The sequence below is a fragment of the Rhinoderma darwinii genome, chromosome 5 (genome assembly GCF_050947455.1).
Source record: "Rhinoderma darwinii isolate aRhiDar2 chromosome 5, aRhiDar2.hap1, whole genome shotgun sequence".
Taxonomy (NCBI): Eukaryota; Metazoa; Chordata; class Amphibia; order Anura; family Rhinodermatidae; genus Rhinoderma; species Rhinoderma darwinii.
The window spans coordinates 20,835,373-20,907,461 of NC_134691.1; the positions used below are offsets into that span (position 1 = coordinate 20,835,373).

A 72,089-nucleotide genomic window follows, 5' to 3' on the forward strand; every position below is an offset into this window, starting at 1 on the left:
ATGGGAAGGCATCGATCAATGTAATAATCCCCTTCCCAATAACATCCCAACAACCTCTGGCTGTCCGGATGAACCGGCAACAAACGAAACGCCGCTTGAATATCAGTTTTTGCCATCAGAGCCCCTCTTCCGTAACCACGTACCAACGCTACCGCCGCATCAAACGACGTGTAGACCACAGAACAGAGATCCTGGTCAATGCCATCGTTAACCGACGCCCCCTTCGGGAAGGACAAATGCTGAATAAGCCGGAATTTGTTACCTTCTCGTTTTGGAACCACCCCTAACGGTGACACCACCAAACCTGGAACTGGGATCGTGCTAAAGGGGCCCGCCATTCTGCCCAGATCAATCTCCTTCCGGATTTTTTCCGAGACTACCCCCGCATGCTGATATGCCGACTTAAGGTTGCGCTGCGTGAAAGGGACCTCATGCAAAGGGGGCGGAATAACGAAACCGTAACCAAAACCTAAACTAATCAACCGCGCCCCCTCCTTATTGGGGTACCTACTTAGAAAGGGGGCCATCTTTATGAGTTTCACCGGAGTCTCCCCCATAACCAGACGCACCGCTGGCTCCCCCTTGTCGTTTACCCTTCTTAAAACATTTAGACGCTCCATGTGACTGCCCGCTGCAATGTGAACACGCATGCTTGAATTTACACGTCGCTCCAAATTTGCACTGCCCCTCATTGAACTGCCAACACGTCCCAAATTTTGAACCTGAGGCCTGACTACCCCCGCCGGAAGTTCCTGCTGCATTCCCGCTCCCGGGAAAGGACTGCCCCTGCTTATAAAGTGCCGTCACTTTCAACCATAAGGCTATGTCCTTATGGTCCCACCGTATATTCGGCCGCACCGCTTTCCTCTGCCGAAACTGCTCATCGTAACGAAGCCAGGCCTGGCCCCCATAAACCCGATGCGCCTCCCCCACCGCATCCAAATAACAAAACAAGCCGGAACAATTATCTGGCGCCTTTTCCCCAATAACGCTCGCCAAAATTGCAAAAGCCTGCATCCAATTGACGAACGTTTTTGGAATCAACCTGTACCGTCTCTTTTCTTCCTCATCCTTTTTTGTTTCATCCCGCTTCACCTTATCTAAATTAAACTTCTCCAGCGGAAGCAAGGAAAAAATCTCCACATACTCGTCCTTCCAAATCCTTTCCTTTACCTCCTGCTTTAAATGCGCCCCTAACGGGCCCTCATAACAAACATAAACCTCCCCGCGCGCACGATCATCAAGACGCACCCTATCAACCTCCTTTGGCGAGTCTGTTTGAACCGCCGCCGCCACTGCCACCGCTGCCCCGGTGATAAAATAACTATAATGAAATGTATAAAATAACTATAATGAAATGTATAAAATAACTATAATGAAATGTATAAAATAACTATAATGAAATGTAAAAAATAACTATAATGAAATTGTTAAGGATCTGCCAGGCACAGCTTCTGTATCCACGCCCATAGGTAATCAGTCTGCACCTGCTTCTATGTCTGTGAGACTGACTCCATCTTCCACCACTCAGGATGGCAGGCTTAGGAGTGGGAGAGCCTATCACAGCCTGGCCAGACGGAGCTAGCTCCCGCCCTCTGTCTATTTATTCCTGCCTTTCCTGCTCCTCCTTGCTTGTGATTCTTCTCGTTTTGTTCCTGGCCCTGCTGCAGCTTCTTGAACTACTTGTCCCTGCTTCGTATTGACCCTGGCTTACTGACTACTCTTCTGCTCTGCATTTGGTACCTCGTACACTCCTGGTTTGACTCGGCTTGTTCACTACTCTCCTGCTCTGCGTTTGGAACCTCGTACTCTCCTGGTTTGACTCTGCTCGTTTTCTACTCTTGTTGCTCACGGTGTTGCCGTGGGCAACTGCCCCGTTTCCCTTTGTTCTGTGTTTCCTTGTCTGGTTGTCTGTCGTGCACTTACTGAGTGTAGGGACCGTCGCCCAGTTGTACCCTGTCGCCTAGAGCGGGTCGTTGCAAGTAGGCAGGGACTGAGTGGCGGGTAGATTAGGGCTCACTTGTCTGTTTCCCTATCCCTGTTATTACAGAAATGTATAAAATAACTATAATGAAATGTATAAAATAACTATATTACTACAGGTGACTCCAACACCAGCTCCACCTGTAGAGGAAGAAGTGTCTTGGCTCCAGAAAAGCCTCATATGGATTCATGAAGTGAGTGCGACTTTTACCCTCTATAGTATCATTATTATTACTGTATTGTTATCAGGAGTGAATATACTGAACCATAGGAGCTCTGTAGGGACCATACTATACGGGAGCATATATGCTGCATAGGAGCTCTGTAGGGACCATACTATACGGGACCATATATGCTGCATATGGGCTCTATAGGACATAATGTAACATATATGTAGCTGCACTGGGGCTCTATATGGGATACTGTACCATATAGGCAGCTGCACAATGGGCCAGTAAACAGAGGGCCTGACCAGTGCTTCCCACTGCCTACTTTATGGCATATAAAGGATTGATAATGATTTCCATGGTTCATAATTATTGTTGTATTACAATCCACAAAATAAATTGGCGCACCATCCAAGAACTTCAGAGCCTTAACTTGAAGCTCCTGGTACATAAAGCAAAACCTCTATCAGGGCCCTGACCCTCCCATGTGCCATTCTGGTGTCTATGTATGGGCCAGAGAGCCCTTTAGGGAACCAGGTTCCATGGTCCTTGGTGCCACTGCTACCTCCGCACCCCACTATAGCTGCGCCACCTCACTCTCAACAAACTAGCTGTTACATAAAAGCCTTGCTGTCTCTGTCCGCCCCTGATTGTTATTAGTGGGCACAATCTCCTATGTGCCCACTCACCCCTCCCCCCACCTCTGCTGCCTGGGAAATCTGTTGTCAATCAAGCACACAGTAATATATTTTAATACTTCTAGTTTATTTTTGTAATATAAATATAAGATTCATTCACTTGTATAAGGTCAATAACACTTTAATAACCGTTTCCTTATTTGTTGCAGAATCTGGAGTCCTATAATTTTGGGCCACCCTATGACGGCTTATGGACCACGCTCTTTCTATGCCTTGGATATTGGACGGCTCTCTTTCTTCTTGCCGCCAGCCTAATAAATCCTCTCAGTTACATAATGGAGTTGATTCAAGAAGTGGATAAATTCCCTGATATTGAGGGAATGGAAGAGATTACGGATATATTGAGATTTTTTTTATAAATCTAATATCCAGGTGATTTTTTTTTTCTTGCAGCCCGGCCCCATCTTCTATGCCTGTCATTTCCAACTCTATGGGCTAGTGGGCGAGAAAATAACACCTGAAACATGATGATGACACAACTACGTCTCCCTCTGTTCCTTGAATACATGAATTGAACTCTGTCGAAATTTGGCAAAGGTACCGATTGACCAAAATTGTAAACTTTTGGGGTTCACAGTGCACGAATCATGTCAAAGTGGCAGCCCCCGCATAGTGATGGCCGCCATTTTACAATTTAGAATAAGGATCCAATGACCCTAGGCAGGCTTCCCCATAATAACTTGCAGACAGCCATCCCAAAATGCACTGCGGTTACCACTCCGTCTAGCGCAGCCAATTATATAAAATGCCAAACCAGAAAATGCTACAGGTTTGGAAACAGTCCTAGAAGAGATCAAAGAGTCAAACACGAGTTTTCAGTGCAATCAGGGCACTTGCGGTTCTCGGCAAAATTTATTTAGACGGAATCAAACGGCCCTATTTGATCAAAACGGACCCGAAATGAATTTTGGGAAAATTCTATTCTAAATATATTTCTATCATTTCTGATCAGTGTGATCGTCTGATATCAACCTCAACATCCTTTAATTCTACTATACATAGTTATACTATATTCACACCACGCCTTATATATGTATATATATATATATATATATATATATATATGCCAGGAAATGCTACAGACGTATATGACAAACGTATCCATGGCCTATCGCGGGTTCAATGTATGCCTTTCGTCATATATTCGGAGACTACGTATATGTTGTCATTCTTTTTAGTACTGTAGTGAAGTACGTCGTTGATCATGCTTTTTGATACAAAGGGATACTGCAAACATTTTATTTTTCTACAATTGGGGTCAATAGGTGATATATGCAACTGCATGCTATTGTCAGGGTTCCTTTTCCCTGTTATTCCACATCGAATAACCACCTCTGTAAATTGGAAACTGAGGGCATGCATGGAAGAAATATACCAGACAGAGTTGTTGGTAAAGATCTTCCCTCAGTGAAGTAGGAAGTACAACTGAACTTTATTAAACAAAGAATTACAAGTTTCCTCCCTAGAGATGTGGGACGTGCTTAAGCCCCATTGGCTCTATCCAGTTGTGAGTTCATCTGTACCCTCCTCTTGCATTCCAGGGGCGGTGTCTTCCATAGGCGTGTTCCTTATGCAGACTCCATCTTGTTGCATACATTCAAATTCTTTGTGAAATATACTGATATTTAGTTAATGTAAGGTAATAATGTTTTTGCAAGCAATATACAGGCTAATGATCCCTGACACTATAGGGATCGATATTATACATTCTGGCACTTATTTATTCGCCACAAATCAGAATCAAGGCTTTAGTTTTCAAAATTATCATAAAATCTTTAATTTTCATTGTTTTGTTCAGAATGACTTATATTTTCATTTTGTCCAACAGATATTATCATCGATACCGGCCTATCAGGCTTTTACAGCGTTTGCATTATTTCTGGGAGAAGTTTCCTTATCCAGCTGGAACTGCTGTCATCACGTTACATCTAGTTTCATTAATAAATCATCATTCCGCCCAAATATTTCGCATTATTTTGATACATAGTTGATAAGATTGAAAAAAGACGCCGGTCCATCAAGTCCAACCTATAATCCTACCGTGATGATCCAGAGGAAGATAAAAAACCCCATGAGGTTGATGCCAATTACTTCATTTGGGGGGAAATTCTACCCTGACTCTAAATATGGCAATCAGAATAAATCCCGGGATCAACGTCCAATCTCCAGAATCTAGGACTCATAACCTGTAATATTATATTTTTTAACCTCTTCACGCGCTGCGCCGCAACTGTACGTCCTGCAGAGGCTTGCTTCCCGCACCAGTACGTACAGCTGCAGAGCGGTTCCCAGCGCACTCTGTCCTAACGGACAATGTACGGGAACCGGGAAGTCAGCTGTCCCTGACAGCTGACACTCCAGTCTTGCCGGTCAGCGGACCATCGCCGCAGATTTCGGCAAATAACCCCATAAATGCGGCGACTGATTGCGATCGTCGCATTTAAGGTGTTTGAAGCACATCGGCAGCCCCCACTAAGTGATTGTGGGGACTGCCGATGCTTGTCGTAGCAATCGGAGGCCAGACAATGACCTGCGGGTTGCCACGTATGGAAGCCCCGGAGGAGCAACCTCCGGCCGGTCCTCCGAGGCTTCCTGTCAGTGTGGCTGTCACGTCACAATGACAGTTAGGGGGGATTCACACGAACGTGTATTCGGTCCGTGCGGGCCGCGTGGTTTTCACGCGCCACGCACAGACTAATACAAGTGTATGGGGCAGTACAGACAGTCCGTGCTTTTTGTGCAGCGTTTGTCAGCTGCGTAAAAAGCGTGACATGTTCAATATCTCCGCATATTTTGCGCATCACGCACCCATTGAAGTCAATGGGTGCGTGAAAACCACGCAGGTCGCACAGAAGCACTTCCGTGTGAACCGACTGAAACAGCGCACCAGCTGTCAAAAGGATGAATGTAAACAGAAAAGCACCACGTGCTTTTCTGTTTCCAAACATCCAAATGGAGTATCTTTGAGATGAGCGAACCCGGACAATCGAACCGAACTTCACCGGGTTCGGCCGAACTCGTTTTGGCCGAACCCGGCAAAAAAATTTCCGGTACGCGACGTTAGGAGATAGTCACTGTCCAGGGTGCTGAAAGAGTTAAACTGTTTCAGCACCATGGACAGTGACTACCGATCCCAATAAACATGAACCTGTAAAAAAGAACAAGTTCTGACTTACCCATAACTCCCGGCTTCTTCCTCCAGTCTGACCTCCTGGGATGACAATTCAGTACAAGTGACAGCTCCAGCCAATCACAGGCCAAGCACAGGCTGCAGCGGTCACATGGACTGCCGCGTCATCCAGGGAGGTGGGGCCCGATGTCAAGAGAGGCGCGTCACCAAGGCAACGGCCGGGAAGTTCTCGGTAAGTACGAACTTTTTCATTTTTTTAACAGGTTGCTGTATATTGTGTTCGGCATTCACTGTCGAGGGTGCTGAAAGAGTTACTGCCGATCAGTTAGCTCTTTCAGCACCTTGGACAGTGACGGGCGTCGACTAGCCTCATCTCTATGATGGCGGCTGCGCGAAAATCACGCAGCCGCGCATCATACACGGATGACACACGCAGCTGTCAAATGGTTTTTGCGCGCGCAAAACGCAGCGTTGTTTGCGCGCGCAAAAACGCAACGTTCGTCTGAATCTGCCCTACGTAGGTAGTGTAATGTACTCGAGCAGCGATCAAAGCTGCAAGTCTAAGTTTATATTGTAAATATATATAAATATATATACATTGTTGTATTGTACTGTCTGTGGTCGAGAGAGGAGAGTGGGGTCTCTAAATTACAGGCCCCCCCTCCTCTCTCCACCGCAAACACAAACTGCGTGACAACTGCGTAAAACTCACGACAGGTCCTAAATTTCTGCGTTTTTCATGCATCACGCACCCATTGAAGTCACTTCCGTGAGACACGCGTGATTCGCGCAACAGCAGTCAAAAGTATGTTTGCAAACAGAAAAGCACCACGTGCTTTTCTGTTTACAAACATCCAGAGTGCCATAATGATGGTGGCTGCGCGAAAATCACGCAGCCGCGCATGGCCGGCCTTAGCTATGTGTGACACGTGCGGTCGCACAGGGCGCCGGGCGCCATGCTGTAAGGGGGGCGCCAGTGGGCACGAGCCGAAGAGAGGAGAAATGTTCCTTCCTCTCCACGGCTGTGTGAAGTGAGTGCTGATTGGAGGAGCAGCAGCAGGTGCTTCTGTCTGCTCCACCAATCGGCACAGCCTGTACTGCAGTGTCACACGCAGCTCCTTCCTGCTGTGCTGCTGCCACAGTGAACACTCCTCCACGGAGCTCCGGTGTCAGGTAAGAGCAGCAGCTTTAGGTTAATCTGTGTTTATTTATGTGCTGTGTGAGGGAGGAGGAAAGAGGGGGCTTTATGTGATGGGTAACAGGATGGATTTTTTTTTGCAAAGATGGATTTTGTGGGGGAGGGGACATTGCCCTAAATGCTATAGGAGTGTGGGGGGATTCTTTATACATGTATTTTGTGGGGAGGGGGACTTCTGTATAGTTTATTTTGTGGTGTAGGAGCTTATTATAAATCATGGGGGAGGGGAACTTAGCGTTATGTATGGGGAGAAAGGATTCTTTAGGGTACGGCCACACGGAGCGGCCTTCACACTGTCGCAACGCGGCCAACAACCGCGCTGGCACTATTAATTAGACAGGATGTCTCACAGGACAAATACGTGTAAAGGTGGGAGACAACACTCAACCACCCATATGAATAATTAGAGATAAGGACTCTAACAATATATAATAAACAAGAGAAAAAAAAGAGAAAAAAAGAGTCCATACATATCAACATATGAAAAAATTAAACATCTTTATTGATAACATAAAATACATTAAATGACAAAGACAGAGAATCTAAAATAAATCCTTGTGCGGATCACATATGTATACATTGAGTATATATATATATTTTTAATACACTGATGGTATGCACAATTACTGTAGCTCAATGTAGCTCCAACATAGGGTGCATCAGAATAGGAGTAATTTTGAAATGTAAGCTGTGTAAAGAAGGACAATATGCCTAACTCAAAAAGGCCTATAGTAACTGAAAAGTAATTGGTGCCTTGAAAAAATGGCATAAAGCCAAGTTTAAGTCCGATATATGCACTTACCCATGTATGGGAGATTGAATGTGACCCAGCGGTATAGAAGAGCGCCCCGACGCTCGTTTCGCCTGTGGCTTTCTCAAGGGGTGCCTGGCACTATGTAGGAGCGGCTGTCAAATACTTCGTTAAGGGGTATTCCGGTTACATTCGCACGCGCACTGCCGCTCCATTCATTCCCTATGGGAGCGCCGGAGATAGCCCAGTGCAGTGTTCTGCTTTTTCCGGCGCTCCCATAGAGAATGGATAGGGGGTAAGTTGTTGTAATTTGCAAAATCGTGCGGCCATAAAGGGTGTATTAATTCATGGCCGCACGTTAACGCGGGTAAACCGTCCCTTTATCTGCAAAATCGTGCGGCCATGAATTAATACACCCTTTTTGGCCGCACGATTTTGCAAATTACAACAACTTACCCCCTATTCATTCTCTATGGGAGCGCCGGAAAAAGCAGAACACTGCACTCGGCTATCTCCGGCGCTCCCATAGAGAATGAATGGAGCGGCAGTGCGCGTGCGAATGTAACCGGAATACGTGCGGCCACTAACAGGCTGTTTGACAGCCGCACTGAACATGGTGCCGGCGTGGTTGTTAGCTGCGTTGCGACCGTGTCAGGGCGCTCTGTGTGGCCTTACCCTTAGGCTGGGTTCACACGAGCGTGTGCCTTTTGCGCACGAATAAAACGCGGCCTTTTGCCTGCGCAAAATGCACTTGACAGCTCCGTGCGGCAGCATCATATGATGTGCGGCAGCGTGACTTCAATGGGTGCGTGATGCGCGAAAAACGTTCAAAGAACGGACATGTCGTGACTTTTACGCAGCGGACCAACGCTGCATAAAAATCACGCACATGTCTGCACGGCCCCATAGACTAATATAGGTCCGTGCCACGCGTGTGAAAATCATGCGCGTTGCATGGACGTAGATCCCATTCGTCTGAATAAGCCCTTAGGCCCTATGCACACAAACGTGTTTTTGCGGCCGCAATTCCCCCGAAAATCCACGGGAGAATTGCGGCCCCATTCTTTTCTATGGGGCCATGCACACGACCGTAGTCTTTACGGTCTGTGCGTGGCCCGGGAACCCGCACCGCAGAAAGAACGGGCATGTCCTATTACGGACATCTTCTGCGGTCCGGGCTCATTCAAAACAATGACGGTGGCCATGTGCATGTCTCGCGATTTACGGGCCGCAGCCGGCCGACCCGAAAATCACGGCCGTACACACGGCTACGGTCGTGTGCATGAGGCCTTAGAGATAATATTTGTAAGGGGAGAGCAACTTGATTATAACGGTAGGAGCACACAGGGCGGATACGTAAAACTACACAGTGTATACGTCCTGAGAACCGCAGGGAATTTTACCTGAAAAACAGCACCAAATTTTGTTGCAGTTTTTTTAGCGGAAAGACTGCAGAAATAAATTAAAAAAAGCTAATGCTCCCGGCCGTAGTCCCTCTCTGAGCGTAGCCCCGCCTCCTGCGATGACGCTGTAGTTCATGTGACTGCTGCAGCCTTTGATTGGCCTTTGATTGGCTGCAGCTGTCACATGCTATGCATCGTCATCCCTGGAGGCGGGGCTACGCTCAGAACAGAATACGCATCGCTATGACTACGGCCGGGTGTATTACCTTTTTTTTTCTCATTTGAGATTAACGATAAGCTAGGTTTTTATCATTGATCTTCTCCTTTATTAACACTGACCAAATATCATTATAATTGGTCAGAAACGAGCGAATCATGATGATAATTGGCTAAGCTAAATAGGCCTGTAATGGGGGTATATTCAGGCTTAGTGCCTAGGGCAGCGTGAGCTGTGAATACAGCCCTGCTAAGGACGCAGATACTATTCAACACTATAGCGGAGCAGGGAGGTATCTCTCTGCTCTGCGATCTACTAGGCTGGTGGTTCCCAACATGAGGTTCCCATGAGATCCCTCCAGGGGGGCCGCGACACTCCTCTGGACAACTGCCTGGACGTGCTTTCCCTCCTCCTCCTCATAGCGCGAAGTGGATGTGAGGAGGAGATTTTTTTTTGCAGAACCCCTGTAGATGGCACCCCCCGACTAAATGGACAGAGACGTCAGGGGCTTCTCCTGGAGTGGAATCCCCGGTCACAGCGTCTGCAATGCTGAGGACAGGGATTCCGCTTCAGGAGTTAGTTGCCCGATGTCACTGTTCATATATGGACAAAGAAATCAAGCGCTCCGTCAAGGAGCGGAATCCCCAGCCACAGGGAGCTACAGTGGCGCTATCTACAGGAAGGGAGTGCTACCTACACGGGAGCTGTGTGGCACTACCTACACGGGGGCTGTGTGGCACTACCTACACGGGGGCTGTGTGGCACTACCTACAAGGGGGTGTGTGGCACTACAAGGGATCTGTGTGGAACTAACTACAAGGGGGTGTGTGGCACTACAAGGGATCTGTGTGGCACTACCTACAAGGGGGCTGTGCGGCAAGGGGGTATTTGTGGCACTACTTACTAGGGATGCACAATGCATCGAAACTTCGATACTGTGCATCCCCAAATGGTTCGAGCCACACAGCTAAGTATAGTAATACATGATGAATGACAGCGGGGCTGCGGCTGTGTGATACAGCCATTACCCCGCTCCTGAGTCCTGACAAGTGCGCGCCGCGAGGATGATGCGATGCGGCCAGCGCTGGACTAATGAGCGGCGGCACTGAAAACAGAACATGGCAGCCGTACTGCAAAACACCCCCATGTTCTGTCTTTGGTGTCTGAACCACCGCTCATTAGTGCAGCGCCGGCCGCATCACCTCATGCTGACCGCGTGTGCACTTAATGTCAGGAGCGGGGCAATGTCTATATTACACAGCCGCAGCCCCGCTCTATAACGGTGGAGATCAGAGAAACCTCTCATCTCCGCTGTTATTCCTCTGAATGCTGCGATCACAGCTGACTGCAGCATTCAGGGGAAAGTGAGGAGGGGGGATGCACCTGGATCGCGTCACAGGGAATTCCTGTGACGCGATCGAGGGCCATACCATATATTGGCAGACAGCCCAGGGTCTATTGAAGGACCCCAGGGCTGTCCTACCATATTTCCTGTTGTTAGGGCATACTTAGGTATGTCCTAACAACTGCCTGTGTACTATTTGTACACAGGCTAATGTACTGGCATATAGATATATGCCTGTGTACTATCAGTATATAGATATATGCCTGTGTGCTATCCGTATATAGATATATGCCTGTGTGCTATCAGTATATAGATATATGCCTGTGTACTATCAGTATATAGATATATGCCTGTGTACTATCCGTATATAGATATATGCCTGTGTGCTATCCGTATATAGATATATGCCTGTGTGCTATCCGTATATAGATATATGCCTGTGTGCTATCCGTATATAGATATATGCCTGTGTGCTATCCGTATATAGATATATGCCTGTGTACTATCAGTATATAGATATATGCCTGTGTACTATCCGTATATAGATATATGCCTGTGTACTATCAGTATATAGATATATGCCTGTGTACTATCAGTATATAGATATATGCCTGTGTACTATCCGTATATAGATATATGCCTGTGTGCTATCAGTATATAGATATATGCCTGTGTGCTATCCGTATATAGATATATGCCTGTGTACTATCAGTATATACATATATGCCTGTGTACTATCAGTATATAGATATATGCCTGTGTACTATCCGTATATAGATATATGCCTGTGTGCTATCCGTATATAGATATATGCCTGTGTGCTATCCGTATATAGATATATGCCTGTGTACTATCAGTATATAGATATATGCCTGTGTACTATCTGTATATAGATATATGCCTGTGTACTATCCGTATATAGATGTATGCCTGTGTACTATCCGTATATAGATATATGCCTGTGTACTATCCGTATATAGATATATGCCTGTGTGCTATCCGTATATAGATATATGCCTGTGTACTATCAGTATATAGATATATGCCTGTGTGCTATCCGTATATAGATATATGCCTGTGTACTATCCGTATATAGATATATGCCTGTGTGCTATCCGTATATAGATATATGCCTGTGTGCTATCAGTATATAGATATATGCCTGTGTACTATCAGTATATAGATATATGCCTGTGTACTATCTGTATATAGATATATGCCTGTGTACTATCCGTATATAGATGTATGCCTGTGTACTATCCGTATATAGATATATGCCTGTGTACTATCAGTATATAGATATATGCCTGTGTACTATCAGTATATAGATATATGCCTGTGTACTATCAGTATATACATATATGCCTGTGTACTATCCGTATATAGATATATGCCTGTGTGCTATCCGTATATAGATATATGCCTGTGTGCTATCCGTATATAGATATATGCCTGTGTACTATCCGTATATAGATATATGCCTGTGTACTATCAGTATATAGATATATGCCTGTGTGCTATCAGTATATAGATATATGCCTGTGTACTATCCGTATATAGATATATGCCTGTGTACTATCCGTATATAGATATATGCCTGTGTACTATCCGTATATAGATATATGCCTGTGTGCTATCCGTATATAGATATATGCCTGTGTACTATCCGTATATAGATATATGCCTGTGTACTATCAGTATATAGATATATGCCTGTGTGCTATCAGTATATAGATATATGCCTGTGTACTATCCGTATATAGATATATGCCTGTGTACTATCCGTATATAGATATATGCCTGTGTACTATCCGTATATAGATATATGCCTGTGTGCTATCCGTATATAGATATATGCCTGTGTACTATCAGTATATAGATATATGCCTGTGTACTATCAGTATATAGATATATGCCTGTGTACTATCAGTATATAGATATATGCCTGTGTACTATCCGTATATAGATATATGCCTGTGTACTATCAGTATATAGATATATGCCTGTGTGCTATCAGTATATAGATATATGCCTGTGTACTATCCGTATATAGATATATGCCTGTGTACTATCCGTATATAGATATATGCCTGTGTACTATCCGTATATAGATATATGCCTGTGTGCTATCCGTATATAGATATATGCCTGTGTACTATCAGTATATAGATATATGCCTGTGTACTATCAGTATATAGATATATGCCTGTGTACTATCAGTATATAGATATATGCCTGTGTACTATCAGTATATAGATATATGCCTGTGTACTATCAGTATATAGATATATGCCTGTGTACTATCCCTATATAGATATATGCCTGTGTGCTATCAGTATATAGATATATGCCTGTGTACTATCAGTATATAGATATATGCCTGTGTGCTATCAGTATATAGATATATGCCTGTGTGCTATCAGTATATAGATATATGCCTGTGTACTATCCGTATATAGATAAATGCCTGTGTACTATCAGTATATAGATATATGCCTGTGTGCTATCAGTATATAGATATATGCCTGTGTGCTATCCGTATATAGATTACTATCAGTATATAGATATATGCCTGTGTACTATCCGTATATAGATATATGCCTGTGTGCTATCCGTATATAGATATATGCCTGTGTACTATCCGTATATAGATATATGCCTGTGTACTATCCGTATATAGATATATGCCTGTGTGCTATCCGTATATAGATATATGCCTGTGTACTATCCGTATATAGATATATGCCTGTGTACTATCAGTATATAGATATATGCCTGTGTACTATCAGTATATAGATATATGCCTGTGTACTATCAGTATATAGATATATGCCTGTGTACTATCCGTATATAGATATATGCCTGTGTGCTATCCGTATATAGATATATGCCTGTGTACTATCCGTATATAGATATATGCTTGTGTACTATCCGTATATAGATATATGCCTGTGTGCTATCCGTATATAGATATATGCCTGTGTACTATCCGTATATAGATATATGCCTGTGTACTATGAGTATATAGATATATGCCTGTGTGCTATCAGTATATAGATATATGCCTGTGTACTATCAGTATATAGATATATGCCTGTGTACTATCAGTATATAGATATATGCCTGTGTACTATCAGTATATAGATATATGCCTGTGTACTATCAGTATATAGATATATGCCTGTGTGCTATCCGTATATAGATATATGCCTGTGTACTATCCGTATATAGATATATGCCTGTGTACTATCAGTATATAGATATATGCCTGTGTACTATCAGTATATAGATATATGCCTGTGTACTATCCGTATATAGATATATGCCTGTGTGCTATCAGTATATAGATATATGCCTGTGTACTATCAGTATATAGATATATGCCTGTGTGCTATCATTATATAGATATATGCCTGTGTGCTATCCGTATATAGATATATGCCTGTGTACTATCAGTATATAGATATATGCCTGTGTACTATCAGTATATAGATATATGCCTGTGTACTATCCGTATATAGATATATGCCTGTGTGCTATCAGTATATAGATATATGCCTGTGTACTATCAGTATATAGATATATGCCTGTGTGCTATCATTATATAGATATATGCCTGTGTACTATCAGTATATAGATATATGCCTGTGTACTATCCGTATATAGCAGGGGCGTAACTAGGAAAGACTGGGCCCCATAGCAAACTTTTGACTGGGGCCCCCCTCCCCTGGGTGTCACACAACCCCGCCCCTTGTAGATAGTGCCTTTTTTACAGCCCCCCCTGTAGATAACGCCATACAGCCCCCCTCTGTAGATAGCGCCATACATCCCCCCTGCAGAGAACGCCATACAGACCCCCTGTAGAAAACGCCATACAGCCCCCCCTGTAGGGAACGCCATACAGCCCCCCCGTAGAGAACGCCATACAGCCCCCCCCCCTGTAGGGAACGTCATACAGCTCCCCCCTGTAGGGAACGCCATACAGCCTACCCCATCCCTGTAGGGAACGCCATACAGCCACCCCCCCCCCTGTAGGGAACGCCATACAGCGTTCCCCCTCCCAAAAAAATGCGACCTACAGTGTGTCCTACAAAAGACATGTATCCCCTCTCCACAGGAGCTCCACAGGACAGGGGATACATGAGTGATCGCTGGCAGCGATAGGGAGAACGGGGGACTGAAAGTCCCCTGAACTTCTCCATCACAAATCTCAGACTTCCGGCGTCTGCGCAGCTCAATAAAAATGAAAGGAGCGCTGGTCACGCATGCACACAAGCACGACCGGCGCTCCATTCATTTCTACGGAGCTGCCGACACAGACCCCGGAAGTCCGAGGTTTGTGATGGAGAACTTCAGGGGACTTTCAGTCCCCGTTCTCCCTATCAATGCCAGCGATCACACATGTATCCCCAGTCCTGTGGAGATCCTGTGGAGAGGGGATACATGTCCTGTGGAGAGGGGATACATGTCCTGTGGAGAGGGGGGGGATACATGTCTTTTGCTCTATTTTGCGCCTTCAGGACCAGACACCGTTTAGCCATTTTTAGCACGTGTTAGTTAAATGGCTATAACATTTTTATTTGTTGGGCTAACGACGTGATTTTTGCGACGTGATTTTCTTTTTTTATCATTTTTATACGCACCTTTTTTGCTATTTTAGAATTTTTATTCATAAAGTTTGAAAATAATAGTAAAAAAATAAGCTTTTTTACATTTCAGCTATTTTTTTTGGGTAATAACATAGTTTTACCCTAAAATAGACCTTTTATTTGTGATCGTCATTGTCTACCGTAAATTTTTATATATTACATGTCTATATTAGGGTAATTGGGTCAGCGCTAGCGTTACAACAATGATTGGCGGGGGGAACTGTTTTTTTGGGGTGGGTATTTTATGTGTATTTATTATTTACATTTTTTTTGCACTTTACTTTATTATTTTTTTATTACTATGGTCTGTCCCTCAAAGGTCAAAGAAGACCTTTGGGGAACTTTTATATATTTTTTTTTCTTTCTTTTACACCATCTTTTCCACTGTAACTGGAGCTGCACAGCAGCCCCAGTTACAGGGGAAATCAGCCCTCTCATAGTGACGATTGTCACTAATAGGGCTGTGCTGGGTCTTGTAAGACCCAGCAGCAGTCTGTCAGTAACGGCACCCGCCGATCATGTGACCTGTCACATGATCACCGGGAGGAATAGAGACAGCGGCGCTGCTGCTGTCTCTATTTCTGTACACAGCGCGCATTCAGCGCTGTGTACAAGTGATCAGAGAAGACAGAAGCAGCGAAAGCTGCTTCTATCCTCTCCTCAGGGTCCCCGGCAGTCAATGACAGCCGGAGACCCGACATTCAGCTTCCCGATCGCGCGGGCAGCAAGTTAAAACCCGAGCCGTAGAAAGTCTATGGCTCGGGTTTTAAGGACCCTGACCGCTGGCCGTAAATATACAGCCAGCGGTCGGGAACCAGTTAATGGCAGAGCGGGGAGATACCTCCCTGCTCTGCCGTAGTGTTCAGTGGCGTCCCGCTGTAGCAGCCATAGCGGCTGCTAAACGGAGCCTCCGGCCATGGTGGGGGCCCGTGCCGGCTGGCGACACGGGCCCCCTCATGCCGCGGGCCCCGTAGCAGCCGCTACTGCTGCTACGGCGGTAGTTACGCCACTGGTATATAGATATATGCCTGTGTGCTATCCGTATATAGATATATGCCTGTGTACTATCCGTATATAGATATATGCCTGTGTGCTATCAGTATATAGATATATGCCTGTGTACTATCCGTATATAGATATATGCCTGTGTACTATCCGTATATAGATATATGCCTGTGTGCTATCAGTATATAGATATATGCTTGTGTGCTATCAGTATATAGATATATGCCTGTGTATTATCAGTATATAGATATATGCCTGTGTACTATCAGTATATAGATATATGCCTGTGTGCTATCCGTATATAGATATATGCCTGTGTACTATCAGTATATAGATATATGCCTGTGTACTATCAGTATATAGATATATGCCTGTGTACTATCAGTATATAGATATATGCCTGTGTACTATCAGTATATAGATATATGCCTGTGTACTATCAGTATATAGATATATGCCTGTGTGCTATCAGTATATAGATATATGCCTGTGTACTATCAGTATATAGATATATGCCTGTGTGCTATCAGTATATAGATATATGCCTGTGTACTATCAGTATATAGATATATGCCTGTGTACTATCAGTATATAGATATATGCCTGTGTACTATCAGTATATAGATATATGCCTGTGTACTATCAGTATATAGATATATGCCTGTGTATTATCAGTATATAGATATATGCCTGTGTACTATCAGTATATAGATATATGCCTGTGTGCTATCAGTATATAGATATATGCCTGTGTGCTATCAGTATATAGATATATGCCTGTGTACTATCAGTATATAGATATATGCCTGTGTGCTATCAGTATATAGATATATGCCTGTGTACTATCAGTATATAGATATATGCCTGTGTACTATCAGTATATAGATATATGCCTGTGTACTATCAGTATATAGATATATGCCTGTGTACTATCAGTATATAGATAAATGCCTGTGTGCTATCCGTATATAGATATATGCCTGTGTGCTATCAGTATATAGATATATGCCTGTGTACTATCAGTATATAGATATATGCCTGTGTACTATCCGTATATAGATATATGCCTGTGTACTATCAGTATATAGATATATGCCTGTGTACTATCAGTATATAGATATATGCCTGTGTACTATCAGTATATAGATATATGCCTGTGTACTATCAGTATATAGATATATGCCTGTGTATTATCAGTATATAGATATATGCCTGTGTACTATCAGTATATAGATATATGCCTGTGTGCTATCAGTATATAGATATATGCCTGTGTGCTATCAGTATATAGATATATGCCTGTGTACTATCAGTATATAGATATATGCCTGTGTGCTATCAGTATATAGATATATGCCTGTGTACTATCAGTATATAGATATATGCCTGTGTACTATCAGTATATAGATATATGCCTGTGTACTATCAGTATATAGATATATGCCTGTGTACTATCAGTATATAGATAAATGCCTGTGTGCTATCCGTATATAGATATATGCCTGTGTACTATCAGTATATAGATATATGCCTGTGTACTATCCGTATATAGATATATGCCTGTGTACTATCAGTATATAGATATATGCCTGTGTACTATCAGTATATAGATATATGCCTGTGTACTATCAGTATATAGATATATGCCTGTGTACTATCAGTATATAGATATATGCCTGTGTACTATCAGTATATAGATATATGCCTGTGTGCTATCAGTATATAGATATATGCCTGTGTACTATCAGTATATAGATATATGCCTGTGTACTATCAGTATATAGATATATGCCTGTGTACTATCAGTATATAGATATATGCCTGTGTGCTATCAGTATATAGATATATGCCTGTGTACTATCAGTATATAGATATATGCCTGTGTACTATCAGTATATAGATATATGCATGTGTACTATCAGTATATAGATATATGCATGTGTACTATCAGTATATAGATATATGCATGTGTACTATCAGTATATAGATATATGCCTGTGTGCTATCCGTATATAGATATATGCCTGTGTGCTATCAGTATATAGATATATGCCTGTGTACTATCAGTATATAGATATATGCCTGTGTACTATCAGTATATAGATATATGCATGTGTACTATCAGTATATAGATATATGCCTGTGTACTATCAGTATATAGATATATGCCTGTGTACTATCAGTATATAGATATATGCCTGTGTGCTATCCGTATATAGATATATGCCTGTGTACTATCAGTATATAGATATATGCCTGTGTACTATCAGTATATAGATATATGCATGTGTACTATCAGTATATAGATATATGCCTGTGTGCTATCCGTATATAGATATATGCCTGTGTGCTATCAGTATATAGATATATGCCTGTGTACTATCAGTATATAGATATATGCCTGTGTACTATCAGTATATAGATATATGCCTGTGTACTATCCGTATATAGATATATGCCTGTGTACTATCAGTATATAGATATATGCCTGTGTACTATCCGTATATAGATATATGCCTGTGTACTATCAGTATATAGATATATGCCTGTGTACTATCAGTATATAGATATATGCCTGTGTACTATCAGTATATAGATATATGCCTGTGTACTATCCGTATATAGATATATGCCTGTGTGCTATCAGTATATAGATATATGCCTGTGTACTATCAGTATATAGATATATGCCTGTGTGCTATCAGTATATAGATATATGCCTGTGTACTATCCGTATATAGATATATGCCTGTGTACTATCAGTATATAGATATATGCCTGTGTGCTATCAGTATATAGATATATGCCTGTGTACTATCAGTATATAGATATATGCCTGTGTACTATCAGTATATAGATATATGCCTGTGTACTATCCGTATATAGATATATGCCTGTGTACTATCAGTATATAGATATATGCCTGTGTACTATCAGTATATAGATATATGCCTGTGTACTATCAGTATATAGATATATGCCTGTGTACTATCAGTATATAGATATATGCCTGTGTACTATCAGTATATAGATATATGCCTGTGTGCTATCAGTATATAGATATATGCCTGTGTACTATCAGTATATAGATATATGCCTGTGTACTATCAGTATATAGATATATGCCTGTGTACTATCAGTATATAGATATATGCCTGTGTGCTATCAGTATATAGATATATGCCTGTGTGCTATCAGTATATAGATATATGCCTGTGTACTATCCGTATATAGATATATGCCTGTGTACTATCCGTATATAGATATATGCCTGTGTACTATCAGTATATAGATATATGCCTGTGTACTATCAGTATATAGATATATGCCTGTGTACTATCAGTATATAGATATATGCCTGTGTACTATCAGTATATAGATATATGCCTGTGTACTATCAGTATATAGATATATGCCTGTGTACTATCAGTATATAGATATATGCCCGTACATTAAAGTTTAAAAATAAAGTAATGTTAAATTTAAAAAAATACAATAAACATTAAAATAAGTCTCAATACATAAAATATTGACACATTCGGTATCGGCGCGGCCGTAATAACCTGCACAACAATTTTTGGGCGTCATTTATGATGTGTGCGCTGTAAAAAAAAAATAAAAAAAAACTTCTTTCACTTATTAATGTGAGGCGCGAGGTGTGATGAATTTAACCCCCATGTGCCTCACATTAATAGTAATTAACCCCATCATGTACCTCACACATTAACCCATTATGACTGAGAAACATGATGGGGTTAATTACTATTAATGTGAGGCAAATGGAGGTTAAATTCATCATCACACCTCGCGCCTCACATCCGAAAATGGAAGAACTTTTTTTATTACTGTTGGCAAAGTATCGTTTTGGTATCAAAATTGCAATACTACACGAAGTATCAGTATCAAAGTCCAAATTCAGGTATCGTGACATCCCTACTACCTACAAAGGGGCTGTGTGGCACGACCTACAGGGGGCTGTGTGGCACTACCTACAGGGGGCTGTGTGGCACTACCTACAGGGGGCTGTGTGGCACGACCTACAGGGGGCTGTGTGGCACTACCTACAGGGGGCTGTGTGGCACGACCTACAGGGGGCTGTGTGGCACGAACTACAGGGGGCTGTGTGGCACGACCTACAGGGGGCTGTGTGGCACGACCTACAGGGGGCTGTGTGGCACGACCTACAGGGGGCTGTGTGGCACGAACTACAGGGGGCTGTGTGGCACGAACTACAAAAGGGCTGTGTAGCACGACCTACAGGGGGCTGTGTGGCACGAACTACAAAAGGGCTGTGTAGCACTACCTACAAGCGGGCCATGTGGCACTACCTACAAGGGGGCCTTGTGGCACGACCTACAAGGGGGCCTTGTGGCACGACCTACAAGGGGGCCTTGTGGCACGACCTACAAGGGGGCCGTGTGGCACGACCTACAAGGAGAAAACCGCTCTGGAATTTCAGCCGTAATGGCATGTGCAGGCGCTTTTCGCTGCGTCCATGACGGACGTAATTGGAGCTGTTTTTTCATGGAGTCAAGGGAAAACGGCTCCAATTACGTCTCAAGAAGTGACAGGCACTTCTTTGACGCGGGCGTCTTTTTTACGCACCGTCTTTTGACAGCGGCGCGTAAAAAAAATTACCGTCGGCACAGAACATCGTAAGACCCATTCAAATGAATGGGCAGATGTTTGCCGACGCTTTTGAGCCGCATTTTTGGACGTAATTCGGGGCTAAATCGCCAGAATTACGTCCGTAAATAGTGTGTGTGAACCCAGCCTTACTGTGAGTGGGGGCTGATGGTGATTTTACTGTGAGTGGGGGAGCTGATGGTCATTTTACTGTGAGTGGGGGGGCTGATGGTCATTTTACTGTGAGTGGGGGGGCTGATGGTCATTTTACTGTGAGTGGGGGGGGGCTGATGGTGATTTTACTGTGAGTGGAGGGGGGGCTGATGGTCATTTTACTGTGAGTGGAGGGACTGATGGTGATTTTACTGTGAGTGGGGGGGGCTGATGGTGATTTTACTATGAGTGGGGGCTGATGGTGATTTTACTATGAGTGGGGGCTGATGGTGATTTTACTATGAGTGGGGGCTGATGGTGATTTTACTGTGAGTGGGGGGGCTGATGGTGATTTTACTGTGAGTGGGGGGGCTGATGGTCATTTTACTGTGAGTGGGGGGCTGATGGTGATTTTACTGTGAGTGGGGGGGCTGATGGTGATTTTACTATGAGTGGGGGCTGATGGTGATTTTACTATGAGTGGGGGCTGATGGTGATTTTACTGTGAGTGGGGGGGCTGATGGTGATTTTACTGTGAGTGGGGGGGCTGATGGTCATTTTACTGTGAGTGGGGGGGGGCTGATGGTGATTTTACTGTGAGTGGAGGGGCTGATGGTGATTTTATTGTGAGTGGGGGGGCTGATGGTGATTTTACTGTGAGTGGGGGGAGGGTTGATTGTGATTTTACTGTGAGTGGGGGGGGGGGCTGATGGTCATTTTACTGTGAGTGGGGGGGGGGGCTGATGGTGATTTTACTGTGAGTGGGGGGGCTGATGGTGATTTTACTATGAGTGGGGGCTGATGGTCATTTCACTGTGAGTGGGGGGGGGGGCTGATGGTCTTCAAGTGGTTTCCACCTCTGACCTCCAATTGAAACTAATAGTAGGAAGAAAATAGCTGTGGCGCTCGTTTGGAGCTTTTTTTGCTGCGTCTTTTGCATTCGCTTCAACGGCTTAAAAAAAAACACAAAAAAACCCCATCAAATAACGCTGTCAATTCAAAAGCAGATTTTTTTTAGCTATTTTCTGTCTTTCTCTAAACAATTTTTGGTAGGGGGGCCCTGAGGAATATTTTTTTTTCCAGGGGTGGCTCAAGTCTGAAAAGGTTGGGAAACTCTGTAGCAGGCTACGGCGGCGCCTGCAGCCTATGAGGCGCAGGGACAGTTGGCGTGATGACATCTCTGGATCAAGCCGGCCTACGCAAGGATCCTGTCAGGTGGAGGTGGGGGGCAGTATGGCACTGTCTACAAGGGGGATGTGGGGGCTGTATGTCACGTTCTACAATGGGGAGGTGGGTGCTGTATGACACTGTCTACAAGGGGGCGGTGGGGGACACTGTGTACAAGAGGGAGGTGGGGCTGTATGACACTACAAGGGGCAGATGGGGGCTGTATGGCACTGTCTACAAGGAGGAGGTGGGGGATTATGACACTGTCTACAAGGAGGAGGTGGGGGATTATGGCACTGTCTACAGGGAGGCTGTACGGCACAATCTACAGGGGGCACTTTCTACTAGGGGGGCTGTGGGGGCATTCTACTCTGTGGAGGCCACTAAGCGGACATCATACTGTGTAGGGGCACTACAAGGGGCAATATAATGTGTGTGGCACTTAGGGGGCATAACACTGTGTGGGCACAATTGGAGGACAAAATACTGTGTCCTTGAAGGCGTTATAATATATTACATTATTAAATATTATTATTATACTGTGTGTGGGGCAATAAAGGGGCATTACACTTTGTGGGGGCACTATATAGGGCATTATACTGTGGGGAGGAATTATGCTTTTTTATGGGGCATTTTTTATAATGGCGTGGGGCGCCGAAAGATAATTTCGCACGGGGCGCCATCTACCCTAAGGCCGGCCCTGCCCCCTTACAAGCGTCCAAGGGGTTAGTTATATATACCAACAAATCATCTGCATAAGCTGCAGTTTTATGCTCAAAATCTCCCACCTTAAGGCCTTTAATAGTGGGGGTTTGTCGTATCTTCAGTAGCAATGTTTCTATTGCGAGTATAAACCGAGTGGGAGATAAAGGGCATCCCTGACCAATGGCGGATCATCATATGGGCGGTTCGGGCGGCCGCCCGAGGCACTCAGGGGGTCCATTGCTGCCCGAACTGCACATAATCGTAAAAACTATGCAGCACAGTTGCGCTGCTAACTGTCACTGCAGAGAGAAGGTGCAGGCAGAACAATTCGGGGCCGGCTTAGCCGGGATAGTGAAAGTTACCTCTCTACATAAATGTGCTCCGAATTGAAGGCTAAAGGACCTTTGATGACGTCGTGTCCATGTGACCCCCGCCCACCAATCAGGTCCGTCTATCACGGTGAAGAAGCAGAATATCTGCAGGGAAGAAGGCCCGCCCACCAGTCAAGTTTTTACACAGAGCTCCAGGCTGGTGAGTGCTTTTCCAAACCCCCATCCCTTCATCACTCACTCCATCTGTTCATCCCTCCATAACTCACTCCCTCCCTTCATCACTGCTGTGTGTGTAACGCTTTATACAGGGGGATGTGTGTGTGACGCTATCTACAGGGGGATGTGTGTGTGTGTGTGTGACGCTATATACAGGGGGATGTGTGTGTGTGACGCTATATACAGGGGGATGTGTGTGTGTGACGCTATATACAGGGGGATGTGTGTGTGACGCTATCTACAGTGGGATGTGTGTGTGACGCTATATACAGGGGGATGTGTGTGTGTGACGCTATATACAGGGGGATGTGTGTGTGACGCTATATACAGGGGGATGTGTGTGTGATGCTATATACAGGGGGATGTGTGTGTGACGCTATCTACAGGGGGATGTGTGTGTGTGTGTGTGTGACGCTATATACAGGGGGATGTGTGTGTGTGACGCTATATACAGGGGGATGTGTGTGTGACGCTATCTACAGTGGGATGTGTGTGTGACGCTATATACAGGGGGATGTGTGTGTGACGCTATATACAGGGGGATGTGTGTGACGCTATATACAGGGGGATGTGTGTGTGACGCTATATACAGGGGGATGTGTGTGTGACGCTATCTACAGTGGGATGTGTGTGTGACGCTATATACAGGGGGATGTGTGTGTGATGCTATATACAGGGGGATGTGTGTGAGGCTATATACAGGGGGATGTGTGTGACGCTATATACAGGGGGATGTGTGTGACGCTATATACAGGGGGATGTGTGTGACGCTATATACAGGGGGGTGTGTGTGTGTGACGCTATATACAGGAGGATGTGTGTGTGACGCTATATACAGGGGGATGTGTGTGTGACGCTATATACAGGGGGATGTGTGTGTGACGCTATATACAGGGGGATGTGTGTGTGACGCTATATACAGGGGGATGTGTGTGACGCTATATACAGGAGGATGTGTGTGTGTGACGCTATATACAGGAGGATGTGTGTGTGACGCTATATACAGGGGGCTGTGTGTGTGACGCTATATACAGGGGGATGTGTGTGTGACGCTATATACAGGGGGCTGTGTGTGTTACGCTATATACAGGGGGCTGTGTGTGACGCTATATACAGGGGGATGTGTGTGTGACGCTATATACAGGGGGATGTGTGTGACGCTATATACAGGGGGATGTGTGTGTGACGCTATATAAAGGGGGATGTGTGTGTGTGTGACGCTATATACAGGGGGATGTGTGTGTGACGCTATATACAGTGGGATGTGTGTGTGACGCTATATACAGGGGGATGTGTGTGTGTGACGCTATATACAGGGGGGTGTGTGTGTGACGCTATATACAGGGGGGTGTGTGTGTGACGCTATATACAGGGGGGTGTGTGTGTGACGCTATATACAGGGGGGTGTGTGTGTGACGCTATATACAGGGGGATGTGTGTGTGTGACGCTATATACAGGGGGATGTGTGTGTGACGCTATATACAGGGGGATGTGTGTGTGACGCTATATACAGGGGGATGTGTGTGTGACGCTATATACAGGGGGATGTGTGTGTGACGCTATATACAGGGGGATGTGTGTGTGACGCTATATACAGGGGGATGTGTGTGTGACACTATATACAGGGGGATGTGTCTGTGACGCTATATACAGGGGGATGTGTGTGACGCTATATACAGGGGGATGTGTGTGTGTGACGCTATATACAGGGGGATGTGTGTGTGTGACGCTATATACAGGGGGCTGTGTGTGTGACGCTATATACAGGGGGATGTGTGTGTGACGCTATATACAGGGGGCTGTGTGTGTGACGCTATATACAGGGGGATGTGTGTGTGATGCTATATACAGGGGGATGTGTGTGTGACGCTATATACAGGGGATGTGTGTGTGACGCTATATACAGGGGCTGTGTGTGGTGCTATATACAGGGGGATGTGTGTGTGACGCTATATACAGGGGGATGTGTGTGTGTGTGACGCTATATACAGGGGGATGTGTGTGTGTGTGACGCTATATACAGGGGGATGTGTGTGTGTGTGACGCTATATACAGGGGGCTGTGTGTGTGACGCTATATACAGGGGGCTGTGTGTGTGTGAAGCTATATACAGGGGGATGTGTGTGTGTGACGCTATATACAGGGGCTGTGTGTGGTGCTATATACAGGGGGATGTGTGTGTGTGAAGCTATATACAGGGGGATGTGTGTTTGGTGCTGTATACAGGGGGATGTGTGTGACGCTATATACAGGGGGCTGTGTGTGTGACGCTATATACAGGGGGGTGTGTGTGTGACGCTATATACAGGGGGGTGTGTGTGTGACGCTATATACAGGGGGGTGTGTGTGTGACGCTATATACAGGGGGGTGTGTGTGTGACGCTATATACAGGGGGATGTGTGTGTGTGACGCTATATACAGGGGGATGTGTGTGTGACGCTATATACAGGGGGATGTGTGTGTGACGCTATATACAGGGGGATGTGTGTGTGACGCTATATACAGGGGGATGTGTGTGTGACACTATATACAGGGGGATGTGTGTGTGACACTATATACAGGGGGATGTGTGTGTGACGCTATATACATTGGGATGTGTGTGTGACGCTATATACAGGGGGATGTGTGTGTGACGCTATATACAGGGGGATGTGTGTGTGACGCTATATACAGGGGGATGTGTGTGTGACGCTATATACAGGGGGATGTGTGTGACGCTATATACAGGGGGATGTGTGTGACGCTATATACAGGGGAATGTGTGTGTGACGCTATATACAGGGGGATGTGTCTGTGACGCTATATACAGGGGGATGTGTGTGACGCTATATACAGGGGGATGTGTGTGTGTGACGCTATATACAGGGGGATGTGTGTGTGTGACGCTATATACAGGGGGCTGTGTGTGTGACGCTATATACAGGGGGATGTGTGTGTGACGCTATATACAGGGGGCTGTGTGTGTGACGCTATATACAGGGGGATGTGTGTGTGACGCTATATACAGGGGGATGTGTGTGTGACGCTATATACAGGGGATGTGTGTGTGACGCTATATACAGGGGCTGTGTGTGGTGCTATATACAGGGGGATGTGTGTGTGACGCTATATACAGGGGGATGTGTGTGTGTGTGACGCTATATACAGGGGGATGTGTGTGTGTGTGACGCTATATACAGGGGGATGTGTGTGTGTGTGACGCTATATACAGGGGGCTGTGTGTGTGACGCTATATACAGGGGGCTGTGTGTGTGTGAAGCTATATACAGGGGGATGTGTGTGTGTGACGCTATATACAGGGGCTGTGTGTGGTGCTATATACAGGGGGATGTGTGTGTGTGAAGCTATATACAGGGGGATGTGTGTTTGGTGCTGTATACAGGGGGATGTGTGTGACGCTATATACAGGGGGCTGTGTGTGTGACGCTATATACAGGGGGCTGTGTGTGTGACGCTATATACAGGGGGCTGTGTGTGTGACGCTATATACAGGGGGCTGTGTGTGTGGCGCTATATACAGGGGGATGTGTGTGACGCTATATACAGGGGGATGTGTGTGACGCTATATACAGGGGGATGTGTGTGTGACGCTATATACAGGGGGATGTGTGTGTGACGCTATATACAGGGGGATGTGTGTGTGACGCTATATACAGGGGGATGTGTGTGTGACGCTATATACAGGGGGATGTGTGTGACGCTATATACAGGGGGATGTGTGTGTGTGTGACGCTATATACAGGGGGATGTGTGTGTGACGCAATATACAGGGGGATGTGTGTGACACTATATACAGGGAGATGTGTGTGTGTGTGTGACGCTATATACAGGGGGCTGTGTGTGTGACACTATATACAGGGAGATGTGTGTGTGTGTGTGACGCTATATACAGGGGGCTGTGTGTGTGACGCTATATACAGGGGGATGTGTGTGTGTGACGCTATATACAGGGGATGTGTGTGTGTGTGTGTGTGTGTGTGTGTGTGACGCTATATACAGGGGGATGTGTGTTTGGTGCTATATACAGGGGGATGTGTGTGTGTGTGTGTGTGTGTGTGATGCTATATACAGGGGGATGTGTGTGTGACGCTATATACAGGGGGATGTGTGTGTGTGTGACGCCATATACAGGGGGATGTGTGTGTGTGACGCTATATACAGTGGCCTTTGTGCACGTGGTGCTTTACTATACAGTGTTTGACACTATTATATTCCGGGGTGCAGTGTATGGTGCTATTATATTTAGAGCCACAGTGTGTGGTACCATGATCATTTTGTTTTCGTTTATATGTGTAGAAATGTTGGAAAAGTGAGCAACAGAAGACATCTAAGTGACAAATTCTGCAGAAATGGGTCATGGCCGGGAGAAGTCGTAATGAAGTCTGGACCGGATGGAGAAGAAAAGAGGAATAAAGTTACCAGAATCTGAGAAGTCGTCACCTGTGAGTCACTAGATTTATAGAGAATCTGTCACCTCTCCTGACATGTGTATTATAGGAAATCCTTGTGTTTCACTAAAAGTCTTTGTGCAGTCCAGGACTGACAGACAAATGTGTGTTACCATTCCCCTTGTTAGGAGGATGTGTCCCTGCACAGTGCGATACTGTCAGCGATGGTTGGAGACTGTCAGTATGTAGGGACACAGCCAGACAAGGGGAATCGTAACACCCATTTGTTAATGCTTGCACAAAAAGGTAGTGTTACGGCTCGGCGGGGGAGAAGGGGGGCCCAAGTTTGGGTAACAGCCCAGGGCCTATAGTCTACTTAATCCGCCGCTGTCCCTGACGTGTACCATTCCGGATAGGGAAGGAATCTGAAAAGGTGCCATTCACTTTTGCTGTGGGAATCGTGTATAGTGAAAAAAATTGCATCTATGAATTGTTGTGGGAAACCAAATTTATGGAGAGCAGCTTTTAGGAATGTCCAATCAATGCGTTCAAAAGCTTTTTCTGCATCCGTACCAAGTAGTATCAGAGGTGTCTTATGTTGTTTCACAAAATACATGGCATGAATGGTTCTTGTAGTATTAAACTTTCCCTCCCTCCCTGGGACAAATCCCACTTGTTCTGCTCCTACCAATTTGGGGAGAAAATAATTAATGCGTGTTGATAACATTTTTGCCCACCATTTTACATCTGAATTTAACCCCTTCCCGACATTTGCCGTACATGTACGTCATGGAAAGTATTGACTTCCCGCATCTTGCCGTACATGTACGCCAAATGTTTGGGACCGGCTCAGAAGCTGAGCCGGTGCCATCATCACCGGATCTCAGCTGTATCTTACAGCTGACATCCGGCTGTAATGGCGGGGACCGAAATTAGCTTCGATCCCCGCCATTAACCCCTTAAGTGCAGCGCTCAAACGCGATCGCTGCACTTAAGGTGTTTGCAGCTCATCGGAACCCCAGTAATGAAATTGCCGGGGTTCCGGTGGCTGCAATGGCAACCGGAGGCCTAATACTGGCCTCCCGGTCTGCCTAGCACCGAAGCCGGTCAAGATCCGCCCGGCGGCGGAGCCTGATCGGCTTCCGTAGCTGCCGGCAAGATGGCGCCGGGTCAGGAGCTGATCCGGCGTCATCAGCGGTGGAAGTCAGCTGTACTGTACAGCTGACATCCACCTGTAACGGCAGGAACCGGAGCTAGCTCCGATCCCTGCCATTAACCCCTTCGATGCAGCAATCGAAAGCGATTGCTGCATCGTAGCGGTTACTAGCAGATCGCCAGCCCTGACAGGCAATCGGGACTGGCGACTGCTGTTATGGCAACAGGAGACACAATGGTCTCCTGCTCTGCCATTACGGAAGCCGATTTAGGCCCCGCCGGGAGGCGAAGCCTAATCGGCTTGCTGTCAGTGAATGACTGACAGATCTAATACATTGCACTACATAGGTAGTGCAATGTATTAGAAAAAAAAAAATCTGACCGTTGGAACTTCAAGTCCCCTAGTGGGACTTGAGAAAAAGTGTAAAAAAAAGTGCACAAAATAAAAGTTTGAAAACAGTAAAAGTTTCAAGTAATCAAATAAAACACAATCCCCCTTTTACACTTATCAAGTCCTTTATTATTGAAAAATAATAATAAACCATATGTATTTGGTATCGCCACGACCGTAACGACCTGAGGTATCAAAATATTATATTATTTATTGCACGCGGTGAACAGCGTAAAAAAAACCGTAAAAAACGTTACCAGAGTTTCTGTTTTTTGGTCACTTTGCCCTACAAATATTAGAATAAAAAGTGATCAAAAAGTCGCACGTATCCAAAAATGGTACCTATAAAAACTATAGCTCGTCCCGCAAAAAACAAGCCCTCATACACCTCCGTCGACAAAAAAATTAAAAAGTTATGGCTCTCACAACTTGGCGACAGAAAAAATACATTCTTTTTACAAAAGTAATTTTATTGTGCAAAAAGTTGTAAAACATGAAAACGTTCTATAAATTAGGTATCGCCGGAATCGTACGGACCCGCAGAATAAAGTTAACATGTCATTTATAACGCATGGTGAACGCTGTATAAAAAAAAAACGAAAAAAGCTGTGCCAGAATTGCGTTTTTTTGTTTACCTGGCATCCCAAAAAATAGGATAAAAGGTGATCAAAAAGTCGCATGTACCCCAAAATGGTACCAATAATAACTACAGCTCGTCCCGCAACAAACCAGCCCTCATACCGCTACGTCTATGAAAAATAAAATTAGTTATGGCTCCAATAAGTCAGGAAATAAAAAAATACGCAGTTGTGCCCGAGGGGAACATTTCTTCTGTTTGAAGAGGCGATTTTTCAAGGACCTAAAATTAGGGAACCAGGAAAGGGAGGGCCCAAACATATCCGCTGGAAGCGACGGTGCCCGTATTATACCAGGACAACACTTTCCCAGCAAAATTCCCCAAACTACAAAAGCGCGGAGTGTGGACCAAAAGGGGGATAAGAAATGACACCATTTATCAGTGCGACACCGGCCTGTGCGGAAAGGATTGCTTCACAGCGTAACACACATCTATGGATTATTTTATTGTTTTTTTTTACCCCGTTATTATACCACCTGACTATGCCCCTTATATACTCCGCCCGGCTTACATATGCCCTACATTATAAACGGAAACACCAGTAAGACTCCAAACAAAACTACTACCAAGCAAAATCCACGCTCCAAAAGCCAAATGGCATTTCCTCCCATCTGAACCCTACAGCGTGCCCAAACAGCAGTTTCCTTCCACATATATGGCATCGTCATACCCGGGAGAACCCTTTTAGCAATTTTTGGGGTGTGTGTCTCCAGTGGCATAAGCTGGGCACGACATATTTGCCACTGAATGGCATGTCTAGGGAAAAATATAAATTTTTAATTTGCACCATCCACAGCGCATTCATTTATGGAAAAGACCTGTGGGGTGAAAATGCTCACTACACCCCTTAATAAATGCCTTGAGGGGTGCAGTTTCCATAGTGGGGTCACTTCCCAGGGGTTTATTTTTATTATTTCACATCTGAGCCTCTGCAGTTGTGAACCAATACTTTGTAAATCGCCAAATTAGGCCTCAATTTTACATGGTACGCTTTCACTCCTGAGCCTGGTCGACTGTCCAGGCAAGAGATTAGGGCCACATGTAGGGTGTTTCTAAAACCAGGAAACCCAGCATAATAATTAGAGAGCTGTCTCGTTATGGTGGCACAAGCTGGGCACCACATATTGTCCACATATCTGTGGAAAAAATCCCATTTTCACTCTGCAACATCGAGTTCACACTAATTTCTACAAAACACCTGCAGGGTTAACATGCTCACTACACCCGTAGGTAAATGCATTGAGGGGTGTAGTTTCCAAAATGGGGTCACTTCTGGGGCCCACAGGCGCCCAGAAACCAATCCAGAAACATCTGCACTCCAAATGGCGGTCCTTCCCTTCTGAGCCCTGCCGTGTGCCCAAACAGCAGTTTATGACCACATATGGGGTATTGCCGTACTCGGTAGAAATTGCTTTACAAATGTTGGGTTCTTTTTTTCCTTTATTTGTTGCGAAAATGAAAAAATTTGCGCTAAAGCTACGTCTTATTGAAGAAAAAGGATTGTTTTTATTTTCACTGCCCAATTCTAATAAATTCTATGAAACATCTGTGGGGTCAAAATGCTCACTACGCCACTAGATGAATTCCTCAAGAGGTGTAGTTTCCTAAATGGTGTCACTTTATGGGCGTTTTCATTGTTTTTTCCCCTCAGGGGCTTTGCAAATGTGACATGGCCGCCGCAAACCATTCCTGCTCAATGTGATCTCCAAAAGCCAAATAGCGCTCTTTCCCTTCTAAGCCAAGCCGTGTCTCCAAACAGCCGTTTATTACCACATGTGGGGCATTGTTTTACTCGGGAGAAATTGGTTTACAAATTTTACGGTGCTTTTTCTCCTTTAGTCCTTGTGGAAATGAGAAAAAATTAGCTAAACCTACATTTTCTTTGAAAAAATTTAGATTGTCATTTTCAGGGCCTATTTCCAATAATTTATGCAAAAAACCTGTTGGGTCAAAACGCTCACTATACCCCTAGATAATTTCCTCAATGGGCGTAGTTTCCAAAATGGGGTCACCTGTGGGGGGTTTCCACTGTTTTGTCCCCTCAGGGGCTTTGTAAATGTGACATGGCCTCCACAAACCATTCCTGCTAAACTTGAGCTCCAAAAGCCAAATAGCGCTCTTTCCCTTCTCAGCCTCGCCGTGTCTCCAAACAACCGGTTATTACCACATGTGGGGTATTGTTTTACTCGGGAGAAATTGCTTTACAAATTTCACGGTGCTTTTTCTCCTTTAGTCTTTGTGAAAATGAGAAAAAAAATCGCTAAACCTACATTTTCTTTGAAGAAATGTTGATTTTAATTTTCACGGCCTACTTCTAATAATTTCTGTAAAAAAGCTGTGCGGTCAAAATGCTCACTACACCCCTAGATAATTTCCTTGAGGTGTCTAGTTTCCCAGATGGGGTCACTTTTGGGGGATTTTGACTGTTTTGGCACCGCAAGAGCCCTTCAAACCTGACATGGTGCCTAAAATTTATTCTAACAAAAATAAGGCCCCAAAATCCACCAGGTGCTCCTTTGCTTCTGAGGCCGATGCTTCAGTCCAGTAGCACGCTACGGCCACATGTGGGATATTTCCAAAAACTGTAGAACCTGGGCAATAAATATTGAGTTGCATTTCTCTGGTAAAACCTTCTGTGTTATAAAAAAAATTGTACTAAAAATTTATTTCTGCAAAAAAATATGAAATTTGTAAAATTCACCTCTACATTGCTTTAATTCCTGTGACATGTGTAAAGGGTTAAGACATTTTCTAAATGCTGTTTTGAATACTTTGAAGGGTGAAGTTTTTAAAATGGGGTGACTTTTTGGGTGTTTCTAATATATAAGGCCCTCAAAGCCACTTCACAACTGAACTGGCCCCTGTAAAAATGGCCTTTTGAAATTTTCTTGAAAATGTGAGAAATTGCTGCTAAAGTTCTAAGCCTTGTGAGGTCATAGAAAAATAAAAGGATGTTCAAAAAACGATGCCAATCTAAAGTAGACATATGGGTGATGTTAATTAGCAACAATTTTGGGTGGTATAACTGCCTGTCTTACAAGCAGATACATTTAAATTGAGAAAAATGCTAATTTTTGCAATTTTTCGCTAAATTTTGGTGTTTTTCACAATTAAATACTGAACATATCGAGCTAATTTTGCCAGTAACATAAAGTCCAATGTGTCACGAGAAAACAATCTCAGAATCGCTTGGATAGGTGAAAGCATTCCGGAGTTATTACCACATAAAGTGACACATGTCAGATTTGAAAAATGAGGCTCGGTCAGGAAGGTCAAAAGTGGCTAAAGAGGGAAGGGGTTAATAGGGAAATAGGCCTGTAACTGCTACACCTTCCCAGATCCTTCCCCTCCTTAGGAATTATCGTGATGTTGGCTGCTAATGTTTGGGCAGTGAAATGTGAACCTTACAAAATGTAATTGCAGACGGAAAGAAAGTATGGTAACAGGGTTTGTTTCCATTTTTTATAATAAATAATAGGGAGCCCGTCAGGACCAGGGCTCCTCCCGTTCGGTATGGACATCAACAATTTTTCTAGTTCCTCTAAAGTAAACGGGGCCACCAAAAAATATTGTTCCTCTTCTGTCAAGGAAGGAGCATCAATGGAATTTAAGGCTGGGTTCACACGTGGCGGAATTTCACTTGAATTCCGCTGCGGACACTCCGCAGCGTTAATCCGCAGCAGAGCCGTTTCTGCATTGACTTCCACTTCTATTTAGAAGTGTTCGTTTAGACGATGCGTAAAATTCCGCTGCGGAGCATAGGCTGCGGAGCGGAATTTGGTGTCCGCAGCATGCTCTGTCTGTTGCGGAGCAGTGGCGGACTGTTTGCGGACTCATGGCGGAATTTCTCCATTGACTTCAATGGAGATTCTAAATTCCGCAATGAAGTCCGCAGCTGTCATGCACATGTTATGTGTGCTGCGGATGCATGCGTCTTGCTTTTTTAACATGACATTTCTTCATTCTGGCTGGACCTATGTATTTCTAGGTCTACAGCCAGACTGAGGAAGTCAATGGGGCTCCCGGAATTACGGGAGCGTTGCTAGGAGACGTCAGTAAATAGTCACTGTCCAGGGTGCTGAAAGAGTTAAGCGATCGGCAGTAACTGTTTCTGCACCCTGGACAGTGACTACCGATCCCAATATACATCAACCTGTAAAAAAATAGAAGTTCATACTTACCGAGAACTCCCTGCTTCTGTCTCCAGTCCGGCCTCCCAGGATGACGTTTCAGTCTAAGTGACGGCTGCAGCCAATCACAGGCTGCAGCGGTCACATGGACTGCCGCGTCATCCAGGGAGGTCGGGCTGGATGCCGAAAGAGGGACGCGTCACCAAGACAACGGCCGGTAAGTATGAAATTCGTTTACTTTCACTAGGGAAAGTGCTGTCCCTTCTCTCTATCCTGCACTGCTAGGGAGAAGGGAAGCACTTTTCCCGCAGTCCGCAGCAGCTAGTCCGCATCAATTTACTGCACATTTTGGGCAGATCCGCAGCCGTAATCCGCAACCCGGATTAGGTGCGGCATTGATGCGGACAGTTGCAGAGGAAATCCGCCACGTGGGGGCATGCCCTAAATATTTTCGTATGGCTTCAACATGCGAAACCTGAGTAGACTGAGCAGGCTCTTTTTTAAGGTTGTACAACTCTGAATAGAATGTCCGCAATTCTTGAGCTATTTGATCAGTCTTAGTTGTTTTCCGATCCAATTGACCTTTTATAGAGGAAATAAATGTTTTCCCTCTTTGTTATTTAATAAGATTGGACATCATCTTGTTCCCTTTATCCCCGTGTGCATATGCTTTATATTTAAGTAATTGAAGGGATTTAGCGGAACGTACATTCAGGATGTTTTTGAGTTTCTGGCTGAGATTTTGTAGTTCTATCTGAACGGAGTCCAACTGCGATCTTTTAGGTACGTTTTCTAGGGAAGATATTTGGCCTAACACAGCATTTATAAGTTGCGACCTCTGTTTCTTTACCCTAGACGCCAAGGCAATAAGTTCCCCCCTTACAAACGCTTTGTGTGTCTCCCAAAGGATAGGTTGCGAAATAAGAGGGTCGTCATTAAATGTAAAAAACTCCTTCAATTTACCCTCTAACTTGTGTACATCTTTAGATTTTTCGAGTTGGGTATCGTTAAGTCTCCAGTTCCATCCTCTAACAGGTAGCTCTTTTAAGATGAACTTAACAGAGAACAGAGCATGGTCCGAAATTGTAATGTTCCCTATCGAAGAGGAACAAACCTGGGGCAGGTACTTCTTAGACATAAATAAGTAATCTAAGCGTTGATACGAATCATGTGTATTGGAATAGAAGGAATAATCCCTCATGGACGGGTGATGAAGTCTCCACACATCTATCAACTGCATTTTAGTTAACAGAACTTTAAGGCGTCTAAGGGTCTTATGTACAATATGAGATGCTTTGGAAGAGGAGTCCAAACCCGGATCCAATGCCAAGTTGAAATTGCCTCCTACCACCACCAAGCCTTCAAAGAAAGGTTAAAGAAGCTGTAATACCTTTACCAACCACTGCGCCTGTCCCACGTTCAGTGCATAAAGATTCACTATTGTAACTTTCATATTTGAAATAGTACCTTTGAGAAATATATATCTACCAAGTGGGTCAATTTGCGAGGCTTCAAGAACAAAAGGTATAGTATTCCGTATTGCTATAGAAACGCCTCTTGACGCTGCGTGATATGTGCAGGGGAACCACTTATCATAAGGCTTGGTATGTAGCGAGGGGATCCTACTAGTTTTAAACTGTGTCTCCTGTAAGAAGACCAAGTCAGCATTCTCTCTTCTCATCATATTGAACACTTGACTTTGTTTTTGCGGAATATTCAGCCCTTTGACATTAAATGTTAAGACTTTACATGAAGCCATCAATCGATCCTACAGTGAGACAGACGCAGTGCTGCCCAAGAACAATCACAGTACAAACATAAAAACACAATCTATATACACGGATATTTGTAAGCACATCACCTAGGCCATTTGAGCTGTATAGAAATGAACTTACAAGGGTTACAATACCGAGATCCAAACACAATCTGAGATCCACATATCGGCAGGTAAACCCTAAGGCCCGAAATTATGTTTCCTTACTAGAAACAGAATAGAGCAAGGGAGGGGGGGGGAGCACAGCGCCATTAAGAAAGGAGTCAACCCCCAGAAACAGTATCATCTAAATTAACAGATAAGGCAGCAATAAGGAGAATCTCCAATATCATTGCCAGAGTGAACATAAGCCATCAAAGGATAGTACACAGAAGCAACATCGTATGCACATTCTCAGGTCACAAGGAGAAAAGGCAAAAAATAAACTTTTAAGAAAAAAGGGGTGAGTGGAGGAAGCAAGATAAAAAGAATACAAGAGGATTTGCATATAGACCAAGTAACAGCAAACAATAATCACTCACGCATTCCTCCAAACCCACAGCAAGCTGCAGAAAATAAGAAAAAGTCCTATCATTCAGGGCAGGCACTTCAAGTACCCAAGTTGGTCGCTTGGTAGTTCTTGTATCTCGGAGACTTCAATCTAGGAGCCATCCTCCACTTCTGCTGTGAAGGTAATAGCGGGAAATCTTGATCCATTTGCGCAGGCAGCCAGGACGGTACCTCCATAGGTGTTATACCTGTCTTTTCCCAAAATTTTGGGACGTCATCTGGAGACCAAATGGTAATTTGACGTCCATCTTTTACAGTTGCCAAACCAAACGGGAACAACCATCTCACCGGCAGCTTCTTACCCCGGAGGGTGTCCGTTATGGGCTTCAAAATTCTTCGTTTTGCAAGGGTACTTGGAGCTAGGTCATGAAAAAATAATATTTTTGTACCTTCATATTGAAAGTCCACTTGTTCTCTTGCAGCTTTCAATAAGCATGAGGTGTCCACGAAACTCAATAATCCGCAAATGACCTCTCTCGGTGGTTCATGAAAGGCAAGTTTCGGTCTGAGTGCCCTGTGCACTCTCTCTATCACCATTTTGTCAGCTCCCTCTTGGCCCACCAGATCAGCAAAAATTTGAAAAGTCACCTGTTGCAAAGTGTCTCCTGTAGTCAGTTCGGAAAGACCCCGAATTCTGATGTTCCGTCTACGACTGCGGTTCTTCTGGTCTTCTCTCATCAGGTATTATTGATGTTGGTCTGGTGTGCAGCAAGCATACCTCCCAACCGTCCCGGCGGTCTGAGCAATGTCCCGCCCTGCCCCGGATCTCCCCTGGTGCCAGCCACGCCCCTCTGCAACTAGTGGCGGACCATCATTAGGGCGGTTCGGGCGGCCACCCGGGGCCCAAGGCTCCCAGGGGGCCCATGGCTGCCCGAACCGCACATGACTGCACGGACCCCGTAATGCCCGGTGGCGTCGCTAGGCGAGGTGAGTTTCTGCCCGACTCCCAGCTATTAGCAGCCGTGGTCTGTGCTGCGATCTCTCACTGTGCTGCTTTAGAAGCTTCCCCTCCAACCCCCCTTCTCTGCTTTACACACCTCTCCTCCTGCACCTGCTGCTGCTGCAACTAGTCGGGACGTGACGGAGGGGAGACTGTCTACGGCACTGTGTCGGGCCATCAAAGCTGCTGAACGCCCTCACAAATATCCTGCATAAAAGGTTAGTGCATGTGTGTTTACAATGTGTACTTTATATGTGTATATTGTGCATATTCGTGTGTCTGTGATGTGTATGTATATATAGTGTGTGTGTGTGTGTATGTATATTTAGTGTGTGTATGTATGTATATATGTATATATAGTGTATGCATCTATATATAGTGTGTGTGTGTGTGTGTGTGTTTGTATGTATGTGTATATATAGTGTGTATGTATATAGTGTATGTGTATATATATAGTGTGTGTATATATATATAGTGTACGTACAGTGTGTATGTATATATATATATATATATATTGTATGTATATATCAATATATAGTGTGTGTGTGTGTGTGTGTGTATATATTGTGACAACTTGGGGACCACTTAGCTCATGGGATCGCCATCTCCCGGGTGAGATGGTTGGCACACATAGAAAGTTCACTCCAAAAAGGTTTAAACCAGCCGCAGCTAGCTTTATTGTGTTCACAACAGCAGTCAGTGGTACAACAGTAAACATACAAAATAAACCCTAGGCCGTCCAGCCTCCAACTAACACATTCAGTGTCCCTCACTACGTGACACTGAGCCTTGTGCCCAGCACCTCAAAACCTTCAGTTTTACCTCACACAGTGGTGACTCTCACAGGCTGGCATGCCTGTCTTCCCCAGACTGAGAGCCCTGTGTGGACTGCACACACCTGATATAAAGAGCCGTCTCAGGTGGAGCCTAACTAGGCTCATCAGACAGCCCAAGCACCAGCAGAGAAAAGCCTCTCTGCTGTACAAGTAAGCCCAGCGTAATGTAGGCGCAGCCGTAATGAAGGAAGCGCATGACTAGGTGTTTGGGAGTTTTAGGCTACATGTATAAGGATTGGAGGGTTATGTGAAAGGGGCATGGGGCAAAAATGTATCTATATGTGGTGGGTGGAGAGTAAAGTATATAAGTCCATGCGGGGAAGAGGCAGCCCTCTTTCCCGCTGGACAACAGGAGAGAAATTTGTCCTGTTATAACATTTAAAAAAAAATATATATATATATATATATTCAAATTTTTTCACTTACCTGATGGAGACGACGATGGCCAGGATCCGGGATGCAGCGATGCAGCACGGTGTGGGATGGCTGGATGCGCTGTTTGCCGGGGCTCTTCCTCCGGTTCCAGCGGCTGGAGAGGAGAGTGAGGGACGCAGCAGCGGGCATTCCAGGCTCAGGAGAGGCCTTCATCAGCAGAAACACCTCGGTCTGGTCGGCGCCGAGGGAGACCCTCCAGGGACCCTCCTCCTCCTGCTGGTCCGGAGCTGCACCCTGGCGACGGGCCGCGGAGGTCTGGGAGGAATCCCATCAGGCGGGCAAGACCGGAGGTGACAGGAGGGGAGGGGCCGCGGCGGCCATCTTCCTCCCTCCTGTCTGCAACGACAAGACCGGAAGTGCACGCTGAACCGGAAGTGCACGCTGGACCGGAAGTGGCAGCTTTCTCCGGCGCTGATGTTCCTGGTGCCGGAGGAGCTCTTCAGAAGGACGTCCGGACATCAGATCCGATCCGGAGGAAGAGGCGGGCGGCCTCCAGATGGGGAGCGAGATCGCCTCCTGCTGGAGCAGGGAGGCGTGTGGCGGCGGCAGCGACCGGAAGGACCCGGGCAGCTTCGGTGAGCGACGCCGGGCCCCATCCGGACGAGGGGGGCAGCGGTCTGCGAGACAAGCGACGAGCAGAAGATTTATTTTTGACAGCCCTGCAGAAGGACTGGATCGGCAGGGCTGTCAGTCTGAATATGTCGCGCCACCAGCGGGTGGCAGGACCGTGGACGGGCCGCGTTCCGCTGGGCCTAGAGCTTCACCGACCAGAAGTGCGCGGAGCTACGGGGAGCGTGGGGTGCAGGAGCACCACTCCCCAGGATCGTCACGACCGATGTCGGGCTCATCAGGAGTGGTGGATGCGTCCGCTGGGAGGTCACCTCAGGGACGGCCGGGTGAGTCTACCACGGATGTGGTGCCGGGGATGTGTGGGGGGGATGTTGTCAATGTCTCAAATGCATTTGATGTTTAGAGGGATGCAGGAATATTTTATGAGAATTTTGCCAGGCGTAGAGCAGTCGCCAGCGAGGGTATGGGGCGCTGCTAGTGAGGCGTCTGCTAGTGCGGCGGGGAGTGCGGTTGCTAGCGAGGCGATTTCTAGTACAGCTGCGGCAGGGATTGTGGGTGTTAGTGAAGTGGCGCCGGTTGCGGGTGCCGTAGTGGCGGTGGAAAAAGCGGTTGACGCGGCGGCTAGTACATCTAAGAAAGTGGTGGAGGATGTGCGTTTGGCTGACGCGGCAAAAGGTGAGGTTTATGTGTGCTTTGAGGGCCCGCTGGGGGCACATTTGAAGGTAGAGATTAGGGAAAAGATCTGGAAAGATGAATTAATTTTTTCTTTGCTGCCGTTAGAGAAGTTTAATTTGGACCGGTGGAAACCGGATGAAAGTAAGAAGGAGGAGGAGGAGCGGCGGCGGTATCGCTTGATTCCTCTGACTTTTGCGAATTGGCTGCAGGCCTTCGCTATTTTGGCTAGTGTGGTGGGAGAGAAGGCGCCGGAGAACTGTTCGGCGCTATTCTGTTATATGGATTCGGTAGGGGAGGCGTATCGTGTATACGGTGGTAATGCATGGTTGCGGTATGACGAACAGTTTCGTCAGCGGAAGTCGGTGCGCCCGTCGTTGCGATGGGACCACAAAGATATCAGTTTGTGGATGCGTCTGATGTCTGCGCCAAAACAGGGGCAGCAGCCCTTTCGGGAGGAAAGTAGCGGAGTTGTTGTGGTTAGGTTTTTCAGAAGGTTTTCGGATTCCGTGTAGGTCGGTTGGACGTGATGGGGTAGTCCGTAATTTGTCGTCTGCTTTGGCGCGGCCTGATCTGGTTACGGATAAGCTGCTGAAGGAGGTGGCTTTGGGCCGCATGGCGGGGCCGTTTTCCTTCCCGCCTGTTCAGAGTTTGCGGGTTTCCCCGTTAGGTTTGGTTCCAAAAAAGGTGAATAAATTCTGCCTTATTCATCACTTGTCTTATCCGGAAGGCGAGTCGGTGAATGACGGCATTGATCCGGCATTGTGCGCGGTCAGTTACACTTCCTTTGATGCGGCGGTTGTTTGGGTTCGGAAATACGGGAAGGGCTCTCTGTTAGCGAAAACTGACATTGAGGCCGCTTTTCGTTTATTGCCGGTGCATCCGGATAGTTTTTGTTTGCTGGGATGTTATTGGCAGGAGGAATATTTTGTAGATTGTTGCCTCCCGATGGGCTGCTCCATTTCATGCGCTTATTTTGAGATGTTTAGCACGTTTTTGGAGTGGGTGGTCCGTCGGGAGGCGCAGGTGCAATCTGCCCTGCATTATCTGGATGATTTCCTGTTTATCGGTCCGCCGGGTACCTATGTGTGTGCAGGATTGCTACATACTATGGAGAGAGAGGCAAAGGATTTTGGGGTACCTCTGGTGCCTGAAAAAACCGAGGGACCCACGACGGTCATTAAGTTTTTGGGAATCATGATTGATTCAGATAATATGGAGTGTCGCTTGCCTGATGATAAGTTGCTGGAGATGAGAGAGTTGGTGGCGAGTGCGCTGCGCAGGAAGAAGATCCAGTTGCGGGACTTGCAATCCTTGTTGGGGCATTTGAATTTTGCTTGTAGGATTATGCCCATGGGGCGGGTGTTTTGCAGGCGATTGGCAAGTGCGACCGCAGGAGTGCATTCCCCCCATCATTTCATTAGGTTGTCGGTGGAGTTGAAAGCTGATTTGTTGGTGTGGGGGGAGTTTTTGCAGAGCTACAATGGGCGGTCGGTGCTCATGTATCAGCCGGTGTCTAGTGTGGACTTGGAGCTGTATACTGATTCATCAGGTGCTTGCGGATTTGGGGCTTATTTCCAGGGGCAGTGGTGTGCAGGAGTTTGGCCAGATGCTTGGCATGAATGTGGTTTTGTCCGTAACTTGGCTCTGCTGGAACTGTTCCCGATTGTGGTGGCTGCGGAGTTGTGGGGGGATTGTCTGCGGGACCGGAGAGTGTGTTTCGTATGTGACAATCTGGGTGTGGTTCAGGCTGTTAATGCTCAGACAGCTAATTCTCCGCCGGTCGTGCAACTATTGCGACATTTAGTTTTGAGAGGTTTGATGTTGAATGCGCATTTTGTGGCAGTGCATATTCCTGGGGTGCTTAATTCAGTGGCTGATTCCCTTTCTCGTCAACAGTGGGACAGGTTTCGTCTGCTGGCGCCGGGGGCGGAGTCTCATGGCCTGCCTTGTCCAGAGCATCTGTGGAAGGTGGTGTGACAATGGCGATGTCGCTCGTGGAAAGGTCGGTTAGTGCGGTCACGTGGCAGAGGTACAGTGCAGTATGGGAGGCTTTGTTGGAAAATGCGCAGGCAGGTATTGCAGATCGGCCGGCGTGTTTGTTGTATTATATAGGAAAGGCGTACAGTGAGGGGGCGTCTGCAGCAACGGTTGCTCAAAGTTTGTCGGCCTTGGCTTTTTGGTTTAAGAAGAAAGGTGAGGAGGACGTGACTAAGTCCTTTCTGGTCCGGCAGGCAATGAAGGGTTTCAGGAGGGGTTCCGCAGTTAGGGACCACAGGAAGCCGGTGTCATTTGAGCTGTTGGTAGCGATTTGTAATTTGTTGAGGGATGTTTGTGTTTCGGCATTTGAAGCGCGGCTATTTACACTGGCCTTTTCTTTGGCGTTCTTTGGGGCGTTCCGGATATCGGAGTTGGTGTCGGCCAGTAAGAGTGTGGCAGGGGGTTTATTGTACGCGGATGTGGATTTGGATGGCTCCTGCCTTTCTTGTTTGCTTCGTAGATCTAAGACAGATCAGGAGGGGAGAGGTTTTGTGGTGCATTTGTATGAGTTACCAGGGTCGCAGGTGTGCCCGGTCCACTGTTTTCGGGAGTTTGTTGCAGTGAGGCCTGAGGGGCCGGAGTCCTTGTTGGTTCATGCAGACGGATTGTCTTTGTCAAAATTCCAGTTTTCACAGGTGTTCAAAAAATGCATCCTGTTGTCTGGCAGAGGTGGAGCAGGTTTTAGCTCTCACTCTTTTAGAATTGGCGCAGCTACGGAGGCAGCTAGGTGGGGTTTATCCCCGACAATGGTTAAGAAGATCGGTAGGTGGGAGTCAGACCGATATAGGTTGTATGTGCGGCCTCACTTGCTTTGAGGCGGTGGTGATAAGATGTGCTCTAGGTGGATATGGTTTTGTTACATTGCTGTTTGTGTTGTTTTAGGTGCAGGCCCCTGCTTGATTTGGATTATTGGGCACTCCTACGTGCACTGGGGAGGTGTGCGTGCAGATGTTCGTCCGGACGGCAGTTGGGCCTGGATCACTCAGAGGTTCAAGTCAGATGGTTGGGTCTGCGGGGCATGCTGTGGTGTAGGTTGCTACCAGAGGTCCATTTCTATGCAGGTTTGGACAGGGCGCCGGATATTTTGGTGGTGCACCTTGGTGGCAACGATTTGGGCATTCGGTCGTCCAGGGATTTGGTGAGGGATGTTAAGATCGATCTGTTGCGGTTATGGTCGTCTTTTCCAGGAGTGGTGATCGTATGGTCGGATATTGTGGCTCGCAAGGTGTGGCGGCAGGCACGTTCCGTCCATAGTTTGAATAAAGCGCGAGCAAAGGTGAACAAGGTGGTTGGCAGGTTTGTGGCACGCAATGGCGGTGTTGTGGTGCGGCATAAGGAGTTGGAGGGCAGAGAGGTAGGTTTCCTCAGGGCGGATGGTGTTCATTTAAACTAGGTGGGTCCTGATATGTGGACCCTGGACATCAAGGAGGGCATGGAGAAAGCCCTGCAGTTGTGGAGGGACAATCATGTGTAAGGGGTCACACATGATTGTCGTGGCGGTAGGAGGAGGGGTCTTTGGAGGCACGTAATGGTAAGAAGGAGAAGCAACAATGGAGATTGTTGGAAGAGAACTCGGGGCGTTTAACCCTGGATAGTATTGGAGGGGCTGGGGAGTGGTTACCCAGCTGATATGGCATATATTCCTGATGGGCAGGGTCCCCAGGAAGGGAGAGAGAGGTCTTGGACATGGTTGGTGCCCTCGGGTCAGGTGCAGAACGGCTGTAGGGTAAGAGGTCCAGACCTAATAAGGAAACGATGGAGTTTTTTATTTAATGATTGAAGTGCCTTCAAGGATCCTTTATCTGGAGTTGGGAAATAGAGCAGGATGTTTATTATGGAGTGTTATGATGTGTTTTATGGTTATGCTCTTTTATCAGAAAAAGGTGTGTATCTAATAAATGGCTGCTGTGGCCTTTACACCAAAATTCATGTGTGGTCTCTTATTGGGGTTTGGGGGGTGTAAGGCCGTAGATAGCGAAAGTCATCAAACATACCTTAAGTCATGCTACCTGGTTGCTTAAAACCTGAGTTTCTGCACCGTCCAGTAGCTGCACTGCTACAATATATAGTGTGTGCATATATGTATGTATATATAGTGTGTGTGTGTGTGTGTGTGTGTGTGTGTGTGTGTGTATGTATGTATATATAGTGTGTGTATGTATATATAGTGTATGTATGTATATATAGTGTGTGTATGTATATATATGGTGTGTGTATGTATATATAGTGTATGCATGTACATATATAGTGTGTGTGTGTATATATAGTGTGTGTATGTATATATAGTGTGCGTGTATATATAGTGTATGTGTGTGTGTATATGTGTGTGTGTGTATATATATATATATATATATATATATATATATATATATATATATATGTGTGTGTGTGTATATATATATATATACAGTGGAGGAAATAAGTATTTGATCCCTTGCTGATTTTGTAAGTTTGCCCGCTGTCAAAGTCATGAACAGTCTAGAATTTTTAGGCTAGGTTAATTTTACCAGTGAGAGATAGATTATATTAAGGCTGGGTTCACACGACCTATTTTCAGACGTAAACGAGGCGTATTATGCCTCGTTTTACGTCTGAAAATAGGGCTGCAATACGTCGGCAAACATCTGCCCATTCATTTGAATGGGTTTGCCGACGTATTGTGCAGACGACCTGTAATTTACGCGTCGTCGTTTGACAGCTGTCAAACGACGACGCGTAAATTGACTGCCTCGGCAAGGAAGTGCAGGGCACTTCTTTGCAACGTAATTTGAGCTGTTCTTCATTGAAGTCAATGAAGCACAGCTCAAGATTTACGAGCGTCACAGACGCCTCATAAATTACGAGGAGCTGCTTTTACGGCTGAAACGAGGCAGCTGTTTTGTCCTGGAAACAGTCTGTCATTTCAGCCGTAAAAGCCTCTCATCGTGTGCACATACCCTAAAAAAAAAAAAAAAAAACACATTGTCAAAATTATATATATTTATTTGCATTGTGCACAGAGAAATAAGTATTTGATCCCTTTGGCAAACAAGACTTAATACTTGGTGGCAAAACCCTTGTTGCCAAGCACAGCAGTCAGACATTTTTAGTAGTTGATGATGAGGTTTTCACACATGTTAGATGGAATTTTGGCCCACTCCTCTTTGCAGATCATCTGTAAATCATTAAGATTTTGAGGCTGTCGCTTGGCAACTCGGATCTTCAGCTCCCTCCATAAGTTTTCGATGGGATTAAGGTCTGGAGACTGGCTAGGCCACTCCATGACCTTAATGTGCTTCTTTTTGAGCCACTCCTTTGTTGCCTTGGCTGTATGTTTAGGGTAATTGTCGTGCTGGAAGACCCAGCCACGAGCCATTTTTAATGTCCTGGTGGAGGGAAGGAGGTTGTCACTCAAGATTTGACGGTACATGGCTCCATCCATTCTCCCATTGATGCGGTGAAGTAGTCCTGTGCCCTTAGCAGAGAAACACCCCCAAAACATAATGTTTCCACCTCCATGCTTGACAGTGGGGATGGTGTTCTTTGGGTCATTAACAGCATTTCTCTTCCTCCAAACACGGCGAGTTGAGTTAATGCCAAAGAGCTCCATTTTAGTCTGATCTGACCACAGCACCTTCTCCCAATCACTCTTAGAATCATCCAGAAGTTCATTTGAAAACTTCAGACGGGCCTGTACATGTGCCTTCTTGAGCAGGGGGACCTTGCGGGCACTGTAGGATTTTAATCCGTTACGGCATAATGTGTTACCAATGGTTTTCTTGGTGACACTGGTCCCAGCTGCCTTGAGATCATTAACAAGTTCCCCCCGTGTAGTTTTCGGCTAAGCTCTCACCTTCCACAGGATAAAGGATACCCCACGAGGTGAGATTTTTCATGGAGCCCCAGATCGATGTCGATTGACAGTCATTTTGTATGTCTTCCATTTTCTTACTATTGCACCAACAGTTGTCTCCTTCTCACCCAGCGTCTTACTTATGGTTTTGTAGCCCATTCCAGCCTTGTGCAGGTCTATGATCTTGTCCCTGACATCCTTAGAAAGCTCTTTGGTCTTGCCCATGTTGTAGAGGTTAGAGTCAGACTGATTAATTGAGTCTGTGGACAGGAGTCTTTTATACAGGTGACATGTAAGACAGCTGTCTTTAATGCAGGCACCAAGTTGATTTGGAGCGTGTAACTGGTCTGGAGGAGGCTGAACTCTTAATGGTTGGTAGGGCATCAAATACTTATTTCTCTGTGCACAATGCAAATAAATATATAGAATTTTGACAATGTGATTTTCTTTTTTTTTTTATATATAATCTATCTCTCACTGGTAAAATTAACCTAGCCTAAAAATTCTAGACTGTTCATGACTTTGACAGGGGGCAAACTTACAAAATCAGCAAGGGATCAAATACTTATTTCCTCCACTGTATATATATTAGTGTGTGTGTGTGTGTATATATATATATATATATATATATATATATATATATATATATATATAGTTTATGTATGTGTGTGCATATAGTGTATGTATGTGTGTGTGTGTGTGTGTGTGTGTATATATAGTGTATATATAGTGTATGTGTGTATATATAGTGTATATATAATGTGTGTGTGTGTGTGTATATATATTATGTATGTATATAGTGTATGTATGTGTATACATATAGTGCGTGTATATATAGTGTATGTATGTATGTATATACACTACCGTTCAAAAGTTTGTGGTCACCCAGACAATTTTGTGTTTTCCATGAAAACTCACACTTATATTTATCAAATGAGTTATAAAATGACTAGAAAATATAGTCAAGACATTTACAAGGTTAGAAATAATGATTTTTATTTGAAATAATAATTTTCTCCTTCAGACTTTGCTTTCGTCTTGGAATGCTCCATTTGCAGCAATTACAGCATTGCAGACCTTTGGCATTCTAGCTGTTAATTTGCTGAGGTAATCGGGAAAAATTTCACCCCATGCTTCCAGAAGGCCCTCCCACAAGTTGGATTGGCTTGATGGGCACTTCTTGCGTACCATACGGTCAAGCTGCTCCCACAACAGCTCTATGGGGTTGAGATCTGGTGACTGCGCTGGCCATTCCATTACAGATAGAATACCAGCTGCCTGCTTCTTCCCTAAATAGTTCTTGCATAATTTGGAGGTGTGCTTTGGGTCATTGTCCTGTTGTAGGATGAAATTGGCTCCAATCAAGCGCTGTCCACAGGGTATGGCATGGCGTTGCAAAATGGAGTGATAGCCTTCCTTATTCAAAATCCCTTTTACTTTGTACAAATCTCCCACTTTACCAGCACCAAAGCAACCCCAGACCATCACATTACCTCCACCATGCTTGACAGATGGCGTTAGGCACTCTTCCAGCATCTTTTCAGTTGTTCTGCGTCTCACAAATGTTCTTCTGTGTGATCCAAACACCTCAAACTTCGATTTGTCTGTCCATAACACTTTTTTCCAATCTTCCTCTGTCCAATGTCTGTGTGCTTTTGCCCATATTAATCTTTTCATTTTATTAGCCAGTCTCAGATATGGCTTTTTCTTTGCCACTCTGCCCTGAAGGCCAGCATCCCGGAGTCGCCTCTTCACTGTAGACGTTGACACTGGCGTTTTGCGGGTACTATTTAATGAAGCTGCCAGTTGAGGACCTGTGAGGCGTCTATTTCTCAAACTAGAGACTCTAATGTACTTGTCTTGTTGCCATATGTGCAGCTGTATAGGGGCTCTATAGGACATACTGTATGTCACATTGGGTTCGTGGACCCACTGGGCCATACTGCTTAAGCGGTTGGCCAACAGGGTGCAGTTCACAGTTTGTATAAGGTACCTGTGGGCAGCTTAGACAGTAGCAAGGCAGGCTCGGCTGGGACTAGGCAGCGGGTAGACGTCAGGCGTGGAGCAGTAGGACAGGCGTAGGTACAGCATGGCAACAGCACGGCACTAGAACAGGATAGCACGGGATGCAGGAACAGGGAACACTGGTACAGGAAAACACTGGGAGACCATTTGCAAGACAAACTAGGATACGACAAACAACGCTCAGGCATAGAAGCAAGGGGCTGGGCGTCTCTTATAGTCCAGAGCACTCATGGGCTGATTAAAATATTAAAGTCTGGTGCGCACGCTGCCCCTTTAAGAGCGGGCAAGAGCATGCGCGCGCACCCTACGGGACCTCGCCGAGGTGAGTGGAAGTGAGAGGAGGAGACTGGGGCCATCGCTTGCCGACACATGGCTGCGGCCGTCAGGGGAAGAGTGAACCTGACGGACCACAGCCACGGACATGACAGTGTACCTTTTAGGCAGCTGCACAATGGACCAGTAAACAGAGGGCCTGACCAGTGCTCCCACTGACTACTTTATGGCATAATTATTGTTGTATTACAATCCACAAAATAAATTGGCGCACCATCCAAGAACTTCAGAGCCTTAACTTGAAGCTCCTGGTACATAAAGAAAAACCTCTATTAGGGCCCTGACCCTCCCATGTGCCATTCTGGTGTCTATGTATGGGCCAGAGAGCCCTTTAGGGAACCAGGTTCCATGGTCCTTGGTGCCACTGCTACCTCCGCATCCCACTATAGCTGCGCCCCTGAAGATCTTTCTAGCTGTTACATAAAAGCCTTGGTGTCTCTGTCCGCCCCTGATTGTTATTAGTGGGCACAATCTCCTATGTGCCCACTCACCCCTCCCCCCACCTCTGCTGCCTGGGAAATCTGTTGTCAATCAAGCACACAGTAATATAGAGGGAAGGGCTGAAGTCTCCTCCTATAAACTTTTTTAATACTTCTGGTTTTTTTATTGTAATATAAGATTCATTCACTTGTATAAGGTCAATAATACTTTAATAACCGTTTCCTTATTTGTTGCAGAATCTGGAGTCCTATAATTTTGGGCCTCCCTGTGACGACTTATGGACCAAGCTCTTTGTTTTCCTTGGATATTGGACGGCTGTCTTTCTTCTTGCCGCCATCCTCTCAGTTACATCATGGAGTGGTTTCAAGGAGCCGATGAATTCCCTGATATGGAGGGAATAGATGAGATCACGGATCCACTTTAAAACACGTTATGGATTATGGCACAGGAGATAACAGGCAGCGGTAATATAACGGATTACATCCTGGAAATCTAACATTTTTTAATAGATTGATATTATGGGATTGCCTATTGCCAACACTGTGTCAAGGATTTACAACATCTTTGTATTAACATGCGGCGCACAGAGGATCCAGGTGAAGACTTTATTTTCAGTAGTTTGCCGACAACCATCATAGAAATGGTAATACTATTTTATTTGTAGATCTCATTTCCTGTTCTCTGTTATTTATCAATGTGGGGGAGGGGAGTTTATTTTTTAATTGTCTTCATCATTTCGTACTATCAACGTTTTATCTTCACAGCAAATAGGAGAGAGATGAGATTTACAATTTTTGGGAATTTCCCTGACTGTTTCCATTGCCGCAGAAAAAAAGTTATTTTTAAAAATTGGTTATTTTGTTTAAAAAAACCATTTTTGAGTTCTGGTTTCATTGAGTGGGATCCTCTATTTTGAATCCTCATTTTTTAGCTAGAGTGGAGAACAACTACAAAGAGTATTTTCACTCTGGAGGACCGGACATGTCCTTGCATTATATTGGTGGCCCATTGATTTCAATGGGCACTGTGTAATGCCATAAATTACTTCTCCGGTGGTGGTGATGCAGGGGGATTAAACACCTTCAGGTTACCTTACAGACCATGACTGATCGCTCAAAATCCCAGCAGCCGGCCTCTCTGTGATAAGCTCATCACTGTAATGACGGGGTGGGGAGACAGACAGGTGAGCCCTAATCTACCCGCCACTCAGTCCCTGCCTACTTGCAATGGCCCGTCCTAGGCGACGGCGTACAACTGGGCGAGCAAGAGAGTAGTCAGTCAAGCCAGGGTCAATATGAAGCAGAGGACAAATAGTTCAAGCAGCAGCAGCAGAGCCAGGAAACAAACAGAATCACAGGCAAAGGAGAAGCAGGAAATGAAGGTATAAATAGACGGAGAGCGGGAGCTAGCTCCGTCTGGCCAGGCTGTGATAGGCTCTCCCACTCCTCAGCCTCCCAGCCTGAGTGGTAGAAGAAGGAGTCACTCTATCAGATTAAGGAGCAGGTGCAGACTGACTAACCACGGGCGTCAACACAGAAGCTGTGTCTGGCAGATCCTTTACAATCACCTAGGGACACTTCTAACGAAAAAAGAAATGTCAGAAGCAAATTGGTAAAAGAAAAAACAGTAAATGTTTACAATTTTCGGACCGCTGTCTATGAACATAGATAAAATCATTACATTATTCTGTGATATTATCTTAGGACATCATTGCTGTTGCGTGCGCCAAAAAGAGTGATGGACCATATAGACCTTTAGAGATATTACTAGTTCTGGATTATAGATGAGCGAATCAGGGGCGTAAGTAGGAAAGACTGGGCCCCATAGAAAACTTTTGACTGGGCCCCACCTCCCCTCCCCTGGGTGCCACACACAGCACCCCTTGTAGATAGTGCCCCCCTGTAGATAATGCCATACAGTCCCTCCTGTAGATAATGCCATACAGCCCCCCTGTAGATAGTGCCCCCCTGTAGATAATGCCATACAGCCCCCGCTGTAGATAATGCCATACAGCCCCCCTGTAGATAGTGCCATACAGCCCCCGCTGTAGATAGTGCCATACAGCCCCCGCTGTAGATAGTGCCATACAGCCCCCCTGTAGATGGCACTATAGAGCCCCCCTGTAGATGGCACCATAGAGCCCCCCTGTAGATAGTGCCATACAGCCCCCCTGTGATTATGCCATACAGCCCCCTGTATATAGTGCCATACAGCCCCCCTGTATATAGTGCCATACAGCCCCCTTTATATATTGCCATACAGCCCCCCTTTATATATTGCCATACAGCCCCCCTGTAGATAGTGCCATACAGCCCCCCTGTAGATTGTGCCATGCAGCCCCTCCAGTAGATTCTGCCTTACAGCCCTTAACATCCCCCTTGTAGACAGTGCCCCCAAACAAATAAAACAAAAAAATTGTACTCACCTAAGGCCCATTCCCGCGATAAACGGAGCTGCTCCACAACCCTGACAGGGTCCTTGTGTAGGCCGGCGTGATCCAGTGATGTCATCACGCCAGCTTGCGCAGGGATCCTGTCCCTGCGCCTAATAGGCTGCAGGCCGTACTTCATGTAGCCTAGTAAATGGCAGAGCAGGGAGATACCTCCCTGCTCTGCTATAGTGTTCAATAGTATCTGCTTCCTAAGGACGCAGATACTATTGAATGTGGTGTCGCTACCATTGATGCAGCCGGGCATGGGAGGGCCGTTACGGCGGGCAGCACGGGCACACTCATGCTGCGGTGGTGGTAGTTATGCCACTGGGGCGAATGGATTATACATGAATTTAATGCGGTCCGAATTTGCCAAAACTTTCAGATTGCCCAAAATCTGAAACTTTTGAGGTTCACAGTGCACAAATCGCATCAAAATGACGCTTCGCCGCCGAGTGCCGGCCACCATTTTACAACCTAGAATAAGGATCACATGACTTAGGCTTCCCCATAATGACTTGCAGACAGCCTTCCCAAAATGCACTGCGGTTATCCCTCCATCTAGCACAGCCAATTATATAAAATGCCAAACCAGAAAATACTACAGGTTTGGAAACCGTCCTAGAAGACATCAAAGAGTCAAACACGAGTTTTCAGGGCAATCGGGACACTTGCAATTCGCAGCAAAATTTATTTAGACGGAATCAAACGGCCTGTTTGATTGAAGCGGACCTGAAACTAATTTTGGGAAATTTCTATTCTGGATATATTTCTATCATTTCTGTGTGATCGTCTGATATCAACTTCAACCTCAATCCTCAATATCCTTTAATTCTACTATACATAGTTATACTATATTCACACCACGCTTTTTATATATATATGCCAGGAAATGCCACCGACGTATATGACAAACGTGTCCATGGCCTATCACGGGTTCAATGTATTCCTTTCGTCATATATTCGGAGACTACGTATATGTTGTCATTCCTTTTTGTACTGTAGTGGAATACGTAGTTGATCATGTTTTTGATACAAAGGGATACTGAAAAATTAATTTTTCTACAATGGGGGTCAGTGGGTGACATATGTAACTGCATGCTATAGGGATCTATATTACACATTCTGCCACTTATTTATTCACCATAAATCAGAATCAAGGCTTTAGTTTTCCAAATTATCATAAAATCTTTAATTTTCATTGTTTTGTTCAGAATGACTTATATTTTCGTTTTCTCCAACAGATATTATCATCGATACCGGCCTATCAGGCTTTTACAGAGTTTGCATAATTTCTGGTACCAAAACTCAAGTTCGGTCCTGTGCGCTCAGAAAGATTAGGGAGAAGTTTTCTTATCCAGCTGGAGCCGCTGTCATCACGTTACATCTAGTTTCATTAATAAATCATCATTCCACCCAAATATTTTGCATTCGTTTGATACATAGTTCATAAGGTTGAAAAAAGATACAAGTTGATCAAGTCCAATCTATAATCCTACCGTGTTGATCCAGAGGAAGACAAAAAACCTCATGAGGTTGATGCCAATTGCTTCATTTGGGGGAAAATTTCTCCCTGACGCTAAATATGGCAATCAGAATAAATCCCAGGATCAACGTCCCATCTCCAGAATCTGGGACTCATAACCTGTAATATTATATTTTTTAAGAAAGACGTCCAGGCCCTTCTTGAACTTGTTCAAAGAATCAACCATCACAATATCCTGTGGCAGAGAATTCCATAGTCTCACTGCTCTTACCGTAAAGAATCCTTGTCTATGATTGTGGTGAAACCTTCTTTCCTCTAGACCTAGAGGATGCCCCTTGTCCTTGTTACAGGCCTGGGTGTAAAGAGATCATTAGAAAGATCTCTGTACTGTCCCTTCATATATTTGTTTATTGTAATTAGATCGCCCCTAAGCCGTCCTTTTTCTAAACGGAATTCCTTTAATTACCTTGATCGCCCTCCTTTCCACCCATTAAATTGTCCACCAATATCCACAAATCTTCTTCAGTGGCAGTTTTGCCCAGAGTTTTATTATCTTAAAATGCTGCAATCTGCTACGGAGTAATATTATATTATCCTCCTCTGTGTTGATCACTTTTCAGAGCTTAGAATCATCCTGAGGCTACATGCACACGTTGCGTATTTTGCTGTGGAAAATACACAGCAAAACCGCAGGGAACTGCAAGAAATTTGCAGGAAAAAAACTGCACCTGAAGGTGAGATTTTGATGCGTATTTTGGTGCGGTTTTTATGCTTCGAGTTTTCATGCTACGGGTTTTGCTGCGTATATTTCTATAGAATTACAAGGATAGAATTCGCATGCGGAATCGCAGGATAAATTGACATGCCGCAGTTTCGAAAATATGTCCTGAAAATTTAAGTCCCGAAAAATACTGCAGCGTGGACATGAGATTCCCTGGAATCTCATTGTCTATGCCGGTACTGTATTACGCTGCAGTTTTTCCGCACGAAAATATACACGGCAAAACCGCACGTAATATGCATCGTGTGCATTGACCCTAAATAAACACGCTAAAAAGAAGGTAGTCCAATACTGACCCGTATAGAATCCCGCTGGTAACTGTGACCAGGGACGGCCTTATGCGCAGCCATCACCCTTCCTGAGTACAGGGGGCGCTGTTACTGCCAATCAGCAGACTTCCAGGGCCTCTACACATTACTGCCTCTGCAGCTCCTACCCCCGACCAAATACTCTCTCCATCCTCCAGCCTGTGCACTAAAACACCTTTTATCAGCGCTATTTTCTCTCCCTCTCCTTTGATATCATTAAAAAGAGGCAGTCGTGAGGGGGAGGGGCACAGCTTCCGCGTCTGCAGAGATCAAAGAAACCGTCAGGACAAGAAGAGGAAGCTACATTTCTAGTTCTCTCCTCTCCTGTGTCCGCTCCGGTTCTGTGTTTTCCTCCTCTCCTGTGTCCACTTCCTGCCTATGTTCCTCTCCTGTGTCCTTCTCTTTCCCCTTCTCTCCTCTTCCGTGTCACTTCCTCTCCTGTGTCCCCCTCTTCTTCTGTCCTGTGTCTCCTTCTATGGTGTCCCGCTCCGGTTCTGTGTTTCCTCCTCTCCTGTGTCCACTTCCTGCCTGTGTTCCTCTCCTGTGTCCTTCCCCTCTGTCCCCCTTCTCTCCTCTTCTGTGTCACTTCCTCTCCTGTGTCCCCTTCTATGGTGTCCTCTGTCCCCCTCCTCTTCTGTCCTGTGTCCCCTTCTATGGTGTCCTGTGTCCCCCTCTTTGGCCTAAGACTGCCCTGACTGTGACCCAATATGAGTTTGTACAAATAACCACCCTCTGTTTTCTATCACTGAGCCAGTTGTTAACCCAATTGCATATATTTTCTCCAGCCCCAGCATTCTCATTTTATACACCAACCTTTTATGTGGCAGAGTATCAAATGTTTTTGCAAAGTCTAGATACACCACATTCACAGCCTCACCCAGGTCCAGTCTAGATACACCACATTCACAGCCTCACCCAGGTCCAGTCTAGATACACCACATTCACAGCCTTACCCAGGTCCAGTCTACATACACTACATTCACAGCCTTATCCAGGTCCAGTCTAGATACATCACATCCAAAGCCTTACCCAGGTCCAGTCTAGATACATCACATCCGCAGCCTTACCTAGGTCCAGTATACATACACCACATCCACAGCCTTTACCAGGTCCAGTCTAGATACATCACATCCACAGCCTTACCTAGGTCCAGTCTACATACACCACATCCATAGCCTTACACAGGTCCAGTCTAGACACACCACATCCACAGCCTTACCCAGGTCCAGTCTAGATACATCACATCCAAAGCCTTACCTAGGTCCAGTCTACAAACACCACATCCACAGCCTTTCCCAGGTCCAGTCTAGATACATCACATCCACAGCCTTACCCAGGTCCAGTCTAGATACACCACATCCAAAGCCTTACCTAGGTCCAGTCTACATACACCACATTCACAGCCTTACCCAGGTACAGTCTAGATACGTCACATCCAGAGCTTTACCAAGGTCCAGTCTAGATACATCACATTCACAGCCTTACCCAGGTCGAGTCTAGATATATCACATTCACAGCCTTACCCAGGTCGAGTCTAGATATATCACATCCACAGCCTTACCCAGGTCCAGTATAGATATATCACAGCCTCACCCAGATCCAGTATAGATACACCACATCCACAGCCTTACCCAGTTCCAGTATAGATATACCACATCCACAGCCTTACCCAGGTCCAGTATAGATACATCACATCCATTGCCCTACCCAGGTCCAGTTCAGATACCCTCCTTTCACAGCCTTACCCAGGTCCAGTCTAGATACATCACATCCGCAGACTTACCCAGGTCCAGTCTACATAGACCACATCCACAGTCTTATCCAAATCCAGTCTAGATAGATCACAACCACAGTCTTAACCAGGTCCAGTCTACATACACCATATTTACAGCCTTACACAGGTCCAGTCTAGATACACCTACACCACATCCACAGCCTTACCCAGATCCAGTCTAGATACACCACATTTAAAAACAACAGCAGAAAAAATGGGACATAACTTCAAAACCACAAGAAAGGCCATGCTTACTAAGTGGGTGGGTGAAAACCCATTCCCAGCAGGACGCAGACAGGTCAAAAAATGCTGTATTACACATAGTACTGACACCCCATGTACTATTCACAGCACTGACCCCTATTCATCACACATTTACTTTTTATTACATTATTACACAGTTCTGACACTTCCATAAATACACATTTCTTTTTTATCATACATTCACACCCTTGCACTACACTAACACTGACACTCATTTATTGCACACTTGTGAGCACTTAGTTTGCCACTCCCCTCAAGACTAGTGGGAGTGGCTATCACTATTTAATGCAGCATTTTTTGACCTGTCTGCGTCCTGCTGGGAACGGGTTTTCACCCACCCACTTAGTAAGTATGGCCTTTTATGTGGTTTTGTAGATACACCACATCCACAGCCTTACCCAGGTCCAGTCTACATAGACCACATCCACAGTCTTATCCAGGTCCAGTCTAGATACACCACATTCACAGCCTTATCCAGGTCCAGTCTACATACACTACATCCACAGCCTTACCCAGGTCCAGTCTAGATACATCACATCCAGAGCTTTACCCAGGTCCAGTCTAGATACATCACATCCAGAGCTTTACCCAGGTCCAGTCTAGATACATCACATCCACAGCCTTATCCAGGTCAAGTCTAGATACATCACATCCACAGCCTTACCCAGGTCCAGTATAGATATATCACAGCCTCACCCAGATCCAGTATAGATACACCACATCCACAGCCTTACCCAGTTCCAGTATAGATACACCACATCCACAGCCTTACCCAGTTCCAGTATAGATACACCACATCCACAGCCTTACCCAGGTCCAGTATAGATACATCACATCCATTGCCCGACCCAGGTCCAGTTCAGATACCCTCCTTTCACAGCCTTACCCAGGTCCACTCTAGATACATCACATCCGCAGACTTACCCAGGTCCAGTCTACATAGACCACATCCACAGTCTTATCCAAATCCAGTCTAGATAGATCACAACCACAGTCTTAACCAGGTCCAGTCTAAATACACCATATTTACAGCCTTACACAGGTCCAGTCTAGATACACCACATTCACAGCCTTACACAGGTCCAGTCTAGATACACCTACACCACATTCACAGCCTTACACAGGTCCAGTCTAGATACACCTACACCACATCCACAGCCTTACCCAGATCCAGTCTAGATACACCACATTTAAAAACAACAGCAGAAAAAATGGGACATAGATAACTTCAAAACCACAAAAAAGGCCATGCTTACTAAGTGGGTGGGTGAAAACCCATTCCCAGCAGGACGCAGACAGGTCAAAAAATGCAGCATTACACATAGTACTGACACCCCATGTACTATTCACAGCACTGACCCCTATTCATCACACATTTACTTTTTATTACATTATTACACAGTTCTGACACTTCCATACATACACATTTCTTTTTTATCATACATTCACACCCTAGCACTACACGAACACTGACACTCATTTATTGCACACTTGTGAGCACTTAGTTTGCCACTCCCCTCAAGACTAGTGGGAGTGGCTATCACTATTTAATGCAGCATTTTTTGACCTGTCTGCGTCCTGCTGGGAACGGGTTTTCACCCACCCACTTAGTAAGTATGGCCTTTTATATGGTTTGTAGATACACCACATCCACAGCCTTACCCAGGTCCAGTCTACATACACCACATCAACAGTCTTATCTAGGTCCAGTCTAGATACATCACAGCCTTACCCAGGTCCAGTATAGATATATCACAGCCTCACCCAGATCCAGAATAGATACACCACATCCACAGCCTTACCCAGATACAGTATAGATACACCACATCCACAGCCTTACCCAGGTCCAGTATAGATACATCACATCCATTGCCCTACCCAGGTCTAGTTCAGATACCCTCCATTCACAGCCTTACCAAGGTCCAGTCTAGATACACCACATCCACAGCCTTACCCAGGTCCAGTCTACATAGACCACATCCACAGTCTTAACCAGGTCCAGTCTAGATACATCACATGCAAAGCCTTACCCAGGTTCAGTCTACATACACCACATCCACAGCCTTACCCAGGTCCAGTCTAGATACACCATATTTACAGCCTTACACAGGTCCAGTCTAGATACACCTACACCACATCCACAGCCTTACCCAGGTCCAGTCTAGATACACCACATTTAAAAACAACACCCCATGTACTATTCACAGCACTGACCCCTATTCATCACACATTTACTTTTTATTACATTATTACACAGTTCTGACACTTCCATAGTTACACATTTCTTTTTTATCATACATTCACACCCTAGCACTACACTAACACTGACACTCATTTATTGCACACTTGTGAGCACTTAGTTTGCCACTCCCCTCAAGACTAGTGGGAGTGGCTATCACTATTTAATGCAGCATTTTTTAACCTGTCTGCGTCCTGCTGGGAACGGGTTTTCACCCACCCACTTAGTAAGTATGGCCTTTTATGTGGTTTGTAGATACACCGCATCCACAGCCTTACCCAGGTCCAGTCTAGATACACCATATCCGCAGCCTTACCCAGGTCCAGTCTACATAGACCACATCCACAGCCTTACCCAGGTCCAGTCTAGATACATCACATCCACAGCCTTACCCAGGTCCAGTCTAGATACATCACATCCAAAGCCTTACCCAGGTTTAGTCTACATACACCACATCCACAGTCTTACCCAGGTCCAGTCTACATAGACCACATCCACAGTCTTACCCAGATCCAGTCTAGATAGATCCCATCCACAGTCTTACCCAGGTCCAGTCTAGATACATCTCATCCAAAACCTTACCCAGGTTTGGTCTACATACACCACATCCACAGTCTTGCCCAGGTCCAGTCTAGATACACCACATTCACAGCCTCACCCAGATCCAGTCTAGATACACCACATCCACAGCCTTACACAGGTCCAGTCTAGATACAGCACATTCATTGCCCTACCCAGGTCCAGTTCAGATACTCTCCATTCACTGCCTTACCCAGGTTCAGTCTAGATGCACCACATTACCATACCCAGGTCCAGTCTAGATACACCACATTCACAGCCTTACCCAGGTCCAGTCTAGATACATCACATCCAAAGCCTTACACAGGTCCAGTCTAGATATGCCACATCCACAGGCTTACCCTGGTCCAGTCTAGAACTTACCTCCTCATAGAAGCTCATCATATTAGTTTGACAGGACTGATCCCTACAGTTAATTTTCATTGAGATACTCCAGGATAGTATTTCTTAGAAACCCCTGAAATTGTTTACCCACAATGGAAGTTAAAGAGGCTCTGTCACCAGATTTTGCAACCCCTATCTGCTATTGCAGCAGATAGGCGCTGTAATGTAGATTACAGTAACGTTTTTATTTTTAAAAAACGAGCATTTTTGGCCAAGTTATGACCGTTTTCAATGCGGCGCTACACTACTTGCTGGAATAAGCAGGTGACATGTAATGGAGAATTTACCGACTATTAGACGCAGCTGATTATAAAACACACCCAGGTTTTAGACAACAAAAAATTGGAAAAAATTAAATTTTCCACTATTTTTTTACTACTTTTATAAAGCAACAACTAATTTGTTCTGTTTTACTTCATTCTGAGAGCCATGTTTGGTACAGTTTTTTTTGTCTTTTTATTTCATTCCTTTTTTTTTTTCTTTTTTTTAACTTTTTTGTATTTTTTTACACTCCTGAAAATGTTTCTAACTTTTTTTTTTACAGATTTTATTAGTTCCCCTAGGGGACTTGAACCAGCGATCGTTAGATCGCTGGTACAGTACACTTCAATACATGGATGAGTTACAGAAACAGCATAGCAAACTACAGAAATGGCGTAGCTCAGCGGGCACTCGGCTTTTTCTGTAACTCCCGACCACCTAACTAGGAAGTGGCCGAGAGACAGCGGAGCCAAGTAACATAGAACGGGGCTTAGGGGGCCCCGTTCTAGAGATAGGTGCGGGTCCCAGAGGTGGGGCCCGCATCTATCTGACATTTTTTACATATTCTGTAAATATATTATAAATGTCTCTCATGGGAAAACCCTATAAATGCCGCGGTCGCTATTGAACGCGGCATTTAACTAGTTAAACGCCAGGAACAGCGCCACCATTGCTGTTCGTGGCCGTTAGAGCAGCGTGTCAGCTGCTGACACATGCAGTGTATGGAGCGGGCTCAGCGCGTGAGCCCGCTCCAAACATCATACCCTCCCCGCTCCATGATTTGCCGGCACATCATGGGTCCGGAAGGGGTTAATAAAGAAGCGGACAGGGGGCCTGGCGCTGCCGGCTCCCTTGACTGCCGACTATAAGACGCAGGGACTTTTTAGTAAGATTTATTCTTTATCTATCTATCTATCTATCTATCTATCTATCTATCTATCGATTCAGGTCAAAAAATGGGTACTTGTAAGTACTTGTCAGGGGTACTTAAAGGGCTCACACAATATAACAAGTATCAATGAAAGGTGATATGAACAGTAATCAGTGATGTAGTAAAAGATTGTACATAGGAATCAATACATAGTACAGAGTATAAACATCAATAAGAGAACTTGATCCATCAATAAAAAGCCGTATTGTTACATACAGACAAGTACAACATTAATAAATGTGTAAACAAGGTGATGATCATCGGTGTTGTGGTGAATTAAAATCAATACATCACCTCTGAGTATATCGCGGGCGTTTGCCGAAAACGGCGTCCGTGCAGCGCAACTGTGCATGTCCGGAAGAGCAGTCTAATTAGGGGTAACAGGACATGAACGGCGCATGCGCCGTGTGGAAAATTACGCCAAAGCGGCCATATTAATATATGGGGCTCATGCATATGATGCTAGTAAGCACATGCGTAAAGTGAACCACTCGCTCATCCTGATTGTGAAGAATAAATGATTATACAGCAATAGTATAGCGAGGGTTAGTAAATGGCAGCAAGATACAAAAAGGAAACCTTATAGATCGATATATAGACATATTTTTTGTTCACGTAAACTAGCGCAACTAGAGTGTGTCTGTAAACTCATAGCAGTCAGGTAGCCGGACAACCTCATACACAAAGTGGGTATGGGAGAGGGGAGAGAATACAGTGGCCATCATAGATAGCCACGATCCACGCCCCAAAACACAGAGTACCGGCAACCAGAGCGTGCGTTGTCTTACTCATCGGCTTGAGGGACATCCATATAACTCCCTATGGAAAGTGTGGGGGGGGGGGACCACACAAATGTGTATATCAAGGAAACCAAGGGTGGCATATGACAGTACTTAACGTGACATGGGATGGGCATCAGGTACAGGTTCCTATCAGGGGACCAATCATACGAGAGGTACAAATAAGCTAAATATATCAAATTACTCTGAAGTAGATATAAAGAAATAACAATAAAGGCAAACAAAGACACCAATGGGATATCATAGAGGTGACGAATACGAGGTGTGGATCATCTGAAACACAAAGAAAATGGTATTAGTATATATCATAATAATATTATCAGATAATAAGGGAGGGGGGCAAAGGAAAAAGGGGAGAGGAGTCATCAAATCATAAACCCGAAAGCAACATCAAGGTAAGAACCTCAGGGGGCCCCAGGGGAATAGGGGGACCTAGACCAGTCCACCTAAAGCAAAATCTACATTTAGGACATTGGGTTTAAGTGAATTAAGTCTGTTAATCCATTGGAGTTCACGGATTTTAAGTAATTTGGACCTATAAGGCTGGATTCACACGAGCATGTTCGGTCTGTAAATGTCGGAACGTATTTCAGCCGCAAGTCCCGGACCGAACACACTGCAGGGAGCCGGGCTCCTAGCATCATAGTTATGTACGACGCTAGGAGTCCCTGCCTCTCCGTGGAACTACTGTCCCGTACTGAAAACATGATTACAGTACGGGACATTTGTCCCGCAGCGAGGCAGGGACTCCTAGCGTCGTACATAACTATGATGCTAGGAGCCCGGCTCCCTGCACTGTGTTCAGTCCGGGACTTGCGGCCGAAAAACGTTCCGTCCATTACGGACCGACCATGCTCGTGTGAATCCAGCCTTACCCCCTCTTCAAAGCGGAGGGATGTGGTCAAGCACCCAAAACCTCAACCTTTTTTCATTATGCCCCATGTCAGTAAAGTGTTTAGACACGGGTAAGTCCAACCTCTTTTTCCGGATAGTCTATCTGTATTGATTGAGTCTGGTTTTGAGGTTGAGTGTCGTTTCCCCGACATAGAGTAATTTACAGGGACATTGGAGAACATAAATTACGAAGTCGCTGTCACAGGCGAGAAAGTGTCGAATATCATATATCTTATTGGTAGTAGGCGATGTATTGATTTTAAATCACCACAACACCTATGACCATCACCTTGTTTACACATTTATTAACCCCTTAACGACCCGCGTATAGTGTTTTTACGTCGGCCGTTCAGGGTATTTCTTCTGAAGTGTTGGCTTTTCACGTCGGCACTTCAGAAGAACATTCCCCGCATCGTGCGGGGTGCTGCTGAAAACCGAGGTGCTGGTAGCATCATCGGGCTTCATGGCAACGATTGGTTAGCAGTGGTCTCCGATCAGTTTTAACCCCTCAGATGCAGCACTCAATAGTAAGCGCCACATCTAAGTGGTTTGGGAGGGAGGGGACCGCATCGGAGTGGTTTGGGAGGTGGCCGCATCAGAGTGGTTTGGGAGGGAGGGGGCCGCATCGGAGTGGTTTGGGAGGGAGGGGGCCGCATCGGAGCAGTTTGGGAGGGAGGGGGCCGCATCTGAGCAGTTTGGGAGGGAGGGGGCCGCATCGGAGCTGTTTGGGAGGGAGGGGGCCGCATCGGAGCGGTTTTCCCGGTCATCGGGTAATCTGCCTCTGTTAGCAACAGCCTTGGCTTCAGAGTGATGATCTGAGACCAATAGCAGTCGTCTCCGTTCATGTGATCACTGTGAGAACCATTCACAGTGATCACAAAATGAAAAACAAAGTGTTTCTCCTCCCTGACTCTCTGTCTCTCCTCACACTTGTTACTTTGTATGAGAAGAGACGGAGAGAGAATTTTACTGTGACACCAAAGAGACACAATTACTAAAAATCTAATATATAAACTTCAATTGTATACCTAGGCTAGGGTTATTCTAGGTTCTATTCTAGGTTTAGTCTAGGATTAGCCTAGGTTTAGTTTAGTCTAGGCTTAGCCTAGGTTTAGTTTAGTCTAGGCTTAGCCTAGGTTTAGTTTAGTCTAGGGTTAACCTAGGTTTAGTTTAGCCTAGGGTTAGCCTAGGGTTTTTGTGTAGCGTACGTGTGTGTGACGTCTGTGTACTTTTTTTGTGCAAAAAAAAAGTTCAATAAAATATATGTACAAAAAAAAGTTTTATAGTCTACGTGTTTGTTCGACATCAGTTTTTTGTGGAGCGTGCTTTTGTGAATTTTTGTCAGTGAAAAAAAATTTTTAAGAAAAAATAATAACATTTGTCTGCGTGTGCGTCTGGTTACAGTCTTTGTCGTACGTGTGTGTAATTACAATGGCCATAGAAGGTTCACGGTGGAAGAGGCATACGCCATGTTAATTTCTGACTCTGATGAAAGTGATACAGAAACCGCGTCCGAGGTAGAAATGTTGTCTACCAGTGATAGCGACGACAGTGATACGCTTTCTGCAATGCAAGTGTCGCTGCAGAGTCCACAAGCACAGGGCATGTGGCAGAAGTACCACAAAACACGGCCCCTCTATTCCCCCAGAATATATTGAGTGGGCACCCACAGAGTCATTTTCCCCTAATATCCCAGAATTTATTGCCACACCAGGGATAAATATTAATGTGGAAAATTTTACAGCCCTCGATTTTTTTTAAATATTCATTACAGATGAACTATTGGAGCTGGTTGTTAACCAAACCAATCTGTATGCTCGCCAATTCTCTGCTGAAAAGCCAACGTCGTCCTATGCAGAGCAGCGGCACCCCACAAATACTGGAGAACGTAAAAAAAAATTGGGGCTCATCCTCAACATGGGGTTAGTGAAAAAGCCCTCAATCCGGTCAAATTGAGCAACAAGCCCCACACATGCCACACCTGTTTTTCCAGCCGTTATGACCAGAAGCCGATATGAGGTGCTAATGCACTCACTTCATTTTAACGACAATCACCACCCCCCCCCCCCCCCGGTAGTGATCCAGGCCGTGACCGCCTGTATAAAATAAGGCCCCTGATAAAAAAAATTGAGTCATTTATGCCGATGTACAACCCCGAAAAAAACCTAGCGGTGGATGAATCGCTGATGAGTTAGACAGGCCGGCTCTCATTCCGCCAGTACATCCCCTCAAAGAGAGCAAAATATGGGGTTCATATCTAGGAGCTCTGTGAGAGCGGTACAGGCTGCACGTCCGCCTTTACAATGTATGACGGCAAAGACCGTGATATTCACCCCCCAGGATGTCCCAGTGAGCGAGGACGCAGTGGCAGAATAGTCTGGGACTTGCTGCAGCCTCTGCTGAATAAGGGTTATCAGTTATACACCGATAACTTCTATACCAGCGTCCCCTTGTACAAGCACCCGCATGCCGCTGACACAGGAGCTTGTGGAACAATCCGCAAATACAGAAGGGGCTGCCACAGGAGCGGGTGAGAAAACGCCTGAGAAGGGGGAATCAAGTGGTATTTGCAGTGGAAACCTTCCTGCAATAAAATGTAATGACCGCAAGGATGTGTTCATGCTAAGCACTGTTCACACAGACACAAAAGTGACAGTGAGGGAACGTGGTGCCCCCTCTGATAAAGAGAAGCCGGTCTGCATCACAGACTATAATAAATTCATGGGGGCAGTGGATTTGTCTGACCCGGCTTTACAGCCATAGCTGGTGCAAAGGAAGTCCCGCGCCTGGTGTAAAAAGGTGGCCATTCACCTTATTCAGATGGCAGCATTCAGCGGCTTTGTGCTGTACAAAAAATCAAATGGGCAAAATACTCTTTTTTTATTTCTGGAGAACATGATTGAACACCTTTTATTTGAGTCCCCTGACCCCAGACACAGCCATGAGGCAGAAGATGTCCGACGGCTTGTGGAACGTCACTTTGTACACCCTGTGCCGGCTACTGAAAAAAAACAATACCCCCAAAAGCGATGCAGAGTGTGCAGCAAAAATGGCATACGAAGGGACACGCGATTTTATTGCCCTACATGTCCCTGTAATCCTGGTCCCTGTAACTATCCATGCTTTGAAATTTATCATACAGTCCCACATTATTCACTTTCACACTGTTTTTGTAGGGAGAATCATAAGGGAGGGTTACTTTATGGATAATGTTTCCCTGTGAAGATGCAGCAATACTGTATTTTCTGGAAAGACCTACTTTTTATTTACTTCCACCTATTAAAAATACTCACTATACCCCTAGATGAATATTAGCAGGACATTTATACTTGTCAAAATGACCGGCAGTACCACGGCAAATATAGCGCGGTTCCCTAAAATCAGCTCTGCCGTAAAAAGGCCTCCAAAAGCCAAAATGGACTCCTTCTATGATATGCCCTATAATGGGTCCGTATAATAGATTAGACTCACATATTTGGTATCGCCGTACACGGGAGAAATAGCAGAATGTGGAAAGGGGTCACTTTTACCAATATGTCATGTGGTGTTTCGAAATGGCTTAAGAAAAGTGACACTTTTGTAGAAAAAAAATGCAATTTACATTTTTTTGGCCCAAGTTTGGACAAATTCTGTAAAAAGTGTGAAGGGTTAAAACAGAAATTGAGCCGCTAGAAATAGACTTTAGAGTGTCTAGTTTGTAGAACACAATGTTTTTTTACCATTATTTATTGGACTTCCAGTCCATTACCCCTACATTACTACCATGGTGTAAAAAACGAAATGAAGACATTTTAGTGCGCAATTGAGAAAAGGGGCTCTTGTGTTTTATACTATATTTCTGGTCAAAAAAAATAATCTACACCTCCAAGTCAGGTGTCCTTATGATCAGGATAAATGAAAAAATATATTACAATAAGTGGCGTAACTACCGCCGTAGCAGCAGTAGCGGCTGCTACGGGGCCCGCGGCACGAGGGGGCCCGTGTCGCCCGCCGGCACAGGCCCCCACCATGGCCGGAGGCTCCGCTAGCAGCCGCTATGGCTGCTACAGCGGGACGCCACTGATCACTACGGCAGAGCAGGGAGGTATCTCCCCGCTCTGCCATTAACTGGTTCCTGACCGCTGGCTGTATTTGTACGGCCAGCGGTCAGGGTCCTTAAAACCCGAGCCATAGACTTTCTACGGCTCAGGTTTTAACTTGCTGCCCGCGCGATCGGGCAGCTGAATGTCGGGTCTCTGGCTGTCAGTGACTGCCGGGAACCCGGAGGAGAGGATAGAAGCAGCTTTCGCTGCTTCTGTCTTCTCTGATCACTTGTACACAGCGCTGAATGCGCGCTGTGTACAGGAATAGAGACAGCAGCAGCGGCGCTGTCTCTATTCCTCCCGGTGATCATGTGACTGGTCACATGATCGCCGGGTGCCGTTAGTGGCAGGCTGCTGCTGGGTCTTACTAGACCCAGCATAGCCCTATTACTGACAATCGTCACTATGAGAGGGCTGATTTCCCCTGTAACTGGGGCTGCTGTGCAGCCCCAGTTACAGTGGAAAAACCTGGTGTAAAAGAAAGAACAAAAAAATATAAAGTTCCCCAAAGGTCTTCTTTGACCTTTGGGGGACAGACCATAGTAATAAAAAAATAATAAAGTGCAAAAAAAATGTAAATAATAAACACACATAAAATACCCACCCCAAAAAAAAACTTTCTCCCCCGCCAATCATTGTTGTACCACTAGCGCTGACCCAATTACCCTAACATAGACATGTAATATATAAAAATTTACGGTAGACAATGACGATCACAAATAAAAGGTCTATTTTAGGGTAAAACTATGTTATTACCCAAAAAAAAAATAGCTGAAATGTAAAAAAGCTTATTTTTTTACTATTATTTTCAAACTTTATGAATAAAAATTCTAAAATAGCAAAAAAGGTGTGTATAAAAACGATAAAAAATGAAACCTGCATTGTCTACGGAAAAAACGTCGCAAAAATCACATCGTTAGCACAACAAATAAAAAAGTTATAGCCATTTAACGAACACGTGCTAAAAATGGCTAAACGGTGTCTGGTCCTGAAGGCGCAAAATAGAGCAAAAGACATGTATCCCCCCCCTCTCCACAGGACATGTATCCCCCCCCCTCTCCACAGGACACGTAACCGCTCTCCACAGGACATGTATCCCCCCCCCTCTCCACAGGACATGTATCCCCCCCTCCTCTCCACAGGACATGTATCCCCTCTCCACAGGATCTCCACAGGACATGTATCCCCCCCCCTCTCCACAGGACATGTATCCCCTCTCCACAGGATCTCCACAGGACATGTATCCCCTCTCCACAGGACATGTATCCCCTCTCCACAGGATCTCCACAGGACATGTATCCCCTCTCCACAGGATCTCCACAGGATAGGGGATACATGTGTGATCGCTGGCATTGATAGGGGGAACGGGGGACTGAAAGTCCCCTGAAGTTCTCCATCACAAACCTCGGACTTCCGGGGTCTGTGTCGGCAGCTCCGTAGAAATGAATGGAGCGCCGGTCGTGCTTGTGTGCATGCGTGACCAGCGCTCCTTTCATTTTTATTGAGCTGCGCAGACGCCGGAAGTCAGAGGTTTGTCATGGAGAAGTTCAGGGGGACTTTCAGTCCCCCGTTCTCCCTATCGCTGCCAGCGATCACTCATGTATCCCCTATCCTGTGGAGATCCTGTGGAGAGGGGATACATGTATTTTGTAGGACACACTGTAGGTCGCATTTTTTTGGGAGGGGGGACGCTGTATGACGTTCCCTACAGGGGGGGGTGGCTGTATGGCGTTCCCTACAGGGGGGGTGGCTGTATGGCGTTCCCTACAGGGGGGGTGGCTGAATCGCGTTCCCAATAGGGGGGGAGCTGTATGGCATTCCCTACAGGGGGGCTGTATGGCGTTCCCTACAGGGGGGCTGTATGGCGTTCTCTACAGGGGGGGCTGTATGGCGTTCTCTGCAGGGGGGCTGTATGGCGTTCTCTACAGGGGGGCTGTATGGCGTTCTCTACAGGGGGATATATGGTGTTATCTACAGAGGGGGGGGCTGTATAGCGTTATCTACAGGGGGGGGCTGTAAAAAAGGCACTATCTACAAAAGGGGGGGTGGTTGTGTGACACCCAGGGGAGGGGGGCCCCAGTCAAATGTTTGCTATGGGGCCCAGTCTTTCCTAGTTACGCCCCTGATTACAATCCATTTCTATGATACAATTACTTTTATCTTCAAACTGTTACATTTTAAATGATGAAAAATCAAAAATGTTCTTTTTTTTCTGTCTTTCCACGGCTATAAAAAAAAAGTAACAAAAATGTTACCCATACATATATACCACAAAAAGGAAGCACCACATGTCCCAAGAAAACAGTGCAAAATTCACATCGATACATAAAACACATACAGAGTTATACTGTGTTACATCTGTGAATAGCAAAACTGCCAAAATTGCTCTGGTCACTAAGGCTGGGTTCACACGAGCACATTAACGTCCGTAATGGACGAACGTATTTCGGCCGCAAGTCCCGGACCGAACTTAGTGCAGGGAGCCGGGCTCCTAGCATCGTAGTTATGTACGACGCTAGGAGTCCCTGCCTCTCCGTGGAACTACTGTCCCGTACTGAAAACATGATTACAGTACGGGACAGTTGTCCCGCAGAGAGGCAGGGACTCCTAGCATCGTACATAACTATGATGCTAGGAGCCCGGCTCCCTGCACTGAGTTCGGTCCGGTACTTGCGGCCAAAATACCTTCTGTATTACGGGGTTAAAAAATGTATATATTGCGTGTTAGATGTGTAAAGCCAGTAATGAGAAAACTCTGATAGATTTGGGGGGGGGGGGGCATCTTTTTATAGTTCCCCTCAGGCAGCAGAGGGGCGAGGTTCACCCCTGGTTATATGTGATGCAGCGCACATCCTCGTGTCCCGTACCGGGGTGCAGACCTTTGCTCGGGCCTGATGTGGCAGTCTTAGGGTATGTTTACATGCAGAAACAGCCGGACACATCAGGAAGTGATTGGGGGAGGCAGACATGACCAGGGTTGCAGGAGAGAAGGAATGAGGTGAAAAGTTCAAATGGAGGAGGGGGAGGAAGGTGGAGGAGAAGGGGGCGAGGTTAACAGAGGGCATATAGGAAGGGTGAGGGACAGGTTCGCGCCATTCACGCCCCAGGAAAAACAGTTTAGACCTTGTCCCGCCCGCCCTCCCTTAAGGACAGGTGTTATGTTTTGTTTAGCGATGTGGATTCCTTGTTGCTGCTGGTGTTTTTTCTTTTACAGGAGTCGGCTGGTGGTGACTGGTAGGAGCGGAGTCACGGTGGCTTTGTTGGCGGATTGGGGGGTCCTTGGAGTTGGTGGTAATTTGAAGTGGGGGATTCATCAGAGGTATGGTCCCTAACAAATACATAATTGCTCGTGGAGATGGGCGTATTTTGGACTCCTGCTGGGTGGTGTCCCGGGAAGTGGTTTTACATACTTGGCAAGCCAACTGCGGAGCAGAAAGGTGCCTCTGAGCCTGTAGGGAGACGGCTGGGGGTAAGTAGCTATACAGGGGGCAATTAGGCGCCAAAGTTTTGGAGCTCCAAGGACTTCCCCTTTCCTAGTAATGTTATTCATAAAGTTATGTTTTATGTTCATGAAAATTTGTTAATAAAATGGCTGCTGTGGCCAAAATTTTCCAACTCACTGTCTCGTGTGTCTCACTGGGGATGGGAGAGTGACATGGGGGAGGGGAAAAAGGCCTGGAAGCAAGAAAGGGGGTGGACAGTATGGAAGGAAGGTTAAGCAAAAGGGTTCGAAATGGGGCGAGCTCTGTAATCCCATGGTCATGTGTTTTCAGGCATATTTCGGGGTGTAAACGCCTCAAAATATGCCTGAAAAAACAGTAGCTAAACGCCTACAAACATCTGCCCATTTTATTCAATATAAAAAAAATGTGTTTCGTTCAGACGGGGCGGTTTTTTACACCGGCGTTTTCGAAAACAGTGCGTAAAAAAAGGCCCTGTGAAAAGAAGGCGCATGTCACTTCTTGAGACGTTTTTGGAGCTGTTTTTCATTGTGTCAATGTAAAAACAGCTCCAAAAACATCTAGAAAAAACGGTTGAAAATCGGAGGCTGTTTTCTCTGAAAACACCTGTGTAAAGTCGTTTTTGATTTAGCGTGTGAACATACCCTTAGGGAGTCCAGAGTTTGCGTGCCCCCTTCCCTTCCGAGCTTGGTCCTGGTTGCACCCTCTGTGACCGCGATCGTTGCGCCACTGCCCATGATGGTTGTGTTTCTGTATCTCTGTCAGCAGGGGTTTCCCCATTATACTTTTTACCCAAATACTATTTTGTTTAGTTATATTGTGGTATGGCATATAATATATCAGTGATCCCTTAGCGTTTAAAAATCCTTACCGACCTACTACTTATCACAGCTGAGGGTCTGTTATAATTGTATCCAGTCTTTGCAACCCTGACTACACTGGCATTATGGCTTCCATCTATGTATGCGTCGTTTTGATGGCAAGAATAGCACTGGATGCAGGGGCACACTTAAGGCTGGGTTCGCACAACCTATTTTCAGGCGTAAACGAGGCGTATTATGCCTCGTTTTACACCTGAAAATAGGGCTACAATACGTCGGCAAACATCTGCCCATTCATTTGAATGGGTTTGCCGACGTATTGTGCAGACGACCTGTAATTTACGCGTCGTCGTTTGACAGCTGTCAAACGACGACGCGTAAATGGACTGCCTCGGCAAAGAAGTGCAGGGCACTTCTTTGCCACGTAATTTGAGCTGTTCTTCATTGAACTCAATGAAGCACAGCTCAAGATTTACGAGCATCTCAGACGGCTCGCAAAATGCGAGGAGGAGCATTTACGTGTGAAACTAGGCAGCTGTTAACAGTCTGTCTTTTCACACATAAATGCCTCTCATCGTGTGAACATACCCTCAGGGAGGGGGTTTCTAGTACCTGAAAACTCCCTTTGAGCAATGAGGGAGAAATAAAGGGCCATAGCTGTGGTCTTGCCTTAGGATACTCCAATATGTCCGCATAATCTTTTTAATCTTCGATGTATTCCTGTCATATGTACCAAAAAAATACCAAACCTCAATGCCAATACCAAACTTAAGAGCCAATGGGCTCAATCAGACTTCTTGGAATAATACTGTAAGGGTATGTTCACACAAGGGCTTCCGTAATGGCTGAAATTACGGGGATGTTTCAGCCTGAAAACATCCCCGTAATTTCAGCCGTAACGGCATGTGCAGGCACTTGAACGCTGCGTCAATTATGGACGTAATTGGCGCTGCTATTCATTGGAGTCAATGAATAACGGCTCCAATTACGGCCAAAGTAGTGACAGGTCATTTCTTTGACGCGGGCGTCTATTTACGCGCCGTCATTTGACAGCGGTGCGTAAATTACGCCGCGTGTGAACAGACAAACGTCTGCCCATTGCTTTCAATGGGGAGATGTTTGTCAGCGCTATGGAGGCGCTATTTTCGTACGTAATTTGGGGCAAAAACGCCCGAATTACGTCCGTAAATAGGCCGTGTGAACATACCCTAAAGGATCTGCCAGACACAACTTCTGTGTCGACGCCCATAGTTAGTCAGTCTGCACCTGCTTCTATGTCTGTGAGACTGACTCCATCTTCCACCACCCAGGATGGCAGGCTTAGGAGTGGGAGAGCCTATCACAGCCTGGCCAGATGGAGCTAGCTCCCGCCCTCTGTCTATTTATATCTGCCTTTCATGTTTCTCCTTTGCTTGTGATTCTTCTCTGCTGGTTTCCTGGCCCTTCTGCAGCTTCTTGAACTACTGATCCTCTGCTTGTGATTGACCTTGGCTTTACTGACCACTCTTCTGCTCTGCGTTTTTGTACCTCGCTCATCTCCTGTTTTGACTCGGCTCGTTCACTTCGCTTGTTGCTCAAAAAAAACTTTTGCGGGACAAGTTGTAGTTTTTCATGGCACCATTTATTGTACCACATAATGTACTGGAAAGCCAGATTTGTAGGGTGAAATTGGATAAAAACAGCGATTACACCATTTTT

The 72,089-nt window shown here is 45.4% G+C and overlaps 1 long non-coding RNA gene across 1 annotated transcript; it reads left to right on the forward strand.

Moving 5' to 3' along the window:
• Nucleotides 1-23,641: 23,641 nt before the first annotated feature.
• Nucleotides 23,642-52,747, forward strand: LOC142651269 (uncharacterized). Its single transcript, XR_012847592.1, has 4 exons — nt 23,642-23,728; nt 28,044-28,189; nt 49,132-49,538; nt 52,571-52,747. It is a non-coding gene; the product is annotated as an uncharacterized LOC142651269 (long non-coding RNA).
• Nucleotides 52,748-72,089: the final 19,342 nt, after the last annotated feature.